This window comes from Gossypium arboreum, chromosome 6, assembly GCF_025698485.1.
Source record: "Gossypium arboreum isolate Shixiya-1 chromosome 6, ASM2569848v2, whole genome shotgun sequence".
NCBI classification, from domain to species: Eukaryota; Viridiplantae; Streptophyta; class Magnoliopsida; order Malvales; family Malvaceae; genus Gossypium; species Gossypium arboreum.
The window spans coordinates 55,491,875-55,563,963 of NC_069075.1; the positions used below are offsets into that span (position 1 = coordinate 55,491,875).

The 72,089-nt window shown below is 33.9% G+C and overlaps 1 pseudogene; it reads left to right on the forward strand.

Moving 5' to 3' along the window:
* The first annotated feature begins 20,615 nt into the window (after window positions 1-20,615).
* Window positions 20,616-33,116, forward strand: LOC108481193 (amino acid transporter AVT6E-like; annotated as a pseudogene).
* Window positions 33,117-72,089: the final 38,973 nt, after the last annotated feature.

The window sequence follows — 72,089 nt, forward strand, 5'->3', positions numbered from 1 at the left end:
ATCATGGCGAATGTTCCTTCCACACCATTTACCATCACAAAGCATGGATTTCATCATCCAACTTACAAGCTTACAATGTCATGAAGTTTAATCTCATAGTATCTATCAAACTCTCACTCAAAAGTGTTAAAAGAATATTCAAAATCATCAATCCACCATCACATGCACCATTACAAAGTTTCACTTTTAGCATGCAAATGATATCAACACAATCTCACCTTAGCGAATATCATCTCCATGACATAGTGAGGATTTGAACCATGGCTAGTTAGAACTCAAGATAACTACTAAAATATACATGAATCTCATGGCAAAACATCAAACTTACCTTAATCTCAACACAAGTATGGCCAAACCTCCTCCTAAACCCCCTCCAAACCAAGCATGAAGCAAGACCCTTCCTTCTTCCTTAGAATTTCAGCTCAAAGAAAGTGAAAAAGATGAACAAAAATTTTTCTCCTCTTTTCCTCTACTCACGGCAATGGGGATGAAGCCTTCACACACTTTTTTTTTTTTCTTTCTTTATCACCCATACTTATTTGTTTATTGTTTCTCCCTAATGCACCAACAAAGCATGTTTCATGACATGTTTAGCCCATACACCCTTGTCATGGCGGCCATTAGCTAATAAATGGGGAAGTTGACATGCAAACCCCTCATTTTGCATGCATGATCAACTAGTCATTACACATTTCCCCCTCATACTTTTAAAGTTTACTACTAGGTCCTTTCTAGTGAAATTCACATTTATAACTCTAAATTAAAGCATCAAAAATGTCACACATGAGTTAACACATATTATAGGCATCAAAATAAATATCAAATTATTTTTTTATGCCTCAGTTTTGTGGTCCCGAAACCACATTCCGACTAGGGTCGTTTTAAGGCTGTCACACCTACATAGTGGACAGGTCTGATTTTTTAATGGGTTATAGAACTGTCCAACAAGGGAGAGTCAAGCCAAATTCAACATAAGCATTTGGCTGCCCAAAAATATGTTTTGGGATTTTTATTAGAGGCCCCTATATTTGGAAAATCATTGGAAATCAGTACACAAATATTGCCCTTGAAACTTTCCAACCCATGCCTAAATTTAGCATGATTCTATGTTCAAATAAAGGAACCATCATCCACATTCTTCCATAAAATGTGACCGGTGAAGCAGTAGAGAAAATGGAGGGATTCCAATCCTTATTTTTAGTAAACTCAACCATCTACTTCAAGTATAAATACCCCCACTGATTCCTCATTTCAATCATCCCTTATCCCTACATCCCTCATTCTCTTATTTCCTCTTTTCATTTCTATGCATAGCATCCCATATTTTCTTTCTTAGCCAAAAACCTTGATAAGATTATCTTTTGGAAGGCCAACTTGAAAAGCCATTAGCAAAGGAGCAACAAAAGGACTGGCAAAAAACATCTTCAATCAGAGTTTATGAGACTGCTGATTCGATAGAGTTTATTCTTCCTTTATTTTTTTTATTTTGATTTTAATCATGTTTGCAATGTGCTTTATTATTTTGATTAAGAATTGTGTTGAGGACCCTGCGTGAACATTAGTTATATGCAAATTTTAGCAAATGTGAGTTCTGGTTGAAAGAGGTGCATTTCTTAGGACATGTTATCTTGGTGGATGGTATTATGGTAGACCCTGCTAAGGTAAAGGCAGCTCCGGAATGGAACTCACACAAAAATGTTTCTAAAGTTCGCAGCTTCCTAGAGTTACCTGCAAATTATAAGAGGTGTGTGAAGGGTTTCTCGATAGTAGCATCATCTCTCACCAAGTTGTTGAGAAAGAAGGAAAATTTTGTGTGAAGTGATGAATGGCAACAAAGCTTCAAGGAATTGAAAATAGTCCTAGCTGAAGCTCTGACGTTAACACAACTAGAGTATGGTGTTGAGTACACAGTTTATATTGATGCCTCTTTGAATTGGTTAGGATGTGTCCTTATGGAAAAAGGAAAGGTCATAACTTATGCATTATGCCAACTGAAACCTCACGAAAAGAATTACCTTACACATGATCTGGAGTTAACAGTAGTAGTCTTGGCTTTGAAACTTCATAGGCATTATTTGTATGGGAAAAGATGCCATATATTTTATTATTAAAAGAGTCTCAAGTACTTGATAACCCAAAAGGATTTGAATCTACACCAAAGAATATGGTTGGAACTATTGAAGGATTATGATCTGGTCATTGAGTATCATCCAGGGAAAGAAAATGTTGTGGTAGATGCTTTGAGCAGAAATACTATGGCGGCCTTGTTGCCTCTTTGAGCTAAGTTGACCATGTTTAGCAGTGAAGCCCTATTGACAGAGCTAGTTGTAAAACCAACCCATCTCTCTCTGATATTAGAAGAAAAAGTCAAAGATGTCTAGTATGATCGGTTTAAACAAAGGATGTTATCTGATAAAGCAATGAACTTCAGTATGGGCAAGGATGGTGAGCTCAAGTTCAAGAACAGTGTGTTTGTACATGTGGGAAATGGGTTGAGAAAAGAGTTGTTGAGGGAAGCTCATCAAGGACCATTTTCACTCCACTCTAGTAAAACCAAGATGTACAAAGATATGAAGGACTCCCATTAGTGGTCAGGTATGAAGAAGGAAATTTTGGAGTCTGTCTTAACTTGTCTGACTTATTAGAAGGTTAAGGTGGAACATCAAGTTCCTTCTAAAAAGTTGTATCCTTTAGGAATTCTTGAATAGAAATGGGATAGGATCACCATGGATTTTGTTTTGAGGTTACCCCTCAGCCCGTCCAAGAAGAATGTTTTCTGGGTGGTAATTGATTAGCTTCCCAAGTCAGCTCCTTTTCTTCTAGTGAATACCACTTATTCGTTGGAGAACTTAGTTGAATTTTATCAAGGAGAACTTAGTTGAATTTTATATTGTTGAGATAGTACGCCTACATGGGGTACCTTCGTCCATAGTGTTTGGTAGACATTCGAGGTTTTCTTCAAGGTTTTGGCATAAATTACAAAAATCATTGGGAACTAAGATGAAATTTAGCACTACATTTCACCCTCAGACTGATGGCCAATCAGAAAGACTTATTTAAGTATTAGAGGATATAATGCATTGATGTGTGATTAATTTTGGAAAAAAATGGGAGAAATATGTCTCTATAGTCGAATTCACCTGTAGTAACAATTACCATGCTAGTTTGAAAATGTATCCATTTGAAGCATTGTATGGTAGAAAGTGTAGGACACCTACTTGTTGGATGGAATTGAGCGAAAAAGAGGTAGTGGGTCTAGACTTGGTACGTGAAATAGAAGAGAAAGTTGCCATCATCTGTAGACTCTTAAAAGCTACATAGAACCGATAGAAATCGTATACAAATTTGAAAAGGAAAATAATCTCTTTTGAGTTAAGGGTTAAAGCATTTTTAAAGGTCTCTCCATGGAAAAATATTATTCAATTTAGCTAGAGAGGAAAATTGAGTCTGAGGTTTGGAACAGGTTGGACCAGTGGCATACAGATTGCCCTTGCCTCCTGTGTTGTCAAATATCCAAAATGTTTTCAATGTATCAATGTTAAGAAGATATATGTAACAACCCATTTTTAGTGAAATCATAACAATGGTTTCAGGACCACAAATCCGATGAGTAAATTAATATTCTATTATTAATTTAATGTCTTTGTAATATTAGAAAGGTCGTATAAAAATTTCGTTAAGAAATTTCGACGTTTGCATGCTTAATTATGTTAAAAGGACTAAATAATAAAAGATGCAAAATTGGAGTTCTATTAGTTAAAGGTGTCAAATAGCTATGGAATTCTAAACTGAAAGGGCTTAGGTGGTAATTAGACCATTCATGAGGTTGGTGGATATATATGGTTATGTATTAATGAAATTTTGGTGTTAAATAAAGGTTAAATATGTAAATTAATAAATTAACTTCAAACAAAAATAATGTAAAATAAGGCATCATCTTCCAAAAGGATTTTCGTCACTAAAAATGAAGAAGAAAAACTCAATTTTTAACACCTTGAGGATTCAGCTAGCAATTTTTATGTTTTCGGGATCATTGTAGCTTAATCTAGCTAGCTCAAGGATTAATTTGTAAAACTGTTAAAGGTTTAGGGTTATGCCATGAATGATTTTTAAATGGTTTTGATGTTTAATGATAGTTTATAGTACTTGTTGATAAACAAACAAGTTTTATAAAGTGATTTTTGAAGAAAATGTCATTTAGGGACTTATTTATAGAACTAGTAAAATTCTATGGTGAATTTGTGAAATGCTTATTTTTATGGGTTGATATAGGTCCCTAGTGTATTTGGATAACATGAAATGAGGATGAAATTTCTTAGATTTCAATTTATGAGTTTAAGGACTAATTGTGAAAATTTAAAATGTCATTGAATAATAAAAGTATTAAATGGATTGAATTTATCTATTTAAATAAGACCAAATACGAATTTAGATCGGGAAAAAGCTAAAGCTTCGGATTAGTCGACTCTATTTCTACGTCTTTGTTATCGAGGTAAGTTCATATGATTAAATAATGTTTTAATGTTATATTAACCTATATGTTCTTGTATTGTTTGTCATATAACTAAATGATGTATGCCCAACGATGTCACGATGATTATCGAGCCCCGTTTGAACCATAGGAATTTGTAGGATACAAATGACATGTCATTAGGGTTTTCAAGTTTCAGGTGCTAGTTTTGAATTTCTTACTGATGACTGAGGTCATGCATTTGTTGCTAGCTTACATTCCGACCAACAGCTCGTGTGAGTAGGCCTATTTCACAGCTCGTATGAACAATGGTGTATAGGAAAAGGAAAGGTTACAGTTATTTGTTTAGCACACTTCGTGTGAGCTTTCCAACATATCTGATGTTATTCTAAATGGTTCAACGAGCATAAAAAGGAAAGGAACGATAAGTGTTCAACTGAACTATAGTATAAAATTATGAAAATGATTGAAATGGAAAGTTTCAATGAAAGTATGATATGTTTATGAAAATGATGCATTAAAAGTAAGCATGTTCATGTACAAATAGCTTACCTTTTGATAATTCAAATGAATTATGTATTAAAGCACTAACATGTGTTGTTGATGGTGCTTAGGCTTGTGCCAAGCTTATGGTTAGATTATATCATTGCTTAATTTTAATGTTATGCATTGAAATGGTAAGTTATGTTCATATTTTACAAACTTACTAAGCATTATATGCTTACATAGTGTTTTCCCTATTTTTTATAAATAATCGAAAGCTCGATCAGTTGGGAAGCATGTTGGAGATCTGTCACACTATCCAGTGATTATATTAGTAGTTTTTGATGTTTAGCCAAGGTTATAATGGCATGTATAGGTGGACTTGTATTTGATGTTAGTTGAATGTTAGTTGATAAGTTTCGCATGTGTATGTTATTTTGGTTGATGTACTTTTGGTAATTTTGGTGTCTTATTGGTATGTGTTAATACGACTAACATATGATGCATGTTGAGTGACCAAATGGTATGTTTATGTGGAAGTTCTAATGATCATAATTATGGTATGTTTTGGAAGTGGTATTTAGTTATATAAGTATGATTGAGATGTGGTGAGTGTACATGCTTAGGTATGATTGAATGATTGTATTTTTTGTGCCTTGTATGGCATATTGTTTGAATGATAATGGTGGATTTAATTGATTATTTCATTCATGTTTTGGTGGTGCTTTGAATTTTGGCACAAATTGCTTTTAAGCAGATGCTTGTATTGGTGGTGAAAATGGTTTGAATTAAGCCAATTTCATGTCCACATAGCTTGAGACACGCGTATGTTACTCAGCGGTGTGTGATACATGGCCATGTGACATGGTCGTGTATCCCCTTTAGTTTTAAGGTTTGCAAGTCGGGCTATCTTACAGCCTAGCACACGGCCTGGCACACAGGTGTGTGAGGCCATTTCGAGAGTTATACGGCCTGGCACACGGGTACGTGGCTTGGCCGTATGACCCAACTTCGAAAGTTACTTGGGCACGGAAATCGGCTAGGACACGGCCGTGTGTCCCAATTTCAAAAGTTACACGGCCTGAAACATGGGCGTGTGTCTTAGCCGTGTGAATCACACGGCCGTGTGACCCCTGCATTTTAATTTTTCTAACTTTTTCTTAAATGTTCCAAATGTTTTCAATTTAGTCCTGATTTGTTTCTAAAGTATTTTTAATGCTTCAAAGGCTCGGTTAACAGACTATATGCATATAAATTAATGGATTATGCTATATTTATATTAATGTTTAAGAATGTATGTTTTAATGTTACGTTTATAAAATAATGCTCCGTAACCCTATTTTGGCGGCGGATACGAGTTAAAGGTGTTACAATATAGTTCTAATCCTGATCATATGATGAAAATTGAAGAACTTGAGGTTGAGTCGAACATGTCTTATGAGGAAGAAGCCATCTAAATTCTAGCTAGAAAAGCTAAGGAACTGAGAAATAAAAGAGTTCCCTTAGTTAAGGAATTATGGAGGAATCATAGCACTGAAGAAGCTACCTAAGAAAGAGAGAGCTTAATGAAAGATCAGCATCCTCAATTATTTTAGGTATGAATTTCAAAGACAAAATTTCCTAAGTGGGGGAGAATTGTAACATCCTGCCCATCGAAGCCCTAGTGTTCAAATACTATTTATAGAAGTAAGACATATAGAGTAAGTTCTGAGTAGGTAATTATTAAATTTTTTATTAAGTATATGAGTCTATGATTGTGCCTCCAAGAGAAGTTTGCATTCGGTGCCACCCCAGCTATTAGACGAAATGTTAAACCTTTAACGTTAAGACCTTAATTTGAAAAGAACCGTATGCTTTATTATTAATTGATTATCCTAGTTGAACATTTTGGTTAGACTAACAAGAACTTGGTTAGTGTAGGGCTATGTTTTTGTAACCTGTGAAACTTGCATTTATGAAGCGAGAGAATTGTTTAGTACCAAGGAACGAGGGATTTGGAGGGAAATTAGATTATCCACTTAGTTTTTCCTTCTGTGTATATTTGTATAAAGGAAGCTTTGGCTTTCTAAGCTAGTTTTGTTCTTTCTTTGGAAACCATATTTTTTTCCCAAACTTTTTCTGAAATTTTCACTCGAAAAATCCTAGACCTAAGACTTGCTTGAAGATTTTGGCTTCACTGTACCCAACCAACTCCATCATCGTTTGAGATTTGGTAAATATCAGTGAAACTCAAGTTATTTTCATGGTTATTTATGGAGCCCTAGGGTTTGATGATTTAGGGCCAATTTGAGGTGTAAAGGAGGAAACTTCCAGATTCTAGGACTTCCTATTAATGTTCTTATTAAACTTGTTTAGTTTTTCTTATAAAATGATCTGACAAGTTAACTATTTCTATTATAGCTCAAGAAACTCCTAAAAACTCTAGTGATAAGGTAAAGAGTCTTGTTGTCTAATCTTGCTACATTTTTTTGGTGAGTTCCTTCTTACTTCCATGTATGTGTATAATGTTCTCTTTATGTTTGAATGAGGTAAGCACTCTTATCCTATAAGATGACATGTATGTGTATGTGTAATAAAGGTTCATGGTTATAAGTCTGAGTTAGTTGTCTATGTAAATAGAGAAAAAGGCCTTTCTTCATCTTTATGCCACCACCCATTGTTTTTGGAATGAACAATATGAACTGTGTAACACCCCTTGCCCATACCCGAGGCTGGGATTAGGTACGAGGCGTTATTGGACAAACATACAAACATTAAACTAAAATACGGGCCATAAAATTTCATTCATATTTCAAAACGTTCATTCACTTACACAGAGTCCCTTATTTGAGTCTACGAAGCCCAAAACATACTTTAGAAAGGTTCGGGACTAAACTGAGAACTTACGAAAATCTTGGAAATTTCATGCTTTAAGGCTCCACACGCCCGAGTCCTAAAGTCGTGTTCCATACATGGCTGAGACACATGGTCGTGTCTCTGCTTGTGTGGAATATACCTAGGCTATTTTCCAAGCTTCGGTCAACCTTAATCTCTTACACACTTATACAAAATCAAAAGCATATAACATGGTATTCATTTAATGATTAAATATTCTCAATTAAACCACAAACATAGCATTTGTATGTCATCATACATGTGTCTCTCATACTCATTTTACCTTATTTATTATAGTACCACTTATACATTTATACCAAGATTATCATCTTACAAAATATCTTCAGCTTAATCATCAAGCATTCATATTCAAAACTAGATCATATCTTTATAAAATACCACAATTCAGATACGCAAAATAACATGTTTGCCTAAAACATTTCAATTCAACTCCATACCCAACAAGTATTACATTGAGACTAGTCATATATATATATATATATATATATACATGTCATGATACATATCATTCTCTTTCTATTTTCTTATAAACACATATCATTTATTTCATTATATCAATATTTCATATACCATAGTTTCCATGTATTCCACATATATTTATTTTCCTCCTCCTCCTCTCCATTCCACATCCTTAATGTATATAGCATTCTTGTAAGTACGATTTCACAATTTACTAATAAATGCTCAAAATTATTTATAATTCGACCTAAAGAGCTCAAAATTAAGATCCGTAAATTTCCCCTAAAACTAGACTCACATATCTTTCCACCATAAAATTTTCATAATTTTTGGTTTAGCCAATTAGTACATTTTATTCATTAAATTTCCCCTATTTCACTTTCTGACAGTTTTGACCTCTCTTCACTAAAAATTAATTATCTCACAGTACAGAACTCGGATAATGTTCTTGTTGATTTATCTTGAAAATAGACTCATTAGGGATGTTAAAAATATAAGTTTAAGCCTCTAATTATATTTATCCAAAATTTTGTGATTTTCCAAAGTCAGAACAGGGGATCAAGTAATCATTCTAAACCAGTCTCACAAAAACATAAATATATCAAAATATAGAACACCTTTTCTTGCTTTGTTTCTTTTATATGAAAATAGACTCATTAAGATTTAGTTTGATATCTCATTCAGTCTCTGATTCAATTTCTACTATTTTTGGTGAGTTTTCAAAATCACGTCACTGCTACTGTCCAAAACAGTTTTATTGCTAATTCACTCTTTCCCACTTTCTTTGTATTAACCTCATTTTAACATACATATCACAAATCATTTTCACCACACATTTCATACATCACAAGTATAGACCCATGATCACAAGGTCCCCATTAAATCATCCTCATGTATAACTTACTTGTTTATAACCTCACCACATCCTGGTCACTTAATGAACACATCATTCACATAATCAAGTTCCTGCACTTATTCATCACAAAACTCACAAAGCAATACATAGAGAGTCTCCTGTTGAACACTTCGGATCAATCCTCGATACTTGGTGGTTTTAGCACATAGCTCCACCCATCATATAGTTCAGCTCTCTTGTACACATGGTGAACACTCAAGTACCACCCATGTGACTGGCCAGTTATCTCGTAGCTCTCTTGTCTACATGGTGTCCTTCACCTAGAACCACGCATGTGACCTAGCTACATATATCCGTAGCTCTCTTGTCTACATGGTGTACACATAGTATCACCCATGCGACCTAGCTACATCATAATGTCTTGTAGCTCTCTTGTACACATGATGTGCACTCATTGACATACATGTGACCTAGCTACATACTATCTCAGTATCATCCAATCTTTTCAAGGTTCAACCGGATTTTTCTCTTTTCCAACAATTTCACCAATCAAGTAATTATCCACAAACATATTTCCAATATTATTATAAAATATCATAATACAAGTAATATTGATGTATTACTTACATATAAACTTACATCTCATTTAATATCAAGGCAATAACATTAAATTACACATTGCCTTATTAAAAATCTTATGAACTTACAATTTCCCATAATATCCATAACCATAGAAATCACACTTATGTATGATAATTCAATGCACTTCATGTACCATAGACATATTTTAAATCAATTCATAAACTTGGAACCATAATCATTTAATTTAATATAATTCAATTAATTCACTAAATTTAACTTTCAAATATAAATTACAACATTATTGTTTGTATTATTATCATACCAACTTACAAACTTTCAACACCTTGGAAATCATAATGAATATATCAATTTTACATTGAAACATGCATAAATTAATGCTTATTATACATATGAACTTACCTCGATACTAAAACGACCATTTAACCAACTTTCCCAATTTTTTATTTTTCTCTCATTCTAGGTTCAAATCTCGTTTTTCGGGATCTAAAACATCATATTTTACTTATTTAATTAATGTAGTATTCAAAACAGTCCTTAACTCAAACTTTGGAAAAATTACAATTTTGCCCCTAAACTTTTGCATATTTACACTTTTTCCCCTAGGCTCGGGAATTAAACTTCATCCCTTATTCTTATGTTTTATGACATACTGATCACTTTTCCCTTCTATGGAAATATCAAATTCTCACTCTAACATATACTTATGATTATTAGGTATTTTTACCGATTAAGCCCTTTTACACATTTCACCTATGGGTATTTTTCTAAATATGAACCCTAGCTTAAATTATTGCTAGAATAAGCTTAATCAACTTACCGGGATTCCAAAAACGTAAAGAACTTGAAAAACGAGGTTATAACAGACTTACTATTGAGCTTGGAAAGCTTGAAAACCCTAGACATGGCTTCCCCCATGCTAATTCCGGCCTCCATGAGAAAGATGAGTCAATTTTGGCTTTATTTTCCCTTTTTATTTCTTTTAATTACCAAATGACCAAAATTCCCTTTCCTACTAAACTTTCAAAAATTCCATCTATGTCCAATTTTTGTCCATCACTTAGAAATTGGTCAAATTTCTATTTAAGACCTCCTAATTAATATTTCAAAGCAATTTCATACTAGAAACTTCTAGAATGGAAGTTTTGCAACTTATTCAATTTAGTCCCTAACTTCAAATTGAGCACTTTATGCATAAAATGCAATCATATCATAGACCTCAAAATAATCATAAAATAATTATTTCTATCTCGGATTTTGTGGTCCCGAAACCTCTATTCCAACTAGACCCAATTTTGGGCTATTACAAACTGAGTTACAGAAATGAAATCATGATGATGCCTTCAATGAAATGAGCATTGAATTGGCAGATTGCGATGCATGAAATGGGATCATGTAGCCTCTGGTAGGGCGAGAGTTATTGCAAACCAAATAGGCAAATCATGATGGAACAAATGAAATGAATGTTAAGGCTTGATCTTGGATTTGGGTGTGGCTAGCACGAAGAAGGTTGTATGCATGGTTGCATGGTTGCAGTGTATGCGCCAATGGAATAGTGTCTATATTGAAGTCTATTTGTGTATGGTATTTTCCAATAGGTGTATTGTATGACTTGCTAAGTTTGAAAGGTTTATTGATATTATATAGCTATTAAGATTTTTCTCTGGAACTAGCTAAGTTCTTTGAAGTTATTTAGTTACCTTCCTTCTCAGGATCACTAACGAAGTGAAGGACTTTTCGAAGATTATACCAGTTGAAGAATGAGATTTTTATTTTAAAGTTATTCTTTTCAAACCGTTAATTCAATGTAACCTTAATGAAGTGATTATGTTTTTCCAAAGTATAAAATTATTTACTTTGAATACTTAATGTTTGTCTAATTATATGTATATGTATACGAAGTTGCAGTTAAATATAGATTTACGTCAAATATGGTTTCAAGAGCTTCTAGTGGAGCTTCTATGTTTTTCATTTTCCTTGGAAATTATAACCTTATTTATCTAAAATTTTGCAAAGGATTTACAATTCATATTTATTTAAACTGTATTTTTTATGAAGACCACACCTGTTCAAGTTTAAAGGAAAAGATTTTAAGGCAAAGACGAGCCAATCCTGGGTCCTTCTTAGTGGTCAGATTTGGGATGTTACAAGAAATTAGATTCATTTGAAAGGGATTGTGAATTCATCTTGTTTCCAGGGCTCTTAAGGACTTTCTACATGGCAGTCTAATCTTTTCTATCTATTTCGTTTCTTTTCTTTTCTTTTTCCTATTTTGTTCTTATTATTTTGAATCTAACGTTTGAATTTACTTAATCCTAAGTCTTGTTTCAATCAAGAGGGTCATTCTCTTATCTTCTCTCATCAAGAAACATCCCAAAATAGGAGTTTTTTGCTTTTGTTTTATTGTTTGAATTCTTTTGATGCAAAATAGTTTGCTTGTATCTTAATTTTGCATTCTACTAAAATGTTTTTTTTTCATTCTGTTTCAGATCTGATTCAAGGCTTTTTAAAGTCCAGGAACAATTTCTTCTTTTCTAAGAACTTGGACACTTTTTGGCCGCCCCTCCCTTTCTTTGATGTTAGGTTTTCTTTTCATTTGTTTTCATTCAATTCCTAATTTATTTTTGTTTCTTTTGTTTAGATCTTTGTTCAACAACTTCTTCTTCATCAAGAACAACCCAACTCCAAATACCTGGTTATTTAACATTTTTTGCAGGGGTGAGCACTCGATCGAATCGAGTGAAAAAATTTCAAGATGATCGACTTGACAAGTCTTATTTTATCGTCCTAACTCAATCTGATTTTTTTTTCAAATCGAGTCAAATGAAATAAAATTCAAGTTGAGTTGAGCTGAGTGAAAGTATTCGAGTTAAATTTAAAAATTAAATATGTCCAATTAAAATATTATTATACTATACCTAATTTCACGTTAGATCAATGTAATGATGGAAATTTGCAAGTCTACACAATCGCAACAAGTAATAAAGTGACAAGTAAATGTTGAGTTATCATACCCACAGGGACTGAACAAAAAATATTTGTGAAATGCAATTAAAAACATTTTGGTGAAGAAAAATCGTTTGTTTGAAAAAGGGTTTAATAAAAGTAGATTTTAACTAAATAAGTTAACTAAGAAAATTAAAAGATAAAATTTCCATTGCACGATTTTTGAAAAAGCAAGTTTAATAAATATGACATAATTTGTTAGATTAATTACTTTTCTTAACTTAATATTACTAAAACAATGTTCATGTCGTTACGAATAAATTCACAGCAACTTCGTAACTTGTTAACTATAGCACATACAGACTTACTAAATTAACTAATCTCTTGAACATATCACTATGCTAATTCAAACAATTAATCAATTTAAATAAGCAAGTACAATATTAAGTGAGGTAACAATATATTCCAACATTGAAACAGTTTAATCACATTAATCTTGCAAGTTATGCAAGGATAATGTACCGTTTAATACTGACGCTAATTTAACCCTCAACTACCTTAGAAGATTAAACATGCACTGATTAAGTATTGTGTCAAATAATTACAATTTTAATATGATTAATAATTAATTCAATAATTACCATACAATTGTAATGCAAGAATAACATTGTCATGGTTTTACTTAATCAAACAATTTACCAAGACCTATAACAACACAAACATAATTTTAATAACTTAAGTGGACGAAATGCAATCAACCTAACACAAATTAAATTTAAGCCATGTTAATTAAATTTAGAATAACAACAAAACAAATATTCATAGACATGTTCATAATAAAAATAAATAAAAATTAAAGGCTAGAAACTAGAATAAAATCCAGTGTTTCTTCGAAGCTTGACTAGTTTGCTCCGCTCCTCCTTCTCCACTCATTCTTGGTGAACCGAGGCTTCTACAAGCATTTGAATTTTGCTACCCAATGTGGTTGAGGGGCACTTTTTCAAGAGGGAAACTGGCAAGGAAATAGAAGGGAAAAGTGGGAAATAAAAGGAGGTTTTGGAAGAGAGAAAGTGAATGAAAGAGAGAGAGATGTGTGGAATGAAAGGTGTGTTGCAAAGAATAGGTGAAGGGGGTATTTATAGATGGGATTGGCTGCTAAAAAATCAAAAAATAAACAATCACATGCCCCCTTTGGCCGGCCACACATGTGGCAAGTTTGAATGTTTCAAACCTGCTAAATTTAGCTTGGGTGAATCTTTAAAAGCACAGAAAGTGGAGGGGTTTGAATGCAATTTCAAGGAAACTTAAAGGGCTGATTTGAAAGTCAAATTATCAGCTAATTTTATCTGATTGTCTCAACATGTTGGACGGTTTTGGACAGCCCATTTGCTCAGTTGGATCAGTTTTTTCAGTTTAGCACAACTAGGCCTCCTTTCATAATATAATTAATAATAATTTTTTAACCCAAAATAAATTGGATATAATTAAAATTAATTATATTATTTATTAATATTCATCATTTGGATCATCTTAGGCTAAAAACTTAATTCGTCTCGATACTTCAGAAATCGTCACGGTTTTGTGCTTCAACAGTGTTTGCTGAGCTAATGTCACCATTTGTGCAAATTTGTCAAAAATAAATCAAAATTTATGAAAAATTATTGTAAAATTAATTAAAATTCAATATGTTGATAATTTAATTACAATTCAATTTCTTTATAATTATATTGTGGAAATAAAATAAAATAAAAAATAAATAAAAATAAAGAACACAGATTTTTACGTGGAAACCCATTCGGGAAAAAGCCACAGGCAGAGGAGAAGAAAATTCATTATGTTGATTTTGAATGAATACAAGAGGAATAGACTATGTCTATTTATAGGCTTGTAAAGCCATATTCTAGTAAGACTGAAATACCTTATTCTAATCAATATCAAATAGATGGAATTTAATAAGGTTTAAAAAACCTTATCCTAAAATAAAATAAAAGAAGTGTAATTCTAAATGGATTCTTATTTTATTTTACTTTATCACTGTATTTTATTTAAATAAGGATTCAGGTCACTTAATTCTAACAATCTCCACCTTGACACTGTTGAAACCTCTTGTTTTAAAAGGGTGGTATTTTGAAAACGGGAGTCGTCACCAACCTTTTTAGGTGTGATTGGATCACCCTATAAAATATTTTGGTCTATGAAATTATGAGAAAATGGGCTCGGGAGTCGGTTACGTATGAGGAAGTGTTAGCACCCTCGCAAAGCCCAAAATTGGTACCAAATTGAATAGTTTTGTCTTAATGTCAAAATTTTGAAAGAATTTAGAAATAAGATCTCTTTTAAAACCGTAATAATTTTGAGTTAAAAAGGATCAAGATTCCTTCGCTTCAAAAGAATATAAATATCACATCCAACATGATTGGACACGATATCCTTAAACTTTTGTAACTAAAATCATCTTGTGATTTTTAAAACTTATTTAGAAGGATATTTTAGGCATTTAGACAAAGGGGAAATCGCAACCCAGCATATTAGGGCACTACTTCCCGAATTCCTAACTACCAAAAAACATTCCCTTATTTTTAAATTCTTTTAGATCAAATTAAATATAAAGTTTTTAAAGTGATGATGCATTTAACATATTACAAAGGATCAATATTAAATATTTTATCCTACATGATACCTACTTTAACATTCCATGCAAATATAATATAAAAAAGGAATAATGGCATAAATTACACAATATATGTTATCATTTTATGCATATATGATCATAGATAACATAAATATACATGCATTATCGTTACATGCAAAATACAAAATAGAAAAATAATGAATATATCAATACAAATTAAACATATATAATAATATTTCATGCGAATATAGTATAGAAAGCGTTAAATAATGACATAAATCACATAATATACATTAGCATTTCATCCAAATATAATCATACGAAAACAATGAGCATAATATAGATTACATAATACATACATAATAGTATCTCATGCAAATATAACTTGAAGTAACATAAATAATCAATTTTTGTGCAAATATGATAAACAAATAATATGTAAAAATAACAAATAACTTATGAAATAAAAATTAACCTACTAAACTGTAGACACTCAATTTTGCCCAAGCCCAGAAATAATTTTAAAAAAAAAAAACAAAGTCCAAGTCCAGTACAAAATTACAAACATATAATTTGGCCCAATCGAAATGGCCCATTACTTGAAAAGATTAAAAGTCCATCTATGAGCTTGACTCATATGGAAATATAATCTTTAAGGATATGCAATCTTAGATATGATATAATCTTAGATATGATATGCAATCTTAGATATGATATGCAATCTTGAAGATATGATCTTGTAATCTTGGAGATTTAATTTGTAGATATCCTTTAATCTTAACCGTTGATGTAATTGATCTATACCGTTGGATTTGGGGAGGCTCAACTATAAATAGAGGCCTCTCCCTTCATTGTAAATCACTTGAGTTTTGGGAAGCAATAAGAATTCTTGAAAGCATTCACTCAAATTTCTCTCCCTCTTATGTTCTTACTCTCTGTGGTTTGTTCTTATTTTATTCTTCGTCTATCTTAGTTTTTCAACCTTTTTTATTTTAATTTCTTCATTTTTCAAATATGTATATATATTCCTATCTTTTATATGTTTGATTATGTATTTTATATATTATAATATTTAACCTATTTATATTATGATTTCATGTATTTTGAACTATTGCATTATATTTTTATAATTTGTAAATGTTCTATTTATTCATTTTTTTGTGTATGTCATTTATCTTATTTGTGCATAGTTTCATTTTTTTATATGCTATGTTTAATTATTTCTTTTATGTGCTATTTTATGATATATATTGTTGTATAATTTTTGCATGTATTATGTTTTCTTTTAGTTTACTCATGTTTTTTTTTGTTTATTATCTTATATTTACCCTAGTATGATTTTTTTCATTAAACGTATGTTCATGTTATTTAGTTTTGTCATAATGAGATTATTTGTGTTTGTATGGAAATGTTAGAATATTTTGTACATCTATGGTTCATGATGCATTTATATGTCATCCTAAAACGTCATTTAAAATAATATTCCAAGGTTTTTTAAAAAGAAAAATAAAAGGCAATGCTTGATGTTTGGAAACTTCGAGAAAGGTAGTGCCCTAACTTCTTTGGGTTGCGACTTTTACGGTTGAATTGAATAGTCAAGCACCCTTCTAAGTGATTTTGAGTTTTCATAACTTAAACAATTATTTTGAGATTTCAAAACATAGTGTCCTAACTTACTGGATATGGCGTTTTGTTGTTTCGAGAGAAAATTTTTTGAAAGACGAGCTTAGTTTCGAAGGTTTTAAAATGTTGCGTCCTAACTTACTGGATGTGATGTTTTGACTCGTTTGAAATAAGTGAGCCTTAATTTTCAAAATTGAGACATTCTAATTAAAAGAGGTTTGCATCTTAAAACTTTCAAATTTCCGACATTAAAGACACTTTATAATCAATTAGGTACCAATTTTTGGGCGTTACGAGGGTGCTTACCCTTCCTCGTACGTAACCGACTCCCGAATCCGTTTTCTCGACTTTCGTAGACCAAAATTAATGTTTTAAAGCAAAACATTTTATAAGGTGATCCAATCACACCTAAAAAGATTGGTGGCGACTCCCGTTTTCGTTTTTTTTAAAGTCAATTCTCATTTTCCAAAACTCGATTTAAAAATGGTTTCGACATAAACAATAATAAATAAATAAAATAAACAAATTATGAGTATATATAAAATATAAGTCAAAGAAATAAAACATAGATGAAGTATGAAAATGGCTAAAATAATAAATGATACATGAGAAATTTTTAAGACGATTAATATATAAAACATACTATATGATATGATGACTTAATATACTTATAAAATAATAATATCACTACAGGAAAATAAGGCTTTAGCGGCATTTTTAGTGGCGTTTTATTAAAAAACGCTGCAAAAATTTTAAAATTTAGAGCAATAGCGGCGTTTTTAAAAAAACGCCACAGAACAACAGCGGCGTTTTTTACTAAAACGCCGCTAAAAACAGAGCATTAGCGGCGCTTTACGTAAAACGCCGCTAAAAACCAGAGCATTAGCGGCGCTTTAGGTAAAACGCCGGTAAAAACCAGAACATTAGCAGCGCTTTAGGTAAAACGCCGCTAAAAACCAGAGCATTAGCGGCGCTTTCTGTAAAACGCTGCTAAAAACCGGAGGGCATTAACGGCGCTTTGGGTAAAACGCCGCTAAAAACATGGCATTAGCGGCGCTTTGGGTAAAACGCCGCTAAAAACCAGAGAATTAGCGGCGCTTTTGGTAAAACGCCGCTAAAAATCCCATAACCCCTAAACCTCAAAAAGAATCATAAACACTAATCTCTAACCTCTAAAACAATAATTATTAAAATTTATGATTATACAATATATTAAATATTTTCTTATATAATCATAAAAGAGATAGTATTGAATTTAAAATATTGAATTAATTATCATTATAGTTTAAGGTTTATGGTTTAAGATATATGGTTTAAGTAGGTTTAATTATGATCGTTAACTATGCTTTAAGGTTTAGGAGTTAACTAGTATTTGAAGGTTTATGATGAATTCGGGGTTTATGGATTATGATTTAGTGTTTAAAGGTTAGGGTTAAAGTTTAGAATGGGACAATTATTAACTTCTTAAGAGATAATTTTAATTCCTTTCAGATTCTTACTTGGGATGCTATTAAGAAAGGGTGATTTTGAATGTGGAATTAGCATTTGTTGAACTATGTATAAATTCCAAGCTTATATAACATAGAAATATCTTACAAAGTGGCCGATATTATAACTAGAGTGTTCCAATAGAGAATTAATTGTTTTACTAAAGTTATGTAACTTTGTATAAATAATAATGCTATTGTGTATTTTTAATTATCTTTTTTTTGTTTAAATATATTTAGATTAAATAGAATGTCTGAAATAAAATATATTAAAAATTAAGTTTAGGTTAAGGGTTTAAGGAAATGATACTATTAGCTAGAAATTAATGAAGAACATTTGGATTTTACTAAGATTCATGTTATTTTGTATATACGTACTCATAATATTATTTAATATAAGAATATAAACATATATATATATATATATATGTGTGTGTGTGTTTTAATTTCTACTACACTAACATTGGCCACACGAATTCCCAAAAATATGTTTATTATGGTTTAGGGTTAACAGTTTTTTAAAGTACTTTATAGTTTGGGCTTTATGGTCTAGGAGTTATGGTTAATTGGTTTAGGGGTTACCGAATGGTTTTGGGGTTTAAAGTTTGGGGTGAGGGGTTTTTTGTTTGTGGTCTAAGGTTTAGGGTTTAGAGTATCAGGTTTAGGGTTTTAAATTTAGAGTATAATTTTGGATTTTAATTTAGAAGATAAATGTATATAAGATAAATATATATAAAATATTATTTTAAAAAATATATAAATATATATATATATATATGAAAAGTGGTTTAGTGTGCAATTGTGTACATGAACTGTAATTTGATCTAGATCTTGTAAAATATTTACACGTTATTGATATAATAAACAACATCATGTTTTTATTTAATTAATTTATATGCATACATAATATGTATTTTAAAATGTGTATTAAATCAAAATTAAAGTTTCAACTATAGTTAGGGTTTTAGGGTTTATATATAATTTAAAAGAAATTCTATATATATATATAGTTTTAAATTTTGATCAATTTCTATAAAATATTCAGGTATTAGCGGCGTTTATACATAAAACACCGCAAAAGATAGAAAATAGCGGCGTTTTTTTAGAAAACGCCACAAAATTTCATTATACATTAGAGTAAAACAGCGTCGTTTCCTCTGAATAGTAGTGGCTTTAGCGGCGTTTCTATAATAAACGCCACAACGCGTATTAGAACGCCGTCGTTTTATAGTGTAGATAAAATAGGTGTTACTGGCGCTTTGCTAAAAACGCCGCAAAAGGTCTTATTAGCGGCGCGTTGCTGAAAACGCCACAAATTTTACTTATTTGAAACGACGTCATTTTCTCTCTCTTGAGGTTTATGCCCTTTACCCGAAATCGGTTTCATTTTTTTGCTAAGTAATTTTTCCCCTATCTCGTCTTCCTTCCCCAAATCCCTAAAACAAACACCTTTTTCCCCAAATCATCCCCTAATTCCCCAAACCCGAAATCCCTAACATTTTCCCCAAGTCCCTTTTTTTCCCTTAATCTGTTCCCCCATTCCCGAAATCCCTTACTATTTTCCCTTTCCTCTCATCGATGGTCAGATGCTTCATGGGTTTGAAATGGTTAGTTTTTTAGTCCCCTTTAGATTAATGTGTAGTTACTGTATTACTTGGCATCTATTTTTTTTTGGAATTAAGCTTAATTGACTGAACTGTATTACTGTATTTCTTGATATGTAGTGTATGCTGGAATTTTCTTACGTCTTCTTCTCTTGTAGACTTTTCTGTCATTCGTGTAATTAAATGTTATTCATGGAGAACTTGCAACTCGTTTTTAGCACATTACCTCTGCTCTGATTTGTTCAGTTGCTATAGTAGTTTGGGAGTGATTATGCTCTGGCCATGTTGCTTTAGCTTTTAATTATATCCTCCAAAGGCAGCACTGGAAAACTTTTCCTTTATTTCCAAACATATTGCTCTTTATCTCTCTCCTTCCAATAAAGCATCCAAAAACGTTGACCCATCACGGATCTGCTCCTTTTTCTTGACCCTTTCAAAATCCATTCCATTCAATTCAATTCCTCCCAATTCTTTGTAAGTTTTTTAATCGTTACATTCGATTTTTTTCTGAGAGATCTTCACAAAGTTTCAAGCTTCTTAAGCATTTCTTTGATCTAGAATGGATAGTAATTATTCAGCTATACCTAAAGGCTCATTTGTAGAATTACAAATGCATAATGAACACCACGACTTTAGATCCCAACAAAAATCGCTCCTCTCTAATGATGGGAACCGGGTAAATCATCCCAAGGTTATTGATGATTTTGATGATCTTAATGATGATGATGATGTTGATACTGATGTTGATGTTGATGTTGATCTCGATGATTATACCCTTGTTTTAAGTAAACCCAATACCGGGTCTGGTGTTTTTGGTGCTGTTTTTAACTGAACCACCACAATTATTGGTGCTGGAATCATGGCTTTACCTGCTACTATGAAGGTTCTGGGGCTTGTTTTAGGGAATCTCGATCAGTGGTTAGGACTGGTTCGGTTCGTAATGTCTAGGTGATGTTATGTCTGGTTCGGTTCGTCATATTGGGGTTCTCGATCAGTGGTTAGGACTGGTTTTGGGGATCATAGGAAGTTGGTTTTGGTTGTTATGGTTGTTTTTCTTGCTCCACTTTGCGTGTTAGATAGGATTGATTCATTGAGCATGACTTCGGCTGCTTCGGTAGCTCTCGCTGTTGTTTTCGTTGTGGTTTGCTTTGCTATTGCATTCATTAAGCTTATTGAAGGGAAGATAGAGGCTCCAAGGAGGAGCCCAGATTTTGGATCGAAAATGGCAATTTTGGATTTACTAGTAGTTATCCCTATTATGACTAATGCATATGTTTGCCATTTCAATGTTCAACCTATATATAATGAGCTCAAAGGTGATGTTTTGACCAATTTTGATAGGAATCTGGGAATTTGTTTTAGCACTGCTTTGAATTATATTTGCTCTTCATTTGGTTCTGGTTTTCCCTGTTATTCAAATTTCTCTACGGCAAACTGTGGATAACTTGGTGTTTGAGGGATCAGCTCCTCTCACGGAGAGTAAAAAATGGTCTTTGGCATTAACAGTAATATTGTTAGTGCTTATATATATTGGATCTACTATGATCCCAAATATATGGACAGCTTTCAAATTTACTGGAGCAACAACAGATTACTGTCTTTTAATATGTATACAATGTAACTTACTGTCTTTTAATTGTATTGAGCTTGGTCCTATTTCTCCTATTAATGTTATACCAAATTGCTGGCTATTTTTTTAATCATTTTATTTGTTTACTCCCACCTGTTATTATACAATATAATTAATATTATACCAATCATTAAATGTTGTTTATTTTTAGAACTCATTTGATTGTTTTGTCGACCAGAAACAGACTTTTGTTCTTCAAATGGAATGAGTGGGGAAGTCTCTCGACATTATTAGAGATCAATCCCAAGTTGCAAAAATGAAAAGAGTAGTTCTAAAATAAAATATTGGCCCTATTAACCCTCAAGAAAACATTTCCATTTCAATCAAGGTAACATGTTTTTCCTAACATTTATGTTTCTTTCAACATGTTTTTCCTTTTATGTTTTCAATGGTTAATTAACATTTAATTACATTCCTAAATTTTTAATGTTTTTCATAACATTTAATTAACATTTTAATTACATTCCTAAATTTTTAAGCTTATTTCATCCACTCTTTTTGTGTTTTGTCTCGATTTGGCTTCCTTCGTTAAGTTTCTGTAGAAGCTTACTTATCTTTTATTTTCAAGAAATGATTTAGGTAATGGAAGATGTACGCTTTGTGTGTTTGTGTCTCTATATATGTATGTATTTGGTACTAGATGAAAGCTTTATTCCAGTTTTGAAATATAGTCCAAGTTTTGCATACATTGATCAATTCTCGCTCTTTTCCTTTGAATACATGGTTCTCTTGATACTAAATACTCGGTACTTTCTCGCATATTCGTGATTCTTATTAGATAAGTTATATATCAATGATTACGTTAGTTTCCATCAAGGCCTCTGTAAACATAAAGTTGGTATTCGGTTAGGATAAGTTAATGTTTATGAGTTTTGTGGAGTATGATTCTCGCACATGCAAAGTTGGTTTGTTTCAATCATGCATTTTCATGTTTACATAATAATGGTGATTCCATTTTGGTTATTTAGATGTTCTTTTGTCTGCTTTTCATGTTTCTATCCAACTTATGTGTTTAGTGTGGACTTAGATTGATTTAAGAGTTTAACGTTGTCTTGTTGCTCACGTTTTGTATAATAAAATTGTTATATTTTGGTTATTTAGATGTTCTTTTGGTCTGTTTTCATGTTTCTATCCAACTTATGTGTTTAATGTGGACTTAGATTGATTTAAGAGTTTATTGCTGTCTTGTTGCTCACGTTTTATATTGTTGAATTCCTCTATTCATTTTCTTTTAGTTATGTGAAGAAATTGGCTGTGCTTTGACTGCTTTCTTATCCATTTGTTTATTATTTTTATTGTTTGAATTGGAATTGTCCTGGGTAGTTTCGCATTTATTTGCTCGGTCATTGAATGTTAAAAAGCGCATTTATCGCTCGCATCCTGAAAGGGACCTTTTGAGTTTTGAGCTTCTTGGGCTATTGTTTGGTTTTTCAATCTCTGCAGAATAACACGTGTTTAGATGAATTTACGCTTTATTGACATTATGTTCTATTTCACCATTCTTGAAATTATGTGAAGATTCTTTCTAAATTTCTCCTAGGCTGTCTCTAGAGTCTAGCCTAATATTGATTTTTCCTTTTCATGCATTTTGAATCAAATAAAAGAATTTTAGAATGCAAGAAAAAGACACTTTACTTGCTTGCGAGAGTAATTTTTCATGGTCTTTTGGGAACCTACACATTGGGTTGTTAACCTGTTCATGTCTAGTTCTGTGTGAATCATTTTATCCTCACTTGTTTCCTTTTGGATTCTTTTTAGTTTCATACCCTCCATACTACCAAAGAGGAAGTGCTCTGTGAGACAAAGTCAAAAGTTCTAAGATATTTTTTTCATTATAAAGTTTTTGTTCACCAAACCTAGAACTTAATAAAAATGATGGTTGTAAAATTTTATAAAAAATGTTCCTGAAATGTTGGTAATGAACCAAAAAGAAGAGAATTGCCTGCCATGCTGAAAATTCTTGATGAGAGTCAAGAGAACAAGAGGTGGCTGTTGTCCTTAAACGAAATTGTTAGTATTGGAGTTTTTTCTTTTGCTTTCTGTCTTTAGAATATTGATATTATTTCCTATGATGCTTTGATTCATGTGTGAGTGGGAATGAGCATGCTAGTATTTGCTTGTACTTATTCTCAAACCTTTTCGGATGTAGGATAATGTGTTCGATTTGGGCACTTTAGGAAAGTCAAGGTTTGAAGAAACAAATGTTGGATTTGCTAATTGTGTTATGTGCCTTGTATTTGCAATTTTTTGCAGAGATGGAAGTCATTTGTATGCTCATAAAAGATTTTGTATTTTTTGCGAAATGGTTTGAAAAGATGTGCGTTTTGCGATTTTCTTTGAGGTGTCTGACTTCATTTATCGCTTCTGCTCCTCCGCAAGTATTGGTTCAACTGAAGCTGCCATTTAATCTTCGAATTAAAATTTGGTACTGATATAGATAAAGTTTTTATATTTTCTTAAACTGAAATATATTAGGTGCTACTCTTATAATCTTACATCTGTTCTAGGTACTATCGAGCACCTAAAATAATATTTGGTGCAACTAAATACACCACAGCCATTGACATTTGTTCTAGGTACGTACAAGCCGTTTAGTTGCTAATTTTTTTTCCTTATTTCTATGCATTTTCACTTTAAATTACTTAACAAATATTACTTTTTGGACTCCAGCCTCTGTTTGCTTGTGAGAGTGGAGTAGACCAGGTACGTTTTATTAAGGTACGTTTTAAATATTTTAAAGATTCAAAGTATATAATTGGAAACCCGACCTTATAGTATTAATTATTTGAAGTATGAATAAGTATGAATTAATTTTATTACCATATATGTAGCTTGCTTGTCCATTATAATTACAACAATAGTGACCTTCTCTCCAACCTTATTTTAAATATTTTAAAGATTCAAAGTATATAATTTGGAAACCCGACGGGTTGCCTTATATAGAGTGCAAGATATAATGGATCCTCCCTAGGTGTAACAACGCCACGTATGATGAATTTTAAAAATTAAAAAGAATTGAAAAAGTTCTATCGCTATTGAATATTTATATAAACTTAATTTATTTCACCAATTTACTTATAAAAATTAAACTACGATTCTTTCTTTATATTATTATATTCAAATTACTATTTTGTTATATTAAACATGTTTGATTTTAATATTTATTATTTTTAAATGTCTTTAAAATTTATAACTAATTTTTATCAAAATAGTATTATTAATTATTATTTGAAGTATGAATAAGTTTTTATATTTTGGTTCAACTTAAGTATTAATTGATTCAACTTAAGTATGAATTAATTTTATTACCATATATGTAGCTTGCTTGTCCATTCCTTATTTTAAATATTTTAAAGATTCAAAGTATATAGGTTGGAAACTTTGACGGGTTGCCTTATATCGAGTGCAAGATATAATGGATCCTCCCTAGGTGTAACAACGCCACGTATGATGAATCTTAAAAAATTCAAAAAGAATTCAAAAAAGTTCTATTGCTATTGAATATTTATATAACCTTAATTTATTTCACCAATTTACTTATAAAAATTAAACTACGATTCTTTCTTTATATTATTATATTCAAATTACTATTTTGTTATATTAAACATGTTTGATTTTAATATTTATTATTTTTAAATGTCTTTAAAATTTTGTTATATTAATAAGATTTCCAAAAAGTTCTATGGAGCTTATAAATAATTCTATTGACCTTAAAAAGAATTAAAAATTTCAACTAATTGAATGGCCAATTATAAATTATTTTATCAACATAACATTATTGATTATTGTTTAAATATATTATAACTATTTTTTTATCAAAATAGTATTAATATTGATCATTACTTAAATAAATTACATAACTCACATAACGTATATAACAACTTACATAACTTAACTAATACATGTAGTTTAATCTAATAATTTCCTTAAAAGCATATAGTTTAAAAGTTCAAATTTCATAACTTACATTATCTACATAACTTACATAAAACATAAATATATATCATATCAAGACTTACATAATAAACAACTTACTCGTGAAACTTATTGCCAACTTTAGACTTCAACAACTACGAAATGGATAGGACTTGGATGAATTTCTCAAGGGCAAGCAACGAGTATCAAAATGGAGTGCAATCTTTTTTAGATTTTTCATTTCACAATTCAAGCCAAGAGAATATGATTCTTTGCCCGTGTAAGAAGTGTGGCAATATCTATTGGCATTATCGTGAAGTTGTCTACGAACATCTAATTGTTGATGGCTTCATTTGGGGGTATAAAAAATGGAATTTCCATGGAGAGTGTACAACTAGTGGAGCCTCTTCGACGATTAATCCGGGTTATCCTTATAGTGGTTATCGTCAGCATGTTAGAGAATATGACATGGAAGGTATGATGCGGGATGCATTTAATATGCGGAGTGAAAGTTTCCAATCATTTCCACCAAACTATGTTGCATCTGATGATTATAATATCGGTGGGAATACTTTTATGGAAACGAGAAGAAGTGTACCGGATGAACAACCGAATGAAGAAGCGGCGAAGTTCTACACGTTACTTGGTGAAATGAATGAAGAACTTTATGAGGGATCAAAATTTTCGAAAATGTCATTCTATATTCGCCTTTTCCACTTAAAATGTTTGGGAGGGTGGACTGGAAACTCTTTGACAATGCTGTTAGAGCTTTTGAGAGAAATGTTCCCATTTGCAAGAATCCCTCAATCATGTAAAGACATGAAGAAAGTGATAAAAGATTTGGGCCTTAGGTACAACAAAATTCATAGTTGCCCAAATGATTGCATGTTGTATTGGGGTGATCGGAGAAATCAACAGTCTTGTCATGTTTGCGGTAAATCTCGTTGGATGAATATAGATGCAGGAGATGTTAATGAGGATGAATATGGGCCACAGTCAAGAAGGAAGCCAAACAAGATTTTGCGATATTTCCCGCTAATCCCAAGGCTTCAAAGGCTATTCATGTTGTCAAAGACAGCTGAGTTTATGACGTGGCATCATGATCAACAAACGGATGATGGATTATTAAGGCATCCTGCAGATTCTTTTGTATGGAAATCATTTGACAATAAATTTCCAAGCTTTGCAAGTGATCCTCGGAGTGTAAGGCTCGGGTTAGCATCTGACAGATTTAATCCTTTTAAAATCATGAGCACCTCGTACAGTACTTGGCCTGTGGTTATTGTTCCTTATAATTTGCCTCCATGGCTCTGCATGAAGCAATCTTCTTTGATATTATCTACGATTATCCCCGGAGAGAAAGGCCCCAGAAATGATATTGACATATATCTGCAGCCACTTATTGAAGAGTTAAAACAATTATGGGCGGGTGTTGAGACGTATCATGTATTGAGAAAGGAGAACTTTTACCTACGTGCTGCTTTGATGTGGACAATTAATGATTTCTCGGCATATACGAATTTATCGGGTTGGAGTACCAAAGGACGTTATGCTTGTCCTTGTTGTGCTGCTCAAACGTGTTCACAGTGGTTATATAATGGGAAGAAGTTCTGCTATATGGGGCATCGTCGGTGGTTAGATGAAAATCATAGATATAGATTTCAGAAGGCTTTATTTGACGGTACTGAAGAGTTGAAAAAAACTCCTGAGCAGACCATTGGATCTGAAATCTTATTCATGTTAAAAGATATGGATTTCAGTTACGGGAAGCTGAATCAACCATCTAACAGGCAAACAAATAGACGATCGAGGGATGAATCTGATGATGAATCTGACGAGGAGGATGACCTTAATGAGGTAGACTTGTGGAAGAAAAGAATTATTTTTTTTTGAGTTGCCTTATTGGGAGCATCACATATTACGCCACAATCTTGATGTGATGCATATTGAGAAGAATGTCTGCGAGAACATCATTAGGACAATTTTGAACGTCGATGGTAAATCAAAAGATAATATTCAAAGTCGACTTGATTTAGTTCACATGGGAATTAGGCGTGATCTTCATCCCCAAGTACTTCCTAATGGAAAATATTGGTTGCCGCCTACAATTTTTGCAATGTCAAAGGAAGAGAAAGAAATGTTCTGCACGGTGTTGAAGGATATAAAGGTTTCAGATGCGTATTCATCAAATATATCTCGATGTGTAAGTCTTAAAGATCGAAGACTATATTCATTAAAATCACATGACTATCACATCCTGATGCAAGATCTACTTCCAGTTGCTTTACGGTGCTGTATGTCAAAGAAGGTAACGTCCTGTATAATTGAGCTATCCAATATAATGAAAGCAATTTGTGGCAAAGTTCTGAATGTTGAAGAACTTGGAAAAGTACAAGATCGAGCCGCTTTGACATTATGCAATTTGGAGAAGATCTTTCCACCTTTCTTCTTCACTATTATGGTGCACCTTGTCATTCATCTCCTTCGTGAAGCAATAATTGGTGGGCCGGTTTTCTATCGTTGGATGTATCCAATTGAAAGGTGCTAATTTATTTCAAAGGCATTCACCTTTATACCTATAGTTACCAGTTTTGATAATGTTGTATATGGTGTTTAGGTTCCTAAGCAAATTGAAGTCTTATTGCCGTAACAAGCGTTATCCGGAAGGATCAATTGCTGAAGGCTACTTGGCAGAGGAGTGTATGACATTCTGTTCTAGATATTTAGATGTTGAAACAAGATTGAATAGACCAAGTAGAAATGCCGGACTCAATGATCCTAACTTGGACAAAACTTATTTATTTTAAAGTTATGGAGAACCAATCGGCAAAGTTGAAATTGTAGAATTAGATGACCGATCTTGGATACAAGCACATAGATATGTTCTTTTCCACCACGATGCACTTGAACAATTACGCAAGTAAGTTCTAGAATATGATAAATATTCTTCTTTTTTTGATTTGTTTATTTTTTAACGAATTAAACATGTGTTTAACATAGTGAGTACAAACAAATCTTAAGATCTCGTCCACGCTCACGAAGATTACAACATCGCGAGATTAATAGGTTATTCGCAGAATCTTTTCATGAATGGTTAAGCCAAACAGTATGCAACTCAACATTTTGTTGACAAATAATAATGTTTTCTCATAACATTTATAATTACTCAATTTACTTTCGATTCAATAGGTTTGGAGTGGGAATATCGTTAATGACGAAGTTAAATGGCTTTCCCAAGGTTTGAATCGAGTAGTAAAAAGATATAGTGGCTTCATCATGAATGGATTCAGATTTCATACCAAATATCGCGAGAGATCGAGGAGAACTCAAAATTGTGGAGTAGTTGTTAATTCTTTAATTACAAGTTACGCTAGTGCTAGGGACGAGAATCCTGTCGAGGAAATGTGGAGTATTATGGACTTCTAACCGACATTATTGAGTTGGATTATTATGGAAAATGGAAAGTTGTCTTATTTCGATGTGATTGGGCTGATGCTAATCTGCTTCATGGAATTAAAATGATCAGTTTGGTTTTACAATGGTGAATTTCTCTCGATTAATTCACCTTGGAGAACATTTGATGACGAGACGTATGTATTTTCTTCTCAAGTTAAACAAGTTTTTACTCGAAAGATCCAATTGATGAGGGTTGGTACGTTGTACTCAAACACCCCTAGAGACTTGTTTGACATGGGGAATGGAAGTAGAGATGACATCGGTGAAAGATCGAAACTTTGCCTTTTCGAACAAGACTTAGATGAAAATATCCCTAGTACTAGTACACAATTTCAATGGGTTCGTCGGGATGTAGACAAAGATATTTACGATTTATGATGTAGTAAGATTTTATGATTTTTATTTATATGTAATGTTACAATATTAACATTGGTCATGTTATATAATTTAACTATTTTATATTTACTATTGTTGTTATTTCTTACTAAAATTTTATCTATTTTATGTGTTGTAGGAAAAATGCCTAGAAGAAGATTAAGAGATCTTAGTATTGTAGAATACTACAAATTCGAAGAAGTAAGTCTTGAAGCAATGACAGTTGTTGGATCTTCAAGCGTCTTAGGAGACACTTGACGAGTCTGTGGAAATTCAAAGTAATGTTAAGTTTATTTTACAAATTCTATTAAATTTTATTACTGATTTATTTTAAATTTCAATATAGTAATAATTTATTATTTTCAGCTGAAAATGGTGGGACGCCAGAGAGGTGAGGGCGTACACTGTAATGATTTATATAACTTAAATTCATCGGCGTGTCAAAGTAACTAGAAATGACCATGGTCACTGTTGGACAAGAAGCTCGACTTTTAGCAGGCTATTTGGGCATTATAGCACGAAATGCCAATATGTTGCCCATCAACTACGAATCATGGCATAACATGCACGATAGCAATAAAATCAAGCTCTCTAATATTAAGGTAACAAAACATTAATGTAATTATAATACTTTTGTTTAAGTTTCATTTATATTTACTTCCTAAACTTGTGTTTTTAGGATAGGTTTGCTTTAGAGGTCTCGATGCCTATATCAAGAAGGCATTGGGTAAAAATGGAGAGACAATAAAAGCATTTTGAAAAAGAATATTTTAAAAACCCATAAGCCTCGAAGAAAAATTGCAAAATGTCCCACCGGAATCTTTGAGGTACCAATGGGAAGATGCGGTTCGATTTTGGAATTCAAGAAAGGAGAGGTATTATGTACTTGCAAACTCTTATAAATTTTTCGGTTTATAGTATTTACTATATACGTAATAATAATTTCATTATGTAGGACCGTCAATGAGTTGGAACAAGTAGCGAGCAAAAACAAAAATTTACGCTGCAGTAGGTCGAAAAGTTTTGCTTGTGTAGCTCAGGCCGAGGTACTATGGATTTATTAAATCTATCAAGTATTAATAACTTTTTACTATTAAATAATATTTTTACTACTATATTGTAGGAAGCCTCGTCTAGTCAAAAAGTTGGACGCCTTCAACTTTTTGACATTACGCACAGGAAAAAAGAAGGAACTCCGATGTCATCTGAGGCTACAGAAATTATGGTATATTTAGCAAATAAAAATTGATTCATTATAAATACTTATAATATTTAATTATAATGTTTTAATTAAATGCGTCGTTTTTATTAGTGTAATTTAAATAATGTTATGTTGTATTCCTTTTATTGTATATTTTGTTTCTAACTCTTTAAGCGATTTATTAGGAGAAACTAAAAGATAAGAAGGTAGAGTATGAAGCGACTGCTTCGACTGATAGTTCTGTTAATTTTGAGGATATTGATAATGAATTATTAATGAAGTTTTGGGTCTGAAAGGTATGGTCGGGTTAGATTTCAAGGATCTGGTGTTAACCCGACCCAATATTTTGGATCCACCTCGCACCAATACATGCCTTCCGGGAGTCAAAGTCAAGCTGAAGTTTAGAGGTTAAAAGATCAGATAGTTCAGATACAAGCTAGCACAGATGAGCAAATTTCTCAACTTAGAGCGGAGGCAACAGCGAGGGAGGCGGAGGCAGCAGCGAGGGAGGTGGAGCAGAACAGGAAATACAATGAACTCCAGCAGCAGCTTCAGTCTATGATGACTATGTTCCACCAATTTCAAAATCCGCCATCATAGACATGTTTTCTTGTAACTTTTAACATTATTTTAAGAATATTTTGAATATTCATTTCCAATTTATATAATATATTTTTCGTATAATTTTGTATTATTTAAATTTGCGTGTTTTGGTTGGGTTGGATTTCACGGTATATTTGCTGTTTTTTATTGAATTTCTTGCAGGAGGGTTGGATATAGGTGTAAAAATACATATTGCAAAACTGGGCAAATTAGCGACGTTTTTTAAAAAAGTGCCGCTAAAAGTACAGGTCTATAGCGGCGTTTTTTACAAAAGCGCCGCTAAAAGTACAGGTCTATTAAAGTTCTAGGTCTATAGAGGCTTTTTTTACAAAAGCGTCGCTAAAAGTTGAGGTCTATAGCGGCGTTTCTTATAAAAGCGTCGCTAAAATTACAAGTCTATAGCGGTGTTTTTTATAAAAGCGCCGCTAAAGGTCCTAGTCTTTGGCGGCGTTTTTTTAAGAGCGCCGCTAAAGGTCCTGGTCTTTTGCGGTGCTACATATAGCGACGTTTTTTGCGGCGCTTGGGAAAGCGCCACTAAAGGCAAAAAAAAAAAGCTGCTAAAAGTCAGTTTTCCTGTAGTGTATGTTAAATTGGAATAAAATTTTGTAGCAAATTTTAAAATATTAGACATTAATGATATATGTATTAGTTTATAATAATTTACAAATTTTAATTTTATATACTAATAAATAATAAATAATGTAATAATATATAATAAAAGGAACATAATATAAGAAATAATACATAATAAAATATGATATGTGATAAAATATAAAATATAATGAAATATAAATAATAAAATAACATATAATTAAAAATAATATATACTGTTTTTATATATAACTAAAATAATACATATAGTATTTAAAATAAATTAAATATATAAAAAGGATTAAAATTGAATTTAATTAAAGAATCTAGGGTTAAATTCAAATAAATAGAAAAATTTGGGCCTAATTTGAAGCACGCGCTAAAATCCGAGGGACTCACTGGGCAATTTGTCCCTAATCCCAAAACGACGCCGTTTCAAAATAAGCCCTATTATAGCAGTTAGGATTAAATTAAAACAGGAATAAAAAGTCAGGGCAAAATTATAATAAAAATAAAATAAAATTATAAATATTAAAAAATATGGAAGGACCAATTGGGAAATTTGCCCATTTCCTAAAAACGAACGGATCCTACCTGGATCTCGGGTCAACGTGCGGATCCTAGCTTTTGAATGGTGCCGTTTTAGTACTTATTAACTAAATAAAAACGACACCGTTTTTTGTAACACTATATAAGTCATATTTCAGTCAAAAAAATCATTCCTTAAAGCTAAAAATAAAAAATAAAAAATAAAATCCTCTGCAGGGGAGGAAGGAAAAAACCTCTGAGCTCTGGCCTCTGGCCTTCATCGCCCACGTGCCGTACGCGCCACCGTACACGGCGGTTGGAAGGAGAAAAGCCTCGATTTTCCAAGCAAACCCCAGGTAGCCTATTTTTCATCTAAATACTGATTTTTTTTAAAGAAACAATTCGTACACATTGAACAACAGGAAGTAAATCAAAAATTGTAACTGAATCACCTTTTCCACAATGAAACTGTTCATCTCCCTTGTGTATATGTGTATATCTGTTTTATATCTATAAAATCTATGTTCTTTTTATTGAATCTGTGTGTGTATGAAAAAAAAACCGTAGTATTACATCATCCTTGATTCGGGCTTTTATAGCCACTAAAAACAAACTTACAATCCTTGATTTTGTTTTCTTGCCATATTTGCATTCGTCTTTGCTGTTCTTCTTTCCTTTTTTGCAGGTATCATCGAGGATCTCTTGGCGAGGAGTGGGCTAGTATTGATCCATTCGTCGATTACGGCGTGATACGGGGCTGAAATCACGGTGTCGATGATAATCCAATGGAACGGCGCAAAAAAGTGTGACAATTGGCGTGCCTGTGGTGTGAATTCTGGAACCTTCCTCTAGCGTTTCCGGCGCCTAGGATTTCAGAAACCCTAGGTCTTTCGTTCTCTGTTTGTAGTTTGGGCCTCCTTGGGCCGTGCCCATTTGTGGGTTGGGTGTAACCGGGTATTGGGGTAGCTTAGGTATTCTGGTTTAAACCAGTTGGGCTATCGAGTTTGGGCTATCGGGCCTTTAGGCCTGTTTATTGTAAGTTGGACATTAACATGGACTTTTATTTTCAGTTTATAAATTTAGTTTATCTCATTTCATGGGCCCGGGTAAATTTGGGCTATTACAGCTGCCCCTCTTTGCTTATTACTATGCAACAGGAATAGAGCAAAGATTATAAACGGACCAAATTTGCCCAGCCTGGCCAAGTCTTGAAATCTTGATCCTCATCTTCCTCCAAGGTATTCTGATAGCTTCAAGCTTGATTCACCGTAACTCAGGAATATCAAATTAGCTATCTTTGATCTGCTCTCTCACAATACGAAGGTGCCAAACCTACTATCTTCGATCTGCTCCCTGACAATATAGAGACGCCAAATATGCTATCTTTGATCTGCTCTCTGACAATATAGAGACGCCAAATCTGTTATCTTCGATCTGCTCTCTGGCAATATGGAGATGCCAAATTTGTTATCTTTGATCTGCTCTCTCGCAATACAGAAATGCCAAATCTGTTATCTTCGATCTGCTCTCTGGAAATATAGAGATGCCAAATCTGTTATCTTTGATCTGCTTTCTGGCAATACAGAGACACCAAATCTGCTATCTTCGATCTGCTCTCTGGCAATACAGAGATGCCAAATCTGCTATCTTCGATCTGCTCTCTGGCAATACAGAGACACCAAATCTGTTATCTTCGATCTGCTCTCCGACAATATGGAGATGCCAAATCTGCTATCTTTGATCTGCTCTCTGGCAATACAGAGATGCCAAATCTGTTATCTTCGATCTGCTCTCCGGCAATATGGAGATGCCAAATCTGCTGTTTTTGATCTGCTCTTTGGCAATACAGAGATTCCAAATCTGCTATCTTCAATCTGTTCTCTGACAATACAAAGACGTCAAATTGGCTATCGGTGATCAACATTGTCCCTTAAAGGACATAACCTGTAGAATGCATATGTACTCATGCCTTATGATTAAGATGCCATGAATCAAATGCTCCTAATTATGTAAAATATTATGGAATTGATTCCTATTTCGGACGTCTTTACTTGTTCATCCATCAAAACTCTACTTTTATTTTACTCCAAGTACCAATCATACCCTGCTCCAGTTTTTTGAATCCAATTGGTCTTGTTGTACGATTCTTCGAATGTTATGACCTCCTGGAGACAATCCTCCTCTAGGATTGAATCATTTGAATTGTCCGATCATCCTTTTGACTGAAAAAAAGAGATTTCCTCGTGTACCTCTGACTTTTACTCATAGGAATTCTTCAAACAATTGTTCTATTTTGTTTTCTCGTATTATCTAGAGATTTCCAGAGTAATATGCAAATCATCATTTGTAAAAATATTTGTTCATCAATCCTTATTTCAATGCAACACACTTTATGAATAATGGAAGACAAATAATTTGATCTTGAAAATAGTAAGATAAATCCTCAGAATACAACAGGAAATTAATCTGAAAACATATCTTTGAGAAGAAAAAGAATCCAAAGATAGTAAGCAGAACAAAAAATTCAAAGTCCAACATATCATAGCTTGGGCTTCTGTATACAAATTCCATGAAGATTGTTTTGAGTTTAACATGTGTTTAGAAGATCCAAAGTACTTTGTTGATGCCCCGGTATGTAACATACTCCACTTCTCGTCAAATCTGGAATAGCATGGTCACTACATGCTTCTCAATATTTGAGCAGCCCTTTTGGGTTTTCAACTCAAAACCCCTTTGGTCTCAAGGCGCCCTTTGCGAGTTTTCACCTTGGCCTCTCCATTTTTTTTATTAAGTCTCAAAGCGCCCGTTGTGGGATTTCACCTTGCCTTCCCTTTTCTTTAGACAAAGTACTTCTTGACTGAGTCTGAATTCACTGAATTGGGTAAACTTTTCCCATCCATTTTTTTCAAAATCAGAGCACCACCAGAGAAAGCCTTCTTCACAACATACGGCCATTCCCAATTTGGCATCCATTTTCCTCTAAAGTCCTTCTGTATGGGAAGGATCTTTTTCCACACAAGGTCCCTTTCGTGAAATTCTCTTGGACAAATTTTCTTATCATAAGCTCGCATCATTCACTTCTGATACATCTGACCATGACGGATAGCCCTTAGCCTCTTTTCTTCAATCAAGTTCAATTGGTCATACCGCGATTGAATCCATTCTGCTTCATCCAGTTTTATCTCTGACAAAATTCGAAGAGAAGGTATTTCCACTTAAATAGGTAACACTGCCTCCATTCCATAAACCAACGAGAAAGGAGTTGCCCCAGTAAAGGTTCTGACGGACGTTCGATAGGCAAAGAATGCAAATGGAAATTTCTCATGCCAATCTCTGTAGGTCTCAGTCATTTTCCCCACTATCTTCTTGATATTTTTATTAGCAGCTTCCACTGCCCCATTCATTTTTGGGCGATATGGAGATGAATTATGATGTTTGATCTTGAATTGGCTACAAGCTTCCACAATCATGCTGTTATTCAAGTTCAATGCATTATCTGATATAATCCTCTCAGGCATTCCATACTGACAAATAATCTCCTCTTTCAAAAAATGACTTACTACCGACTTGGTAACACTAGCATATGAAGCTGCCTCTACCCATTTTGTGAAGTAGTCAATGACCATGAAAATGAAACGATGCCCATTCGAAGCTTTTGGGGATATTGGCCCAATGACATCCATGCCCCACATGGAAAAGGGTCATGGAGAAGTCATAACATGTAAGGGTGAAGGTGGTACATGGATCCTGTCTCCATATATCTGGCATTTATGACATTTCTTAGCATAACTGATACAATCTTCTTCCATAGTAGACCAATAGTATCCAAATCTTATGATTTATATTGCCATTGTAAAGCCATTAGTATGTGTACCACAAACTCCTTCATGTACTTCTTCCAGGATTTGTCTAGCTTCTACAGCGTCAACGCATCTCAAAAGTACCTGATCTTTCCTTCTTTTACAAAGGGTATCCCCATCTAGTACATATTCGCAGGCTAACCTTCTCAAATTTCTTTTGTCATTCTTAGTTGCCTGTTCAGGATATTCACGATTTCTCACATACCGTAATATATCTTGATACCAAGGACGGTCATCCTTTTCCTCTTCTTCGATGTTATAGCAATGAGCTGGAACCTCAGAAATGCTCATCTGAATTGGTCTCACATCCTCTTATTTATTCGCTTTAATCATGGAAGCCAATGTTGCCAAATCGCCCGCCATCTGATTTTCATCACGTTGCAGTTAACTGAAAGTGACGTTATCAAACTCTTCAAGTAACTCCAAAACTACATTTCAATAATTAATCAATTTAGAGTCCCTTATCACCCATTCACCCCTAAGCTGGTATATCACCAATGCAGAGTCTCTATATACTTCAAGGGTTCTAATTTTTGCTCTTTGCCCGCTCGAACCCCCATGATGCATGCTTCATACTCAACCATATTGTTCGTATAGTCAAAATCCAATTTACATGTAAATGGATAATGATCACCATTTAGGGATACCAAGACTGCCCCAATTCCATTTCCTACCGCATTGGATGCACCGTCAAAGTTCAGCTTCCATGGACGTTCTTCAATAGTTGCCATGTACATCAACTCCTCATTAGGGAAATCAAAGCTTAATGGCTCATAATCTTCTAGAGCTCTGCTCACCAAAAATTCTGCTATCGCGCTCCCTTTTATAGGTTTTTGACTCACATAGACTATATCAAATTCTGAAAGCAGTATCTGCCACCTTCCCATTCTTCCATTTAGGGCTGTTGACTCCATCATGTACTTTAATGGAACAAGTTTTGAAATTAGCCAAGTCGTATGATATAACATATATTACCTCAACCTTCGAGTCATCCAGATTAAAGCACAACACAGTTTCTCAATTGGCGAATATCTCATCTCACACTCTGTGAATTTCTTGCTAAGGCAATATATCGCCTTCTCTTTTCTTCCCGACTCGTCATGTTGGCCAAGCATACATCCCATAGAATTATTAACCACTGATAAGTACAGAATTAATGGTCTATCTAGACTAGGCGGAGATAACACTGGAGCGTTTAACAAGTATTGTTTAACCTTATCAAAAGCATTCTGGAAATCCTCATCCCAAGTACGTTGGTTGTGTTTTTTAAGGAGGCGAAATATAGGATCACATTTCTCGGTTAATTGTGAAATAAATCGAGCAATATAATTCAATCTTCCAAGAAAACCCCAAACTTCCTTCTGAGTACGTGGTGGAGCCAATTCTTGTATGGCTCTAACCTTGTCTGAGTCAACTTTTATTCCCTTTTCGCTGACCACAAAGCCCAATAACTTCCCCGAACTAGCTCCAAAGATGCACTTTGCCGGATTAAGCTTCAACTGAAATTTCCTAATCTTAGGAACAACTTCCTCAAGACTTCAATATGCTCCATCTTTGTTCGAGATTTAGCAATCATGTCATCAACATGCACCTCAATCTCTTTATGCATCATATCGTGAAATAAGGTCACCATAGCCCTTTGATATGTTGCCTCTGCATTCTTTAGCTCGAAGGGCATTACCTTGTAACAGAAGGTGCCCCACAATGTTAGAAAGGTAGTTTTATCCATGTCCTCAGGATGCATCTTTATCTGATTGTACCCTGAGAAGCCGTCCATAAAGGAGAACAATGAATATCCCGCTGTATTGTCCACCAAAGTGTTGATGTGCGGTAAAGGAAAGTTGTCCGTTGGGCTAGCTTTATTCAGATCTCTGCAATCAACACACATTTGTACCTTCCCATCCTTCTTAGGGACAGGCACAATGTTGGCCACCCATTCTGAATACTTAACCTATAGGAATCCAGCATCAAACTACTTTTTGACTTCATATTTTATTTTCAGCACAATATCAGGCCTCAACCTTCGCAATTTTTGTTGGACTGGTTTGCAATCTTGTCTTATGAGGAGACGATGTACCATGATATCAGTATTCAAACCCGGCATATCCTCATATGACCATGCAAAGATATCTTCGAATTCCCGTAGTAACTCAACAAGGCCTTGTCTCGTTTTCTTAGCAATATGTGTGCCAATTTTAACCTCTTTCCCTTCATCCAAGGCTACATGTTCTATTGCCTCTTTCTCACGGGGTAAGATTTGTTTCTCCTCTTGTTTAACCATTCTCAACAGATCTGAAGACATATCACAATCCCTATCATCTTCAAAATCCTGAAGTTCTTCTAAACACATGTCTTGCTCAAAAGAAAATCTAAGATTCGTAGTATCAGTGCTCATGTCATTAATATCTAAGGACCTGTGGGGTACGAAAGAATGTTCAAAAACTGAATGAATTTATTTATATGCTATGAATGAAATGAAAAAAAATTGAAAGAATTTATATGTCAAAAGAATATTGAACGGTATAAAAGAATGTTCACTTGAATTGATAACAAAAGTTGCGTTTTATTAAAATATAAATATCCGAACATGAGCCTATTTTAGAAATGAAATCTTACTACTCCTAGGCTTTAGAGCAATAAGAGTGTTCTGAAAATTACTCTGAAGAATCTTTAAAAACTACAGGAAGTTCTTCTGTAACCCAATTGTTTAAAGAGCTTCCCGGTTAGTAAGGACGAATGCCCTCAAGGTTTCCTCGTTCAGACTCTTCATTATGCAAACATTGATGTGATAACCTCTTTTTTCGAGCAATCCTCTCTCAGGGAGAATCATCCCTCCTGATATAAAGGTTTGAGATATATGGGGGAATGTCATCAGTTCCCACTCTACCTCTCTTCCATCTAAACGTGCCCTTCTTCTTTCTTGGCGCTTCTCTATTTCTTTCCTCCTTTGCTTGTAATCTAGCCTGAAACCCAAGCCAAAACAGTCTCTTTTCTCCTTTAGTTCAGGACCTTAAATCCCTCATTGGAGATATCTTTAAAATCCTTTTCCTGGCAAGGCTCCTTTCCCCACTATCATCTGTAAACCCATTCTTGTGGTTTTAGATATCCTGGGAACTAGCACCTCATTCCCCTCTGAGACAAATGTTACATTGACGAATTCTAATGAATGGAAAGAGCATTCAATAGCCTCCTCATTTGCTTCTACACAGGGTGCATCACTGGTAACTGTTGCTATAATGTCCTCCTCCGCATTTATGGTGACCAACCGTCCATCAGCTACTAACTTCAATTTCTGGTGCAGAGATGAGGGCACCGCTCCTGCCGAATGTATCCAAGGCCTCCCCAACAGGAAATTATAAGAGGGCTTGATGTCCATCACTAAAAAGTCCACTTCATACGTATTTGGTCCAATCATCAAAGGGATATCAATTCTTCCCATGACCTTTCTCTTCGTGCCATCAAATGCTCTCACTATATTATGGCATGCTTTCATGTAAGAACTGTCAATGGGTAATCTACTCAATGTGGACAATGGCATGACATTTAAGGCTGACCCATTATCGATAAGCATACTCTGTAATGTATATCCTTTGCAACGAGTGGTAATGTACAAAGCCTTAGTTGATCCCATGCCTCTAGGTGGAATTTCATCATCGTAAATAAATGAAATTTTCAGCACTTATGTTAGTAACCAATCGATCCAACTTTTTGACGGATATATCATTAGTAACATAAGTCTCATTGAGCACCTTCATTAATGCCTGACGATGTACCTCTGAACTTAGAAGCAAAGCCAGTACTGATATACGAGTTGGTTGTTTGCGCAATTGCTCAACTACGCTGTACTCACTGTGTTTCAAGAATTTTAGAAATTCTCTGGCTTCTTCTTCCTTCACTGGCTCATTAACCAGTATTTCAGTCCTCTTTCCTTTGTCAAAAACTTTTGCTTTTACGGGCTCAACTCTACCGCCTTCTGCATCATAACGCTTCCCACTGCGTGTATAAGAACCCTCATCTCGAACTTCCTTAGAGGCACTAGCTATATCCTCCTTCTCCGACATTGTCACATTGCAGTTATAATTCCAAGGTACTCTCTTGTTATCCTTGTAAGGAAAGGAAACAGGTTTATGAATAATGACTTTCGGTACCGTTGGTATTTCAACTTCATTATTTCTTGGTAAAGAAATAATGATCCTTGGCCAGTTTTGATTCTTCGGTCCAACTTCTAATGTTCATATACGTTCCTCATCTGAGCTAGCTTCATAAAATTTCAGCTCCTTATTATCCATAAGGCTTTGTACCAAGGCCTTAAACTAGTCACATTCTCGGATCTCGTGCCCCTTTTCAGCATGGAACTCGCAGTAGTCCCTCACTCCTCTATTCCTTTCTTTAGAGATTATCATCTCTCTGTTTACCATTTCTTCCCAAATCATTTTCATTGGCGTTCTTACTTTGGTCACATCCTTTTTGATCCTCCTCATGTCAGTGTCCCCAATTACATTTACCCCTTGATCACCATGATTTAGCAATGGGTTTTCTGTACAAGGGGTGTCGTCAAATTTTATGACCCCCATCTTGATTAGTCTTTCCACTGCCTTTTTAAAACCAGAGAAATTTTCAATTGAATGCCCCGATATCCCCGCATGGTATTCACATTTGGCATGTAACACCCCGAGCCCAAGACCATCGCCGGTGTCGGACGCGAGGGGTTGACGAGCTAAATCCTCTTAAAGTACCGACCAATTTGGCATTTCCAGACAGGCTGGAAAACTGCATCACTGTCGCCTTAAAAATCATATCTCGAGTTTCAAAACTCGGAAACTGATTCCGTAAATTTTCCCTGAATTTAGACTCATATATCCTTCCATGGATTTATTTCTAGAATTTTTGGTCGGGCCAATTGGTACAGTTTATTAGTTAAAGTCACCCATGTTACAGGGATCGACTGCTCTGACCTTCGCGCATTACAACTTGAATATCTCTCTGTACAGGGCTTTAATACTGGTGCTGTTTCTTTCTAATGAAACTAGACTCAAAATGGAATCTTCACATATAAGGCATGACTTCTAATTCTTTCTGGATAATTTATAGAAAATTTTTAAAGTCGCGACAGGGGACCCAGAAACCGTTCTGGCCCTGTCTCACAATAACTTTAATAACTCTTAACAAGTAACTCCTATGACCGTTTCGTTTCTTCCATATGAAAGTAGACTCATCAAGGTTCATTTACATAACTTATTCACTATTTAATACCAATCCTAAAAATTTTTGTGATTTTTCAGAACCACACCACTGCTGCTGCCAGCATCTGTTTTCAAGGTAACCTTTACCTATTTCATGATTTCCACGATTCAATTGGCCCTTTTTGCATACATAGCACAAGTGTGATCATGATTAACCATTCCAATGGATAATCTTTTCAAAACCATTCCATACCCCATAATGATCATCATACAAACGATTATAGAATCATTCTAACAACGTATCTAAGCCATTTTCGCATGGCTATCCAAGCTTACATAAAACCGAAAGGTACATGACCTTCTACAATAGGGTAGTCCTATACATGCCATTTCAAAGTTCAACCAAAATTATACCCAAAAATGGAGGCTTTGATAGTGTAGATGACTTCGACTTTAATGATCCCAAATCCGATCGCTAACGAGCAAAATCTATAAAACAGAGAGCCAAAGCAACGGGGTAAGCATTTTTATGCTTAGTAAGTCTCAAGCAATAAAATCAGCTTTAACTAAAGCATTACATTCACATAGCCAAATGAATCATTTCACTAATACACATTCACATAATCATACTTACTTCACACTTCATCATTGTATACTTTCACAAGATATCAACCAATTCAATAGCTGAAAATTCGTTAGTCGATTGAACGAATGTTACTCAAACATATCGACTTTTCCAATGCACATATAAACATACCTTTTCCTTTGGGCTTTTCGAGCGTACTAATTAAATTTATTACAGCAACCAACGCTCACCTTCAGCCCAAGCTTCTTCGGAATACAACCGGATATAACCACATGCACGAATGCCTTGGTCTTAGCCCGGATAGAACGACTTGCACAAATGCCTTGGTATTAGCCGGATTTAACAACTTGCACGAATGCCTTGGTCTTAGCCGGATGTGGTCACTAGCACAATGGCCTTGGTCTTAACCGGATATAATTACTAGCATAAATGTCTTGGGACTTAGCCGGATATCATTCAATTGCTCATGCACAGACATACATCAATAATCATTACACATCCATGTTTCATTTTCGTTACTAAGGCTCAAACACAAACATATCACTTGCATAATCGCCTTCGGGACTTAGCCCGGGTATCATTCAAATACTCATACACACATAAATCAATAATCATTACACATCCCTATTTCATTTCACATAATTCGAGTAGGGTCATTTCTTGAGGACTTACCTTGGATGTTGTCGAACGGCTTCGACGGCTAATCGATCACTTTTTCCTTCCCCTTATCCAATTGTGGCCCTCTAAGCTCTTGAGCAAATTCAAACAAATTCAATTCATTAAAGTCTCACTTGCTAGCCTTGGCCGAATACACATATCATTGACTCAACATCACATAACTAAGCACTTTAGTCCATTTTCTTTAATTACGCACACATTCTGCCTTAGCTCACAACAAGGTAGCCGATTACCTAAGTCAAGAATAGGCATCATTAAGCTTGCCTCTAACCGAATGCATGCACAATAATTCCCCTCATGTGGCCGATTATACTTAGTCATACTTGCACAAAATCAACAATAAATTGCAAGATTTTCACATCTTATGTGTACTAGGCCGATTGTACATGCAAATTTCACAACATTCTTCAACGAATTTCTTCTTTAAACAACATATTTATCACTTTCTTCATAATCAAAATATCATGTGCAATCATATATACACATATAGGTGCAAGGTCAATTTCAAGGTGTCCATAGCCATCCAAAACACAAATTTTAACTAACATGCAAGAAGCATGAACCATGCTCATGAATGCATCATGGCGAATATATCACAATCATGCCCTTTCAACTTCAATCATGGTTAAACAAAAAGAAAACTCAATGTCTTACTCAAGATGGCTACAAAGAAATTTCAAAAGTAGACAATCCATCATTGCATGCATTATTAGCAAGCTTCACATTTAGCATGAAATGGCTTTAACACAATAACAACTTTGGCCAAATACCATTCCCATGGCATAACAAGGATTTGAACCATGGCTAACATGAACATCAAGTTAGCAACTAAAACATGCATGAAACTCATAACACAACCTCATACATACCTTACTCTTGATGCAAGTTTAGCCAAATTTCCTTCTAGATCTCTTCTAAACAAAGAAAATGAAGCAAAAATCTCTTCTTCCTCTTAGTATTTTCGGCCAAAAAGGAGAGAACAAGGATGAACAAAATTTTTTTGTTTTCTTTCTTAGTTGCACGGCAATGGGGGGCATCCATGCTCATCTTTTTTTTTTTTGTTCATTTCTTTAATGCTAATTCTTATTTTATTTCTTCATACATAACTCACTAACCAAACATGTTGGAAACATGTTTCCCTTGCCCATCAACACCTACCTTGGCCGGCCACTATGCTTCTTTTGGGGAAATTTGACATGCAAATCCCTTATTTTTGCATGCATGATCAACTAGTCATCCCACATCTTCCCATCATACTTTCAAAGTTTACTACTAGGCCCTTTCTAGTGAAATTCACATTTATAACACTAAATCAAATCATCAAAAATGTCACACACAATTTAACACATATCATAGGCATCAAAATAAATTTTAAATTATTTGTATGCCTCAGTTTTGTGGTCCCGAAACCACATTCCGACTAGGGTCAATTTTGGGCTGTCACATGGCATTTGCATCATACCATTTAGGATATAGGGGTTGTAATGGTTTCAAATGAAAAGGAGCTATTGCATGCACATTGAATAAACTTTGATAAACCTTCCGATATGTCATTTGGATAGGCGTAAATGAGACCTTTTCAAAATTTTGTCTCGAACCAGATCCCTACTTTTGAGAATCATGTTGCCCAACTGTAGTTGCTCTGGGCTGACTGACCATAACTGCCTTTGAATTGTAACTATTCATATTGTTCACCTCATTATGTTTTCTTCTTGGGGCCGATCTTTTAACAGCTTCCCCCTCTATCTTGCCACCTCTTATTGCATTTTCAATCATTTCTTCGGCCATAACTATATCAGCAAAACTCTTAGTGGTACTTCCAATCATGTGAGTAATGAATGGCGCCTTCAAAGTGTTGATAAACAACATGGTAGTTTCTTTCTCCAAAAGCGGTGGTTGAACTTGCATGGCAACCTCCCTCCACCTCTGTGTATATTGCCTAAAGCTCTCATTGGGCTTCTTTTCCATATTTTGCAAAGTGATTCTATCAGGAGTCATGTCAGTCACGTGATTATATTGCCACATAAAGGCTTGCGCTAAGTCTCTCCAAGAACCGATCCTTGCACGACTCAGTTGATTATACCACCTAGCCGCTGCCCCAACCAAACTATCCTGAAAACAATAGATCAATAATTGATCATTGTTTACATAACTAGTCATCCGTCTGCAGAACATGGTGATATGGGCTTCCGGGAAAGTAGTCCCATTGTACTTCTCAAATTCCGGCATTTTGAACTTATGGGGAAGCACCAAATCTAGGACCAAACTCAAATCTTTGGCATTAATTCCCTGACGATTATCAGCAGTTTCTAATGCCTTAAACTTCTCTTCTAACCATCTACAACGTTCTTCTAATTGCCTTGATAATTTGAGCCTCATCTCCTCCCTCTCAGCTACATCTAAATCAGGGATGACTAGATTGACAAGGTTATCCCCAGGGTTGAATCCCGAACCAGTTTGAAAGTTCATGGGCATTCCAGCATCAACTTATCCCTGTTGAGGCCTTATTGTGACGGGTGGCCCTCGAGGATTTGCCTCAGGTTGAGTCTGCACATGAGGTGGAGTAAAACTAGGAGGATGACCCTCATTATCCTCTTCAGTGATAGTCATAAGGGCCTTTCCTTTATCCGTTGCCCCCCTCAACAGTTGAGCCATCTCAGCCATCATATTCCTTTGAGCCTCCAACATTTGATCCTTCATATCCTGTTGGATTTTCATCAATTGTTCTTGTAATTGCTCCTGCATTTCTTTCTGGATCTGCTCGAGTCTTTGATCCATATTCTTTGTCTTAGTGCATGTACCGTAAGGCTGTGTTGCTTCAAGATTTTCTTTTTCTCACTCTCTCTTCGTCCCTATTAATTTTAGCTAATTAGGGTCTTTCTATAAATTTGAATGCATATGATGCAATGAGATGCAAATGCATGAATGTAAAAGATATTGATTCTGATTCAGTTTCTTTTAGAAAACGTTATTTAAGAAACAAAAATCTCTACACAAAACGGATTACAAATATGCTTTGCTTTCAGGCCTAAAGTTTTAACCCTATCCAATAACAAAGCTAACTCTAGACCTCTATCTGACACTAACTCATACTTTGTACTCAATACATTAGCTTGCGCTGCCAAGTCTTGTAAATGATCAGCAACCTCTCGAATCTATACTATAGCTTCTCCCATGAGGTAGTCCCTATCTCTGACTTGATCCTGAAAATGGTGAAGCTCTCCCTTCCAATGTTCTTCTCTTGCCTTGAGCTGCTCAATCCGTAGCTCACAGTCCTGTAGTGCTGCTTCCAACCCTCCAATATTGTGCTTCATTTCCTCGATCTTATCCAGGCTTGCCTTTAACTCGACCACAGAGTTACGACTTCGGTGATGATGAAGAGATCTTCCAAGCTCAGTCACCTTAGTTTTTAATCCTTGACTCTCCTTCTCTAGGGCCTGATTACGCGCTTGTATTTCTTGGAACTTCTTCTCCTAATACTCGGCTTTAGCTCTTTCTTCTTGAGCCTCTTATTGCCACTGCTCTGAAGACTTCCCCAATCCAGCTCTCTTCATTGATAACTGTATCCTCTTATATTGCGTCTTTAAGTCATCTCGGTCTTCTTCAATCTTTCTCTTTTCTTTCCTCTCTTTTTCAACCTCAATTCTATGAACGTCGACGTCTAAACTTAGGTACATCTTCTCCTCCTCAAGCCTCTCTATCTTTCTCCCGAGATTTAAATTCTTTTTTTTCGAACTCTTGCTTTATGACCTCTAACTCTGATGGAATCACTCGTAAACTCTCCTCCATCGATCCAGCGACTCCTAAATTTGGCCTAGGGATGTTATCATTGATCCTCTTATTAAACCAACCTTTGTACTCAAGAGTCGTCGTCGGACCTTCAGTCAGAATTTTCACACAGAAAATCTTCTTCCAAGCCTCAGAAATCTCTCACATCTTCTTCTTATAATGATCCCCTTTCTATGAGAAGTCACTCTGAGCTAGCCTTTATGTTGCCGGTATAAATTGCTCTACCTTGTATTGCCTTAGGACAAGTAATGGTGCATAACCAACGACCCCCCAAATTCCAGGAAGAGGTACCCAATCAAAGTTCCTGCAACGATAAAGGATTTCGCTAGGAGTCATCCAAGGTGCTTTCCACATAACATCTTCCTATCGAAGATTCCGAAGTATTTCTATCCACCTTTCCTCTGTGATGTCGTCCCTCCTAGGCGTGTAACACCCTGAATTTGGAGCCTAGAAGAGTTGGGCTTTGAGTCTGGGATTTGGATAGAAGAAAACCTGAATAATTAAGAAGTTTTAAATATTATCGTTTAAGAAAAAAATTTTGAATTAAATTACTACTAGAAAATTTTTACTGTATTTATTATAACGGATATTTTAAATTTTATGAAATTTTAATTAGTATTATGAGATAAAATTATTATTATTAGAAAAATATTATCTTGTATGTATGTTTGAAAAATTTTATGAAAATTATTATTATTACTTATCGTATTATTGATATTTGAAATTTTTATTAGATATATTTATAAAAGTATTGTTGTTTTGGTGTTCTGAATATTGGAACTATGTTTAAATGTGTTAGTGGGCCTTTAGAAGGCCCAAGCCTAAGTTAAACACAGTAAAATATCAATGTTGGATTTTAAGTGAATAGGAGACTTGGTTAACTGGGCTTTTAAGAAGAACTTCGTAAGTTACGACACAAATAAGGCCTTGGTAAAGTGGCAAGGTGGCGCCACTAAGTTCCTAAAAAAATTGGCATCTGGGAAGGAATTAAAGGTCCAGGGTTCAAGTTGCAAGATAGGCAAATTGTTACTTTTTAATTTTAGGCATGTGCGGGGCATGTGATCACTTAAGTGAATTTCGGCAAGGGCCTTAGGAAGGTTGGGCCGATTGTTTTAGTTGATATTAGGGTTAGGTTCTTTCTTTTTCTGTCTTTGAGAATTAGGGTTAGCCACCTGAAAGCTTTCACTTTCATTCATCCTCTCTGAGTTCTCACAAAAGCTGAAAACGCAAATTCCTTCTCCTTGGTGCCGATTTTTTCTTCCTCTCTTTTTCCTTCATTTTCTTTCTTCCTTTTTCCTTTTTCTTCTAGCAGAAACCTTCTGATCACCTTACTCACCTCCTCTATTAATCGCATCCTCCATAAAATCTCCATAGCTAATTGCCATAAAAGCCGAAATCCCAAAAACTCACTTCTTGTGCCGATTTATCCATGCCAAAATCCTTCAGTTATTTTTGTTCTTTTTGATCAACTTTCATCTTCTCTAAACCCTGAGTATCTGTCGGCAACATTACTTCAAAGTTATAGCCTCAAATCATCATCTTCTTCATCACTTAAAAAGCCGAAATACCATAGATTTAGGGACTTATAGCTGAAACTTCAGATCTCCTGGATTCGAGTTCTACTATTGTTTAAAGGATAGATCTGCATCATATTTGCGTAGAAGTCAAAGAGGAATAAGTGGTAAGTGCTCATCACCTCAGATCTAGTCTTATTTTACAATTTAGAAAAGCTGAAGTCCCTAAAATCTAGGGAGGCTGTCGATTTGGGCATAGGGCTTTAATGGTCTTTAGAAAATGATTTCTTTTGGTGATTAGTGTCTTCAAGAGGTTTGATCAAAGGCTTGGATCTTTGGAACAACTAGACTTAGATCTAGTCATCGGTTTTCGGCAAAAAGGTAAGATTCTAAAGGCTTTAGAGGCATGGTTCGAATATGGGTTGCTGAATATTAGGATTGGTGGTTGTGGGTTGCAAACTAAGAATTGTGGTAATCAATTGTAGGACATCGTAAGGGATCTCAGTAGCAGTCATCGTGAAACAGGTGTGTATCGAACACCCTCTTATAGTTCAATTTGACAAAAGCTGAAATGCCGAAATTTCGGCATTTCGTGGGCTTGTGAGTGTGCGAGTGTTCACAAGACGTTTAGAAATCATTAGATCTGAAATCGCAATGTGGTAAGTTAGTCGTGTGTGAAATTTCATGCACTTCGGTAATTGGGCCTCGATAGGCTAAAACTGAGCCCAATGGGCTTACGGGCTCATACGGGTAATAATAGTAAATAAAAAAGTATAATATAAAAAAGTAGGCAATAAGTATGTTCTGCTAGACTGTAGAATCGAAACTGCTTAAACCGGTAAACTGGTCATAAAACTTGAGTTAAATGGGCTTAAATTGCTAATAGACACTGTAGGGCCCTTTAGGGGTTTTAGGGCCCAATGGCTAAAATTGTGAAAGTAAGATAAATAAATTACTACGATGACAAATAGGCTAGTAAGGACCATAACATTTATGAGAACCTTGAAAACTAATAAAAGTACTGAAATACCTTTATAGGTGGAAAATTTACAAATTTACCTCTAGGAGCAAAATTACTGATATACCCCTAGGGTTAAGGTTGACCTGAATGCATGTTTGACTGTTACTATTTACTGCATGCCATGTTATTATTATATGATGCATGGGACTGGGTTATTGATGGAGGAAGTACTGAAAGTGGCTTGTCCACGTACTGGAGGCTTTGCCTCAACTTACTGATATCTGAGCGACAATCTTGCAAGTGTGGAGTGTAGAAATTTGGGTGGGTTGAGCTATTCCCTACATGGAGTGTAGGGCTGGTATGGGTGGAGTGTAGCGGTTGGTTATAGGCTGGGTTGGGCTTGCATACATGAATATGTCTGTTCTGTTCTGGAAAGGGCCTATGGGCCATACTGTTATCTGAAGAGGGGTTAAGGCCCGTTCATCAGATTCGAAAAGGGCTTGCCCACCGGTCATTGTTATCTTAATAGGGCTTAGGCCCAATGGGCTTGAGCTGACTTGGGCTTTGGATGGGTTTTCCATACACACTGAGTTTTCCAAACTCACCCCCTTTCTCTTCCATCCTTGCAGGTGAGCCATAGTTGGTGGACTTGGAGCTGGGCAGGATTCAGAGTGGCCACGAAGATTAAATTTTTGGTTTTTAAATAAGTTTCAATTAGCTTCCTTTTAAATTTCGTATCTATTTTTTATTATTTCTATTTTGGTTAAAGTTGCAATAAGGCCACTCTATTATTTTTATTTTGGGATTTTAAAGTACTTAAATCGTTTTCAACTTGAGATTCACATCACTTAAATTGATTCCTTGAAATTGGTTAGCTCTAGGGCACGTTATAAAAAGATTACCTGATTTCAAAACATCGCGAAACAAGACAAAGCTTCTACAACGTAAACGTTTTCAAAATTAATAAGTGATTTCAAATGATTTAAAACGAAATGGTTTTCACTGAACAATCACTCAGTTAAAGTGTGGCAATGGTTGTGTGCATGTCTAAGAGTGGATCCGTGGAGAGCTTGGTACTTAAGAAGTCTAATAGACTCACCTCCTCTTTTCTGGCATCCTACCTGGTGCACAGCTTCCATTCACTTAAATTTAAAATGAAAATATTCTTTAAACACTAAGAAATATTTTAGATAAAACATGACTTCTCTAATAACACTTCAATGTGACACGCCAGATTCGGTCATAACGAGTAGGCCGGGTTTGGGGTGTTACAAGGCGTAACTGCTGCTTCCCTTAAAGGGGAATAATCCTCAAAAAGCACTTGGCAAGGAACCCTATCAATTTTCCAAAAGTGACTGTGGAACCACACTAACAACAGTTGTGCTCATCCGATGAATCTACTTTCACTAGCTCTTCGACATGCACTCAAGGATCTAAACGTCTCAGCTAGGATTGCAGGCACAGGCGTGTTCTGTTTACTAAGTCAATCAAATAAATCTACAACTGCTTTGTCTATGTGCCCAACAGCTTTAGGGAAAATCAACAAACCATAAATACTTAAGGCCAAAACATCAACCCTCTTCTTCATATCTGGGTGTTTCAATATCAAATCCCTTAAACTTGCCCATGGAATGCATTTACTATCACCCTTCTGTTGGATTCAAGCTACGGCCCACTGTTCACTCACCCCTGTGGTCATCATTAATTTCTTCACGAAAGTAGGGAGATTAGCGGCCTTAACATAAGCTTTGTTACCTTGAATTTTTGGACAGAGAAGCAAGGTAGTATACTCCTCCAAAGTAGGTACTAAGTCTACCTTTCCAAATGTAAAACAACTATAAGCAGGGTTCCAGAACTGTACCATAGCTCGAAACATATGCTTATCCACCTTGATGTCTAGCAAATAGGGAATATCTCCTTAATTCTGGTAGAACAGCTGTTTAGCCTCGTCATCCCATTGAGTCCAAATGTCTTTCAACTCTTGAAACTCATTCTGTGTCGAATTGATACGAGTGAAGTCCCATAACTCTGACGTGTACCCCTCAGTGACACTATCCCATTTTGCTAACTGGGTTTTCTCTGACCATGCATAGACAGAAGCGTTGTCCTCCACTTTATCAAGATATTCATTCCTCATTACAAAACTTTCTAGTCTAGAAATTAAACCGTGAATCGACACCTCTAAATGTTGAGTGGCATGCAAATAAAGTAAGTCAGTATCATATAAAAGTATAACAAACAAGCACTTATAAGGATAACTTATTAAAGGTTACCACTCTACTCCCTTGGGTAAGCACTTAAAGTTCACTATATGCGTTTCAGTTCTAAAGCAAGGGTACTTGAACCAGCAGATTCCTCGGTCTTCACCCATTATAGGCTCATATAGACCAAGTTCAGTTCACGGGGACACATTTCCCTATGGCCATACGGAGATGAAAATCTCACGAAGACATAGGTACAGTATCCCAAGAGCAATCCACTAGCTCATACGGAGGTGAAAACCTCACGAAAGCGTAGCTTCTCACTCTCACTTAAGGGTACGACCACAGCGGTCATGCAAATGCAATGTGTGCGGAAACAAGATAACAAACATATGCAGTAAACACAATGTAAAAAATCAATTTATGTAAAATTTTCCAAACTTCCAACATTAAGACAGAAAATAATCAATTTCTTGGCTTGACTCTCTTATTTCTCCCCAGTGGAGTCACCAAGCTGTTGAAACCTCTTGTTTTAAAAGGGTGGTATTTTGAAAACGAGAGTCGCCACCAACCTTTTTAGGTGTGATCAGATCACTTTATAAAATATTTTGGTCTACAAAATTATGAAAAATCGGGCTTGGGAGTCGGTTACGTACGAGGAAGGGTTAGCACCCTCGCAACGCCCAAAATTGGTACCAAATTGAATAGTTTTGTCTTAATGTCAAAAGTTTGAAAGAATTTAGAAATAAGATCTCTTTTAAAACCGTAATAGTTTTGAGTTAAAAAGGATCAAGATTCCTTTGCTTCAAAAGAATATAAATATCACATCCAGCATGATTGGACACGATATCCTTAAACTTTTGTAACTAAAATCATCTTGTGATTTTTAAAACTTATTTAGAAGGATATTTTAGGTATTTAGACAAAGGGGAAATCGCAACCCAGCATATTAGGGCACTACTTCCCGAATTCCTAACTACCAAAAAACATTGCATTATTTTTAAATTCTTTTTAGATCAAATTAAATACAAAGTTTTTTAAAGTGATGATGCATTTAACATATTACAAATGATCAATATTAAATAATTTATCCTACATGATACCTACTTTAACATTCCATGCAAATATAATATAAAAAAAGGAATAATGGCATAAATTATACAATATCGTTATCATTTTATGCATATATGATCATAGATAACATAAATATACATGCATTATTGTTACATGCAAAATACAAAATAGAAAAATAATGAATATATCAATACAAATTAAACATATATAATAATATTTCATGCGAATATAGTATAGAAAGTGTTAAATAATGACATAAATCACGTAATATACATTAGCATTTCATGCAAATATAATCATAGGAAAACAGTGAGCATAATATAGATTACATAATACATACATAATAGTATCTCATGCAAATATAACTTGAAGTAACATAAATAATAAATTTTGTGCAAATATGATAAACAAATAATATGTAAAAATAACAAATAACTTATGAAATAAAAATTAACCTACTAAACAATAATAAATAAAAAAATAAACAAATTATGAGTATATATAAAATATAAGTCAAAGAAATAAAACATAGATGAAGTATGAAAATGGTTAAAATAATAAACGATACATGAGAAATTTTAAGACGATTAATATATAAAACATACTATATGATATGATGACTTAATATACTTATAAGATAATAATATGTTAAATTGGAATAAAATTTTGTAGCAAATTTCAAAATATTAGACATTAATGATATATTTATTAGTTTATAATAATTTACAAATTTTAATTTTATATACTAATAAATAATAAATAATGTAATAATATATAATAAAAGGAAGATAATATAAGAAATAATATATAATAAAATATGATATGTGATAAAATATAAAATATAATGAAATATAAATAATAAAATAACATATAATTAAAAATAATATACTTTGTTTTTATATATAACTAAAATAATACATATAGTATTTAAAATAAATTAAATATATAAAAAGGATTAAAATTGAATTTAATTAAAGAATCTGGGGTTAATTTCAAATAAATAGAAAAATTTGGGCCTAATTTGAAACATGCGCTAAAACCCGAGGGACTCACTGGGCAATTTGTCCCTAATCCCAAAATGACACTGTTTCAAAATATGCCCTATTATAGCAGTTAGGATTAAATTAAAACAGGAATAAAAAGTCAGGGCAAAATTATAATAAAAATAAAATAAAATTATAAATATTAAAAAATATGGAAGGACCAATTGGGAAATTTACCCATTTCCCAAAAACGCGCGGATCCTACCCGGTTCTCGGGTTAACATGCAGATCCTAGCTTTTGAATGGTGCCGTTTTGGTACTTATTAACTAAGTAAAAATGACACCGTTTTTTGTAACACTATATAAGTCATATTTCGGTCAAAAAAATCTTTCCTTAAAGCTAAAAAAAAAAACTAAAATCCTCTGCAGGGGAGGAAGGAAAAAACCTCTGAGCTCCGGCCTCTGGCCTTCATCACCCACCCTGCCGTACGTGCCACCGCACACAGCGGTTGGAAGGAGAAAAGCCTCGATTTTCCAAGCAAACCCCAAGTAGCCTACTTTTCATCTAAATACTGATGTTTTTTTAAAGAAACAATTCGTACACGTTGAACAACAGGAAGTAAGTCAAAAATTGTAACTGAATCACCTTTTCCACAATGAAACTGTTCGTCTCCCTTGTGTATATGTGTATATCTGTTTTATATCTGTAAAATCTATGTTCTTTTTATTGAATCTGTGTGTATATAAAAAAAACCTTAGTATTACATCATTCTTGATTCGGGCTTTTATAGCCACTGAAAACAAACTTACAATCCTTGATTTTATTTTCTTACCATATTTGCATTCATCTCTACTGTTCTTCTTTCCTTTTTCGTAGGTATCATCAGGGATCTCATGGCGAGGAGTGGGCTGGCGTTGATCCATTCGTCGATTACGGCATGATACGGGGCTGAAATCACGGTGTCGATGAGAATCCACTGGAACAGCGCAAAAAAGTGTGACGATTGGCGTGCCTGAGGCGCGAATTCTGGAACCTTCCTCTAGCGTTTGCGACGCCTAGGGTTTCAGACACCCTAGGTCTTCCATTCTCTGTTTGTAGTTTGGGCCTCCTTGGGCCGTGCCCATTTGTGGGTTAGGTGTAATCGGGTATTAGGGTAGCTTAGGTATTCTGGTTTAAACCAGTTGGGCTATCGTGTTTGGGCTATCGGGCCTTTAGGCCTATTTATTGTAAGTGGGACATTAACTTAGACTTTTATTTTCAGTTTATAAATTTAGTTTATCTCATTTCATGGGCCCGGGTAAATTTGGGCTATTACAGACACAAATTCTCAATGAACAAGTTCTTCATCGCGAACTCTCAACGAACAAGTTCTCCACCTTTTCCATAAAACCCCTTAAGGGTTTAACTTCAACAATGAACACCAACCATGATTAAGCAATGCTCGAACTTGGTTATAGGAAGTGGCTTAGTCATCATATCTGTAGGATTTTCATGAGTACTAATTTTGCTCAAAACAATATCACCACAAGCAATAATATCACTAACAAAATGATACCGGACATCAATGTGTTTTGTTCTCTCATGAAACATTTGATCTTTTGTAAGGAAGATTGCACTCTGACTGTCACAAAATACTGTACTGATTTGAAGGTCTTCATTAAGTTTACTAAAGAGTAATTTCAACCAAATAGCTTCTTTACAAGCCTCAGTAATCGCCATGTACTCAGCTTCAGTGGTAGAAAAAACAACTGTAGTTTGCAAAGTGGTTTTCCAACTGATTGCACAACCTCCAATTGTAAAGACAACCTATGAGAGATCTTCTTCTATCAAGGTCTCTAGCAAAATCAGCATCAACATACCCAATGAATCCATTTCTAGTTCTTCCAAGTTGTAAGAAAACATCAGTAGTACCTCGTAAGTTTCTTAAAATCAACTGAACTACTTTCCAGTGTTCTTTACTGGGATTTGCCATGTATCTGCTAACTACACTGACTGTATATGATAAATCTAGACAAGAACAAACCATAGCATACATGAGAGATACCACTTCACTAGAGTATGGAACATGTGACATGTACTCAATCTCATCATCTAATGGTGGAGAAAAAGCCGATGAAAGTCTGAAATGGGCTGCTAAAGGAGTACTAACAAGCTTAGCACTCTACATATTGAACCTGCAAAGAACTTTCTCAATGTACCCCTTTTGACTTAGGTACAATTTACTTGCTTTTATATCTCTGAGAATCTCCATACCAAGTATCTTCTTTGCTGGTCCTAAATCTTTCATCTCAAATTCTTCACTTAGTTGGGCTTTGACCTTTCTTATCTCTCATTTATCTTTTGCTGCTATCAAGATGTCATCAATATAAAGAAGTAGATACACAAAAGAACCATCACTGTTTTTCTTAAAGTAAACACAACTATCAAAACTACTTCTTTTGAAATCATGAGAAGTCATAAAGGAATCAAACCTCTTGTATCACTATCTTGGTGACTGTTTCAAACCGTAAAGGGACTTTTTCAGCAAGCAAATATAGTCTTCTTTTTCTGAGACTGTAAAAACCTCTGGTTGTTTCAGGTAAATATCCTCCTCAAGTTATCCATGAAAAAATGTAGTTTTTACATCTAACTGCTCAAGCTCCAAATCATGCATGGTCACAATACCAAGAAAAACTCGAATCGAACTATGCTTAACAACTGGGGAGAACACATCTGTGAAGTCCACTCCTGGAATTTGACTGTAACCCTTTGCGACAAGCCTAGCTCTATATCTGGGTTCTTCAACTCCTGGAGTCCCTTATTTCTTTTTACACAGCCATTTACAACGAATAACCTTTTTACCTTTAGGAAGTTTCACAAGATCCCATGTTCTGTTTTTGTGGAGTGATTCCATCTCTTTTTGCATAGCAAACATCCACTTTTCTTAGTCTTCATAGCTAACTGCCTTAGAATCATTAGATGGCTCTTGATTCACATCTATATCTTCAGCCACATTTAAAGCATAAGCAACTAGATCAGCCTCGGCATACTTCTTTGGAGGTTTAATTTCTCTTCTAGTTCTGTTTTTGGTGATAGAGTATTGCGGTGAATAAGCATCTTTATTCTCAATTTTTTTACTGCCTTGAGTAGTCGACTCTGTATTAATTTGATGCTCCACCTACTTTTGATTTTCTTTATTGGAAGAGTCTTTAAGAGATAAGTTAGGTAGCATAGCAGTTTCATTAAAAACAACATCTCTGCTAATCACAACTTTTCTATTTTCAGGACACCATAACTTATACCCTTTTACACCAGCTTTATAACCAAGAAAAACACATTTAATGGATCTCGGTTCCAATTTTCCATTATCAACATGAGCATACGTAGGATACCCAAAGATCTTTAAATCAGAATAATTAGCAAGATTACCAGACCATACCTCTTGTGGAGTCTTTTTCTCAATGGCAACGGATGGAGATCAGTTGATCCAAAAACATGCAGTAGGTAAGTTGGCATTTGGCAACATACATCGAACCTTCTCCATGACCGTTCTATTCATTCGTTCTGCAACGCCATTTTGCTGTGGAGTATGACGAACTGTCAAGTGTCTCATGATCCCTTCTGACTTGTACAATCTATTAAACTCATCAGAATAGAACTCTAAGCCATTGTCTGTGCGGAGGTATTTTATTTGTTTTCCTGTCTGTTTTTCAATCATAATTTTCCAAGACCTAAATGCAGAAAACACATCGCTTTTCTGGAAAAATCATCAATAAAGGTTAGCATATAATTAGCTCCACCTCTCGAAGGTACTCTGGATGGCCCCCATAGATCAGAATGAATATACTCCAATGTTCCTTTCGTGTTATGGATTCCTCTGGTGAATCGAACTCTCTTTTGCTTCCCAAAAACACAGTGCTCACAGAAATTTAGTTTTCAAATTCCTTGCCCATCAAGAAGTCCTTTTTTGTTCAATTCTACCATGCCATTCTCACTCATATGCCCTAGGCGCATATGCCTTAGTAATATCATCATCTGACAAGGAAGAGGAAGCGACAACTGCATCACCAGTAACAGTAGAACCCTGCAAAACATATAACTTGGCAATCTTTCATTGCCCTTTCATAACAACAAAGGAACCTTGGGAAATCTTTAAAACCCCACTTTTAGCTGTATATCTGTACCCTTTTAAATCAAGAGCACTCAAAGAAATTAAATTTCTCTTCAATTCTGGAACATGTTGCACATCACTAAGTGTTTTGACAACTCCATCAAACATCTTAACTTCAATTGTTCCAACACCTGTGATTTTACACGAAGCATTATTTCCCATCGAAACAACACCTTCAGATACTATTCCGTAAGTTGTAAACCAATCCCGATTGGGACTTATGTGGAAGGTGAAGCCTGAATAAAATCTCCACTTTTCGCTTACTTTAGAATCATTGACAGAAGCAACTAGAAGTTCACCATCGCTGTAGTCTTCTACAACATCACCTTCACTGGAATTTTCTGGTTGTTTTCCCTTTTGATTCGCAGCCTCCCTTTTAATCTTGTTCTGTAGCTTATAACACTCAGATTTAATGTGCCCTTTCTTCTTGCAGAAGTTACAAGTTTTACCTCTATTTGAAGACTTCGATCTACCCTTAGATTTACCGCGAGGATTCCGTTCCTGTGTCCTTCCACGATCATTATCAACACTCCGATCTTGTCTCCCACGAGCAATGAGACTCTCTCCCTGAAAGTCGGGTTTAACCATAAGATGCTTCATCTTATCATACGAGGTCAAAGAATCATAAACCTCGTCAACTGTGAGAGACTCGCAATTATATAAAATCGTGTCTCTAAAGGTTGAATAAGACAGGGGCAACGAACAATCTAGAATCAACCCTAGATCTTCCTTATTATACTGAACCTCCATGGCCTCCAAGTTTGAGAGAATTTCTTTAAACACTATTAAGTGTTCATGTACAGATGGACCTTCCTCCAAATGATGAGCATAAAGACGCTGCTTCATATGCAACTTGCTTGTTAGAGTTTTCGACATACATATTTGTTCTAGCCTCTTCCATAATGCAGCGGAGGTCTTCTCTTTCATCACATTCTGAAAATTTTCGTTGGACAAGTGCAGATGTAATTGTGTTAACGCCTTTCGATCCTTATGCTTCTTCTCTTCATCTGTTAATGTCGAAGGCATCTTATCTATCCCTAGCAAGGCATCCTCCAGATCCATTTGCGCAAGAACTGCTTGCATCTTAATTTCCCACAAAGCAAATCTGGTGTTACGATCCAACAGCGGAATTTCATACTTCAAAGATGCCATTACCATGATCGAGATGAGCAATCCGAAAGCTCTGATACCAATTTGTGAAAATAAAATAAAATAAAAATAAAGAACACACAGATTTTTACGTGGAAACCCTTTCGGGAAAAAGCCACGGGCAGGAAGAAAAAAATTCACTATGTTGAATTCGAATGAATACAAGAGGAATAGACTATGTCTACTTATAGGCTTGTAAAGCCATATTCTAGTAAGACTGAAACACCTTATTCTAATCAATATCAAATAGATGAACTTTAATAAGGTTTAAAAAACCTTATTCTAAAATAAAATAAAAGAAGTGTAATTCTAAATGGATTCTTCTTTTATTTTATTTTATCACTGTATTTTATTTAAATAAGGATTTGGGTCACTAAATTCTAACATTTATGATATTTTTTGACAATAATTACTACAAATTTGCATGAATTTGAGTTAAAAAGGGCATGAAAAAGTTTATATATTTTCGTGTTTCTACACCCCCAAATTTAATTCGTTGCTCATCTCGAGTAATGCACAATTTGAAAAGAACTTCTTGGAAACACCTTTAGAAAATTCCTTCAGAAAACATTCTTTCTCGAAGTCATGAATTTAGTATACTTATGCTCAATAACAAAAAATTGAGATTTATGCTACTTAAGTATACATATCATTCAAATTAATTGCAATTAATATTAGGATAGCAAAAAAAGACTAAATGTTTTCTCAATAAAGACATGTTAATTTCTTACCAATTTGATTTTAGTTCCTTACTCAAGATTAAGCTGCAATCATTAAGTTTAATTTATGCCTTCATATGTTGAACATAGCAATTTCTCTCCACTGATGTAGGTAGCACATAAACTTGAATCAATAGGTCTTTAAAATAGGTTGTAACATGGCTAGGCTAAGGGTAGGTAAAATATAGATAAATTTAGGCTAAAATACCCTAGACTTAGCTTGCATAGAACCTTCAAAATAATTATGTTCAATACCCCAATTCATTTTGCTTTTATATGCTCTTTTGTACATCTATTTCTTCCTAGTACATATGCTATTTTTTACGAGCATTTTACTATATGTACTACAATATTTTTGAGCATTTGATGCTTCTTTTCAACTCCCCAAACTTATCTTCAAAGAATATTCTAAATAGTTCTGAATATAGTGTTTGAGATAATTCAAAGATAATTATGAGAGAAATGATTGCTAGAAATTGCAAAGGTTCAAATAAAATTAGGCCATATAGTCTCAAAGTTGGGTTTCAAAGGATAAAAATTCATCAAGGTTGGCTTAAAAGGCTCAAGCGGTCCAAACAAAAGTTTGCCTAAAGCATTTCAACATTCCATGCTTCCTAGGATTTCGCCTCAAGAAATTACAGTCAATTCTAGAGACTTAAACTTTCATGCATGCCTAGCTTTCCTAAGGAACTAAAAATTTTATGGTATGATTTACATACTTTATTAAGTGTATATTTATATAATTATTTAGCTAACATAACAATTATTTTATTCATACTGAAGTTTAGCATACTTAACAAAATTTCAAATTTTTGAGCAAAATATAACCGAACCATAATTAAAACAAAATTTTATTCTGAGAGGAAATAATTTCAATTTTCTGGTCCCCCTACTTAAGATGAACAATGTCCTCATTGTTAGAATTGAATGGATACTATATACTATGTAGGATTCTAGAAAAAAAGAGATGAGTCAATTTGACTGCTTAAGTACAAAGCTCTCTCTAAATTCAATCCTAGAGATGTATATATCTATTGCCACACTTATTATTTTAAAACTTATTATTTTATTTATGATTTCCACCTACTTTTTAATTATGAGAAAAATAAAAATCTTAATAGATCCTAATCCTAAAAAATTAAATAACATAGGAAAGATAAGAAAACAAAGTAAATGTCCCTCCTTTTTATTTATTTGTAGATCCGTCAGAATCCGACTCATATTTTGCTCTAATGTCTTAGTCTTTACATGAATCGCTTCATTCCCTCTTCGATATCGAACTCCATGGTTCAAATATAAAATCTGGAAACTCAGGCACAAAAATAAACGGGTCATTGAATATTTTCATAAGAGCGCTTCTCATTGAGTCATCCCGTATTTTTTAATATCTCTAGTAAGCTTGTTACTTCCACTGCATATGTTGCATTATGTCCATCAACTTTAATAGCTTATCTCGAAGATTTGGGTGAGGCGGTTGAGTTCTAAATGTTGAGGTTGCCATGTCAGGTTCAATTATTGGTTCCATTGGTTCTGCTTTATCAAGTATTTCAGTTGATTGTATTGCTTCGATCTCTGTGGGATCTTATTCTTCTTCTTCAGGATCCTCTCTCTCTTGAAGTCATTGCTGCAAAAATGAGTCTTTGGCTATTCAATAGAGGTCCCAATCTGTGATTGTGCCCTAGCTATAACTTTTATTCTTTGCGTTTGGAAGAATTTTAGCTTTCAAGCACAAGATTGTTATCGTAAAGGGAAAGTATGTTGGGCCAAAACGTCTAGTGACACAATTTTGCATTTCTCTCAGAATGATTTTTCCTACATCAATGGTAATTTCCATTAAAATTGAGTATAACAAGATCATTCACTCTAAAAAAATTGTAGTCTCATGTGAAATAGCCATAAGGCTAAATCGGACGAAATAGAACCATACCTTCGTGACTGGGGTCAAATATTCTCTGCGACAAGTGTGAATGTCATGCTTTGACACTGTCCACTTAGAACCCAGAACTGTAAGTCCCTCGATAATTTCTTGCAATTTCCACCCTCAATATTTCTAATCAAGGAAGAATATTTTTCATCTTCAAAATCAGGTAATTCAAAGAATTCATTGATATCGTTTGAGCTTATTGTTACCTTGATTCCTCAGACAAAAACTTCTGTCAATTTTTTCTGAGGTCAAATTTGCATAAAATTCATGAACTAACTCTTCATTTGCACTAGGTCTTTTCTCACAAAACAACTCCTAGTTGAAAGCTTCAGCAATTTGTCGAATGCACGCCATGAAATTGATATAGTTGCTTTCTTTCAATGTAAAGTCTTTTTCAGAGTGCATTTGTTAATTCTTGAAAATGCTATCGTATCGCACTTTGGTTTCTTCATAGTGAAATTTGTTTTGTGATTCTTCAATTTGGATAGATGCACAAGTTCTTTTGCAAAGCATGATTAACTTGAATATAAAATGGAAACAAATTTTCTAAAAAATTTAATTTGCATAAAATATTAATGATTCAATAAATTGAAAAATTAAATAATCAAATAAAATTGAAATTTAAGAGAAAAATTTCTTTTGCCCATCACAGCTCCTATTGCGAAATCACTTGTGTCACACATCAATTCAAATGACAGTTTCCAATTCGGTGTGACAATGATGGGTGCTAAAACTAACCGTCTCTTCAAATCATTGAAACCTATTAAACACTCCTCATCAAATTTGAACATCGTGTCTTTCTCCAATAATTTGTATAAGGGTTTAGCGATTTTGGAGAAGTCCTTGATAAATCTCTGATAGAAATCGGCGTGACCCAAAAAGCTCCTAACACCCTTTAAAAATGTTGGAGGTGGGAGTTTCTCAATAACATCTAACTTTTCTTTATCTACCTTGGTTCCATGTCTCTTTATCAAATGTCCTAGATCAATACCTTCTCATACCATGAAAAGGTATGGTACTTTTCCCAATTAAGTACGAGGTTTGTTTCTTTGCATCGCCTTAGTACCTTGGCTAGATTGGCTAGGCAATCATCATATGTATCTCTGAATATTGAAAAATCATCCATTAACACTTTCAAATACTTCTCAACCATGTTAGAAAAAATAGACATCATACATCTTTGAAATGTAGCAGCTGCATTACATAAACCAAATGGTATGCGTCTAAATGCAAATGTATCGTACGGGCATGTGAATGTTGTTTTATGTTGATCCTCTTGCACTACTTTAATTTGATTATACCCGAGTATCCATTGAGAAAGTAGTAATAGACTTACCACTCGAGTCTATCTAGCATTTGGTCCAAGAAAGACAAAGGAAAATGATCTTTCCTAGTCTCATTGTTCAACTTTTGGTAATCTAGGCAAATTCTCCATCTCGTAATCGTTCCGGTTGGTATTAACTCATTATTCTCATTCTCAACGACCGTAATACCTATTTTCTTTGGTACGTACTGGAACAGACTTACCCATGAACTGTCTAAGATGGGGTAAATTACACACGTATCTAACCACTTAATGATTTCTTTCTTTACCATGTCTTTATTGATGAGGTTTAGTCTTTATTGTCCATTAATCTTCCCTTTCTCGTCATCTTCCAAGATGATCTTGTGCATGCATACAGACAAACTAATGCCACAAATATAGACTATGGTCCATCTGATAGCCTTCTTGTATTGTTTCAATAGTAGGATGAGTTTCTCTTCTTACTTGTCGGTCAACTCCACTAAAACAATCACAAGAAAAGTAAAAGCATTACGTAAATAAACATTTTTAAATGTAAGGGATGCACCTTCAGTTCTAATTTAGTGGCTCATCAATTGATGCTTTTGGTTGGAAGTAATCTCTACTTTACAATGTTCTTTCTCAGGATTTCTTGGACTTTTCGTATCACTAGCAGAGCACCTTGTGGTCGATTCCTAAGTTCATTAGCAAGTTAACCCACTTGATTTTCTAAATTCCTTAAAGTGGCATCATTTTTTTCCATATATGACTTCAATAGGTTCTTTAAGCTATTGGAAGGTTTAGCTTGAGTTGGTTTCTAAACTTGTGGGGTAAAAATAGGTGGCTAGGTCGGTTTAGGTTGTGCATAAGTGTTACTTGTTCCAGCCCCTTGGTTACTCTAGGAAAGGTTAGGGTGGTTTCGCCAAGATAGGTTATAAAAATTGGATTGTAGTCCTTTCCTTCCTCAGTTCTTGCTCTAATTACCCAAGTAATACATGGATTCTAGGTTTGATGGACATTCTTCGAACAAATGTCCTTCCCCATAATAAATAAAGGCTATGTTTTCAAATTGATTAGGTGGTTGTACTACAAAACTATTAAACCCATTAGTGTTAAATTTTTAGGCATTGATGATATTGAGGATACTTGAGATGCAAGTGAAGTGAGAGCGTCTATTTCATGTACTCTAGCGGCTCATCTTCCTGATGCTACTCAATTGGTCGGCCATTGATAAATGTTTTTGTCAATCCTCTCAATGAGTTCATAAGCCTCATTATAAGACTTAGAAAGGAGAGCACCATTAGTAGAAGCATCCACTACCATTCTCGTATGAGCATTGAGACCATTATAGAATGTCTCAAGTTGGATGCAATATGGGATTCCGTAAGGAGGGAACTTCCATAATAATTCTTTGTACCTTTCCAATGCCTCATACAAAGAGTTGTCATCCATTTTTTGGAAAGTAGTGATCTCATTCCTCATCTTAAAATTCTGGCTAGGCAGGAAATACTTCATGAGAAATCTTTCTACTAACTCTTGCCATGTGGTAATGGAATGTGGTGGCAATGAGTTCAACCAAGCTTGAGCTCTATCCTTCAATAAATATGGGAACAACTTTAACTATAATGCATATTTGCGTACTCTAGCTAACTTGAAAGAATCGCTCACCTCCATAAACAGTCTTAAATGAAGGTGAGGATCTTCTGTAGGCATTCCACTAAATTGGCCCACTATCTGAAGCATTTGGAACATAACCGGCTTCTGCTCAAATTGTTGTGCCTCAATTTTGGGTCTTCTAATACCCGGATTAAGATCGTGAAACACTGGTATGGCATATTTTCTTAGAGCTCTATCCCTACCATCAGTAATAAGGATAGGATTTTGAGCAGCGTTTGCTCTGTTTCCTTGATTTTGGTTTTCGACGTTCATCTCTTCGGTCCTTCTCTGAACTGTTTGTCTTCTTCATTGTTGAAAAGTTCTTTCAATTTTAGGATCTACAAGGAGTAAATGGATAATTCAATCAACACTCATAAACACTTGAAACAATTATAGAAAAATTAATAAGTTAAAATTGAACAGAAAAAATAAACCAAAATGAAAAATTAAAAAATTCACAAATAATGACTTTTAAAACAGTCCCTGAAAATGGCGCCAAAAACTTGGAACGATGGAAATGTGCAAGTGTACACAATCACAACAAGTAATAAAGTGACAAGTAAATGTCGAGTTATCGTACCCATAGAGAATCTTCAAAGAAATGTTTATAAAATGCAATTAAAAACACTTTGGTGAAGAAAAATCATTTATTTGAAAAGACGTTTAATAAAACTTGATTTTAACTAAATAAATTAACTAAGAAAATTAAAAGATAAAACTTCTGATTCACGATTTCTAAAAAAACAAGTTTAATCAACATGACATAATTGTATTAGATCAATTACATTTCTTAACTTAATATTACTAAAAATATTCATGTTGTTATAAATAAATTCAGGACAACTTGGTAACTTGTTAATTATAGCAAATACAGACTTGGTAAAGACGAGCCAATCCTGAGTCCTCCTTAGCGGTCGGATTTGGGATGTTACAAGAAATTAGATTCATTTGAAGGGGATTGTGAATTCATCTTGTTTCCAAGGCTCCTAAGGACTTTCTACATGGCAGTCTAATCTTTTGTATCTATTTCCTTTCTTTTCTTTTCTTTTTCCTATTTTGTTCTTATTATTTTGAATCTAACCTTTGAATTTACTTAATCCTATGTCTTGTTTCAATCAAGAGGGTCATTCTCCTATCTTCTCTCATCAAGAAACATCCCAAAATAGGAGTTCTTTACTTTTCTTACTGTTTGAATTCTTTTGATGCAAAATAGTTTGCTTTTATCTTAATTTTGCACTCTACTAAAATGGTTTTTTTCATATTGTTTCTGATCTAATTCAAGGCTTTTTAAAGTCTAAGAATAATTTCTTCTCTTATAAGAAACCTTATTCTACTCATTCTTGGACACTTTTTGGCCGCCCTTCCCTTTCTTTGATGTTAGGTTTTCTTTTCATTTGTTTTCATTCAATTCCTAATTTACTTTTGTTTCTTCTTCATCAAGAACAACCCAACTCCAAATACCTAGTTATTTAAAATTTGTTTTAGGGGTGAGCACTCGATTGAATCGTTTCAAGTTGATCGAGTTGACAAGTCTTATTATATCGTCCTAACTCAATCTAAAATTTTTTTCAAATCGAGTCGAGTGAAATAAAATTCAAGTTGAGTCGAACTGAGTGAAAGTATTCGAGTTAAATTTAAAAATTAAATATGTCCAATTAAAATATTATTATAGTATAACTGATTTCATGTTAGAGCAATGGAACAATGGAAATGTACAAGTGTACACAATCGCAGTAAGTAATAAAGTGACAAGTAAATGTCGAGTTATTATACCCACAAGGACTGCACAAAGAAATATTTTTGAAATGCAATTAAAAACACTTTGGTGAAGAAAAACCGTTTGTTTGAAAAAGGGTTTAATAAAAGTAGATTTTAACTAAATAAATTAATTAAGAAAATTAAAAGATAAAATTTCCAATGCACGATTTTTGAAAAAGGAAGTTTAATCAATATGACATAATTGTGTTAGATTAATTACATTTCTTAACTTAATATTACTAAAACAATGTTCATGTCGTTACGAATAAATTCATAGCAACTTGGTAACTTGTTAACTATAGTACAATAGATTTATTAAATTAACTAATCTCTTGACATTACACTATGACAATTCAAACAATTAATCAGTTTAAATAACCAAGTAAAATATTAAGTGAGGTAACAATATATTCCTACATTGAAACAGTTTAATCACAATAATCTTGCAAGTTATGCAAGGCTAATGTACTGTTTACTATCATCGCTAATTTAACCCTCAAATACTTTAGAAGATTAAACATGCACTGATTAAGTATTGTGTCAATTAATTACAATTTCAATACAATTAATAACTAATTCATTGGTTACCTTACAATTGTAATGCAAGAATAACATAATCATGGTTTTACTTAATCAAACAATTTACCAAGACCTATAACAACACAAACATAATTTTAATAACTTAAGTGGACAAAATGCAATCAACCTAACATGAATTAAATTTAATCCATGTTAATTAAATTTTAAATAACAAAAAAACAAATATTCATAGACATGTTCATAACAAAAACAATAAAAATTAAAGGAAAGGAAACTAGAATCAAATCTAGTGGTTCTCTGAAGCTTGACTAGTCTTGCCGAATAATGAATCCTACAAGCACTTGAATGATGCTACCCAAGGCGTTTGAAGGGCTCTTTTTCAAGAGGGAAATTAACAAGGAAATAGAAAGGAAAAACAGGAAACAAAAAGTTATTTTGGAAGAGAAAGTGAATGAAAGAGAGAGAGATGTATGGAATGAAAGATGTGTTGAAGTGAATAGGTGAAGGGGGTATTTATAGGTGGTATTGGTTGAATATAGCAAAATATCAGCTGCCATATGCACCCCTTGGCCGGCCACAGATGTGGCAAGTTTGAATGTTTCAAACTTGCTAAATTTAGCTTGGAGTGAATCTTTAAAAGCACAGAAAGTGAAGGGGTTTGAATGTAATTTTAAGGAAATTTCAAGGGCTTATTTTCAAGTCAAATAATCGGCTAATTTGAGCTGACTGGGTCAGCATGTTGGACGGTTTTGGGCAGCCCATTTGCTTAGTTAATTCAGTTTTCTCGGTTCAGCACAACTGGGCCTCCTTTCATAATATAATTAATAACAATTTTTTTACCCAAAATAAATTGGATATAATTAAAATCAATTATATTAGGTATTAATATTCATCATTTGGACCGTCTTAGGCTGAAAATTAATTCACTTTGATGCTTCAGAAATCGCTTAATAGTTTTGTGCTTCTAATAGTGTTTGTCGAGATAATTTTCACCATTTGTACAAATATATTGAAAATAAATCAAAATTTATGAAAGTATATTATAAAATTAATTAAAATGCGATATGTTGATAATTTGAGTATAGTTCGATTATTTTATTATTATTATATTTTTCGACAAGAATTACTACGAAATTGCATGAATATGAGTTAAAAGGGCTTGAAAAAGTCTAAATATTTTTGTGTTTCCAAGCACATATATTTGAAACCATCTATATTCGAAAATTTTTCAAAACAAACTAAGGGAAAAAATAAGATGATCTATTGTGATAAACTTGAGCTATTAATTAAAGTTCCAAAATATTATTTTAGAAAATTTTAAAATTTTAACTTTCTTTGCATAATATTTAGAATTTTTTAAAAATTATAATTCTTTAAAAAATATAAAATTTGAAATTTTATAAATATTTTAATTTTAATTTTTTGAACTTTCAAAAATATTTTGAATCTTTTTTGTAATCTTTATTGAGAGATAAGACTAATTTGTTTATTTTCAAAATTGTTAAGGACCAAAGGAGTATTTATACCAATTTTTCATTCGAATTGTAAAATTCAACTCGACTCAAACTCGAATTACTTATTCTAGTTTACTTAAAAAAATCAAATAACTCGAAATTAATTTTTCTATATTTTTTAAAATCGAATCGAGTTTTGCTCACCCTTAATTTTTGGTTCACCGAACCTTTTCTTTAATTTTTTTTCTCTTGTGATATCATTCAATTTTTAGTCTTTGTTCTTTAAATATGTTTTAATCGTTTTCTTTCACTTAATTGGTAGCCTTATCTCGTTTGAAATTCATCAAGAAAAAGTGTGTCCTTAATTAACTTGGATTCCTTCAAAAACCCTGAATCTCAATTTAGTCTCTACTTGATTTTATTGCTACTCTTTCAATTCTAACTTGGATTGTTTACATTTCAGATTGAGTCGAACTCCAAGTATTCTCCAGTTCATCTAGAGCCGTAAGTCAAATTAGCAATTTGGACAAACTTATGATCTTGTTCCGCATGTATCCATACCATTTGGTATCAATTTACAGGGTGTTTTTTGTGTTTTTAAAAACTAATTTCTAGTAAAACAGCCTCGAAATAGTTTTTTGCCCAAAAATTTTTCAGCAAAAAATATTTTTCAATGGGCAAACATTTTCTAAAAGATCTGAAATTTTAAAAACTAATTCCTGGCACTCTCTTGGAATATAAAAAAATATTTCTCACAAAAAAAGTGGTCGAGAAAGTGAAAAAACTAGAAAAAAATGAAGAAGAAAAAAATTAAAAAATATTTTATGGGCTGAATTTCATAACAAAACTTTTTAGATCAGATCTACATTATTTGAGAAGATTCTATTTTAAATTTTGTGATTTCTGGAAATCAAGAACACCTCGAACAAAGTTTTTCATGTTGCTTTGGAATTGTCGAGCTTTCTAGTTTCAATGATTTTTATTTACTCTTAGCTTTAGGTTTTCAAATTTTTAGATTTTTATTGTTCCTTTATGCATTTTAACAGTTTATTTTTTTCTTGTGTTAGTAGGTGAAATCAAATTGCACATCCTTTCCTCCTTGCAACACAATTCTTTAGTGTCTAACCGATTTTGGATTCATAGTGCCACTAGGTTTACTTTGTTAGTTCAGTTCTAATACATTCTGATTGATTGCTTATTAAAACTTTTAAAAAACTCTCAAAATTAATTCTTACCTCATTGAGAATTTGATTTAATTTCTGAGTGCGTAACAGTGAAATTTGCATTTTTTTTTCTTAAAAGTATTGTGTTTTTCAAGCTTTCATGATGACTCGTGAACTTCGTAAATTCGAAGATATGATCATAATGCTGTAAAGAGATCAAGATGCTTGAGAAATGGAAAGGGAAATGATGAGCAACACCTTATCTATTTTAAGTATGCAAATAGAGTGTATATCTCATGCTTGGGAGCGTAAGAATATTCACAAGCCTATCATTAAATGTTATTGGTGTGGTTATAGTGGTCATAAAGCTTTTGAATGTCCGATTCAATACCAACCCCCCAAAAAAAGTAAATATGATGTTGCACCTATTGTTAAATTTAGATCTAGCAGTGCACCTTGTTCTAATGTTAATGTTAAAATAGATGCTAAAGATGAATCACCTAGTGAGAGTTGTGACGATAATGAAAATGAAATTTGTGAGCCGGAAGATATTGACAGTGAGAATTGTTTTCTAGAGTAAATTAATTTTGATGAGATAGAAATGTCATGTTCTCCTATTGAGATGTATTATATTGAATTGAATATTCATAATACTTGTGAGGGTATATGAGAAATGAGGAAAAATCAGGTGAAAAAATCAAGAGAAAAGAGACTTTAAGTGATAAAAGTCTACTTAATGGTCCAAATTTGGTGAGTGAAAATCTATATTAGGTAAAATTGGAGAGTTCTTAAGTAAAAAAATAAAATCAAAAGCAAGAAAATGCCTATGAAAAAGTGAGGAATGATTATATTTTAACTAACCATAACTCAAATTTATTTAGTTGTATTTCTTTGCTATAGGATTTCAAGAATCCATTTACGGACTCCCAATTACATTACTCTACCATTGATAGAAGATTTTACTTGTGAGAGAGAAATAAGTTGGAAATTGATAATTCTTCACAAGTTTTAGAAGGTAATAAAGGTAAGGGTACATTGGAAATTGAAACATGTGGGCATACCTTGAATATTTTTACAAGAATGCTACTAATTTTATTTTTTATTACAACATGCTTTCTCTATGGTCAAGTTTCATGAAACTATGGTATGAAAGTTCAATTGATTTTATGAGTTTGTATAGTAGGTCTGTAAAATATACTTGTGTTATATTCGATAGATTTGTTAAAGAATTCTATCAATTTGAGCTTGCAACAAAAATTTCTAACTTATACCTTAAAGATGAATTTTTACATAATATTCTTAAACTTATTGATATTGATTGTTATGTGAAATTGTCAACTTACCTTTGGAAATTATTGTGGATAGCCATCCATATTCAAAGAAAGTTAGAGGTTATTTTCTACTTGAACACTTATTTGTCTAACGTTTCATTGTTTAGTGTTGATAAATTGTTTTTAAAGGAGACATACTTGATTCAAGCTAATTTGAAAGATCAAAATCTTGTCTTTTATCCCGAAGATAGTTTTGGTACATATTAAATCTTAGCTAAGTAGGTAACACCCCGTATCCAAACCAATCGTCGAATTTCAACTATAGGTTTCAGAATTCATTTTCGGAGCAACAACAGACCATTATACACCATTCAATCATTCAAACATGTAAACAAGTATCAATCATATATATAATTTGTTACCTAATCACTTTTGAGTCCCAAATGAGCATACAAAATCTCTTTTCTTAACTCAGTTGTGAAATAGGACCAAATTGTAAAGTTTTAAAAGTTTTGGTTCGACGTCGCGACTTCATAGTTTCCACATCGCGAATCATCAAGTCAGTAAGTCACGTCATGACTACTGGTATATTGATGTCATGATGTCGGTCACTGTTAGCCTTATGTTGTTACATTATGGTTCGAGGTTGTAATATTGTCCCTATTTTTTGGAAAATGCACATTTGGTACCTATTCACTTGCTTTCAAACCAATACCAACATGATTTCATTCAACCTTTCTCAAGAATAATGTAATCAAACATGCCAAGCTAAAACAATTCAAGTGTGTAATTATCTAAACCAACCATTCAAATTTATATAATTCAATCATTGAACTATAAGGCATGTTCAAATGCATTACAACTATATATATCCAAAAGACATCTTTTATCAACTCAAACATGACATATTTGTACAACTTAGAAGCTTTGCACATAAAAGGCTTCAACATGAACCATACAAAGCATGCATTCAATTTCATCTCATACTTAACATTTAAATATACCATTTTTCAATCCATTTATCAAGTTGGCTATTTCAACTATCCTACTTGCAATATTTAACATGTCAAAACATGCCAATTAAGATCATTACACATGCTAGTATCACACAAGATGAAACCATGCATCAATTAGATCACATTCCAAACTTATTACACACAAGTTCAACCATTGTCACATTACCACATAAACATTAACTCCACATTGACCATTTACACTACACAGGTCTTTATGTACATGCCATAATGTCTAGATTCAAAATGAACATATATCTATCATCTCATTGATAGTGTGTGCTTCACACTGATTTGGCTTAGTAAACCCTACAAGGTGACGATCTATAAGGAAGGGAAACAACTAGAGTAAGCATTAAGAATGCTTATTAAGTTTAAATTGAAATACTATGCTTACCTTGATCATTTACAAGAATAAAAACTACCTATCAGTTTGGCAAAGAATTTGGCTATCTTTGGCACATAGTGTCTTTGTAACGCCCCACTTGGTAAAACCTTAGTGTTTGGATACTATTTAGATAAATAAGGCAGATAAGATAAGTTTCGAATAGGTAGTGTTAGAACTAGACTAAGTATAAACCCTCTGAGCATGCCTTTAATGCCTTGATGTTGGCAAACACTAGGTTGTCACATTATGATCAAAAAGTGTGTCTGGTTAGGAAGGATTCTACCAAAAGCTTCGATGACACATAGAGTGGGAAAAGCCTTTATATTTGAATATTTCAAGAATTTTAGAATAGGTCTTGAGAACGCGGAATGTTAGATTTGACTAAGAGTTGAATTTCACAAGTGTGCCATTGGATGAAGTCTATGAAGAAAATAGGT